Source organism: Gadus morhua, chromosome 5 (genome assembly GCF_902167405.1).
Source record: "Gadus morhua chromosome 5, gadMor3.0, whole genome shotgun sequence".
Taxonomy (NCBI): Eukaryota; Metazoa; Chordata; class Actinopteri; order Gadiformes; family Gadidae; genus Gadus; species Gadus morhua.
The window spans coordinates 17347981-17420069 of record NC_044052.1 but is presented as its reverse complement, the minus strand read 5'-3'; the positions used below and the strand labels follow the sequence as shown (position 1 = coordinate 17420069).

Below are 72089 nucleotides of genomic sequence, written 5' to 3'. Positions count from 1 at the left end.
CAATATATATATATATATATATTTATCGTTTTGTATAACTTGGAACTCAAGGTTCCTGGTTAAACTCCCAATAAGTGACTGAGAGTGAAGGAAATGTCTCCAGTGTTGTTTGATACGGCGTGGGTCAGAAAACAAGGCTTTCATTAAACAAGAGTTGACCCGTTATCGCGCTATCAAGTGGTTGATAGCGTTATGTTTGAGTGTGCAGTCAGCAACTCTGAAGCCCAACTCCATGACCACAGTGAAAGCCTGAGACCTACTGTGTATTGGATAGAACCGACTTACCAACCAAAAAACTAACCGGCTTAATACCAAATGATCTAATGTATAAATAAATAGGACTGAGATGGAAGACTGAGCGATTGAGTGAATTCGTTAATTAAGAACGCTGCGCTGGAGTAGATCTGTCTTGGAAGCCCACCTGAGGGTGCCCTCCAGGGTCTGGGGGCTTAACAGAGGCAATAGGTCTCAGAACCTAGTCGTCCATCCCGGACCACATGATGTGTGGAAGCACTTCAACATCTCTGTCACCCCTCAGGTAAAACATAACGTCCAGGGAATAGATGGTTCATCGAAGCGTTGGAATGGACGCTGGTACCTCAATGTCACCCAGGAAAACCAAGATTCATGCGATAGGAATGTTCCCATGACGTCATCAGCTCAAACATTGCAGCAATCAATCTGTACAAAACTATTCTTGATAGTAATGGCATAATATTCAAACATGTTATTTGAATATTTTTTATTCCCCCTCTCTTTGGGTCTTCCTCTGACCGAAATCGAAATACCCTGAAGACCTTACAAGATATAGTTGTTGCACTGCAATTGTAGAAAAACGTAACTCCGATTTGTAAGGGGATGATTGCTGCATCACTACTACGACTACTTATATTACTACTAAGGAAAGGAAAGGAAGTCGAGTCTCCTCAGGAGTCATGCGGGGTTACCATCATGATTCCTTTCCTTAGCTTATACAGACAGGGGACGCCGCACCTCTCTGCCCAGAGCAGTTAGGGTGGGGTGTCTTGCTCAGAGACCCCTCAACACTAAGCTAGGAGGAGCCGGGGATCGAACCAGCAACCTTCCGGTTTCCAGCCAACCCGCACCACCTCAGGAGCTACTGCCGACCGCAACCATCACTACTACTGCTATAACTACTTCTACTACTACCACCATAACCACTACTACTGCTATAACTACTTCTACTACTACCACCATAACCACTACTACTGCTATTACTACTACTACTAACACCACCACAACCACTACTACTGCTATAACTACTACTACTACTACCACCATAACCACTACTACTGCTGTAACTACTTCTACTACTACCACCACAACCACAACTACTGCTATTACTACTAACACCACCACAACCACTACTACTGCTATAACTACTACTACCACCACAACCACTGCTACTGCTATAACTACTACTACTACTACCACCACAACCACTACTACTGCTATAACTACTACTACCACCACAGCCACTGCTACTGCTATAACTACTACTACTACTACCACCACAACCACTACTACTGCTATAACTACTACTACTACCACCACAACCACTATTACTGCGATTAATACTAATGATCATCTTTAGCACTTCCCTAAAGCAAAGAGGAACAGGTGCCCTGAACCATAATAGAGATGCCCACACGTGCCTGAGTGTGTGTGGGTGTGTGTGTTTGTGTGTGCCGCCTGTCCTTTAAAGTACACTATGTCCTGCATCCTTAGCCTAGCAGTGACCCAGGCCTGACCTGAACCCAGCGTCCCAGCGTCCCCAGATGCGAGAGTCCTCCTCTTAAGGGCTAAGTTCCCCGTGGTGGCCCAGTCAGCGGCGGTGGCTGCCTGGTCGTCCTCTCTAACGCCTGCGGCCTCAACCTCATCATCAGCCACAAGTTCCCTGAGGTCTGCTGGGGTTCGACAGCTGCCCCTCTCACAACATGCAGCGCTCCAAACTCCTAACGTGGGACTGGGGGTTCCTAACGTCAAACCACTGGCCGTCCAAGGCAGACAGACTGCCAGAAGGCCAGACAGACTGACAGAAGGCCTGACAGACTGACAGAAGTCCAGAACTATAAAGAGGCAGCTAGACAGGGAGATGGCCTGAAAGAGATGGGGCTATCTGCCTCTGTCCTGTTTAGAGCAAGCTGTCTGGCCTCACACCCCCCCCCCCCCCCCCCCCCCCCCACACACACACACAAACACACACACACAGAAAGAGCATTGATGGTATTTAACTTGTCTCGAAATTAGGCGAGACGGTAAACAACACGCCAGTCAGGGAAGAGGAGGAGGAGGAAGATTAGGAGGATGTGCGAACATGTCACATCCAGATGCGGGACATGTTGGCGGATCCAACAAGAGATTTGTCACAGAAATCGTCATGGGCTCTGCGTCACACGCCAGCGTCATTGTGGGTGAATGTAGTCACATGTTGACGTGCAACAAGGCCTTAGCGACGGTCCTGACGGGCGGGCGACTTCTTGTTGTCGACTCCGCCATTCCAAACCAGCCGCTCTGCCCGCTTCATTCATAAATACCGAAGGATCGCCTCCTCACTGTGGGGACATCATTTCACAGTCGCAGCGCCCCCCTCCTCCCCTTACTCTTCAAAGCGAAATCATAATCCCCACATCCTCATCTCTCTCTCTCTCTCTCTCTCTCTCTCTCTCTCTCTCTCTCTCTCTCTCTCTCTCTCTCTCTCTCTCTCTCTCTCTCTCTCTCTCTCTCTCTCTCTCTCTCTCTCTCTCTCTCTCTCAGACTGCCATTATGTCGATGCAATATGTAGCTTACATGCATGTAGATTCCATTTGATCGTCAAGGTTATTAAATCAACAATATTCGGGCGTAATGCCAACATGAAACGGAGGTAAATCACGGACCGCTGGTCGGACCCGAGAGACGACGGACCGTCACGCTACAGAACACCAACTTCAAGCGATATATCCGTCGATTCATCGACCATTTCCATACCTGAATGTGAAGTATAGTTCCGCTCTGGGCTCGTCTTCGGTCGAGACGGATAAAAGAGAAACGCCGAAAGCGTCTTAAAGCATTTTACACGATTCATGTAGAGCTCATGTCGCCCAATATCCAACAGCACAGCGATCTCTCCTCGCTCTCTCTCTCCCTGGCTCTATCTCTCTCTCTGCCTCCCCCCCCTCTCTCTCTCTCTGCCTCTTTCCCTCCCTCCCTCTCGGCCTCTCTCTCTCTCTCTCTCTCTCTCACTCCCCCTCTCTCCCTCTCCCTCTCTCCCCCCTTGATACCAGAGATAGGACGTGGGAGGTGCTTTGTCCGATTCTACCCACACTTGATTTCCTTTCTTTAGTAGCGGTCTCGTGGCCGGACGGCGGAGGTCGATTTGATTGACAGTTCGTCCTTTATCTTAAAGACTGGTAACTTTAAGGTCTCAAATAGATGTACAAAAACGTTCACATATTGAACATAAATAATGTAGGGATGGAGGACCACCTCAGGTTGGATTTCTATCGCTATGGGTCAAAAATATGAATTATTGAAACGCACGTCTAATATGTTGTCTGTCCTTATGGTTGGACACTCCGTAGATGTCTCCAACATAAATAGAATCCTTAACATAAACGTTAGAAATTATTACATATAATACCGTAAACATAAAAACACCCGAACCAGGAGCGTCGCTATTTATTCTGGGAAATAACGCGGAGATCAAGTGATGCTTTGGCACCGTTCTTTTTTTCCATCAACAGCGATCCAATCAGCACCGCGGACAGCGAACGTATTGTGTGTGTCGGCTGATCACTGCAGCAGTACCATGGACAACGCCTAGAGACCCCTCGAACAGGCCTAACGTGTGGACGGGTCTCTGACGCGCAGCCTGGAGAACGAGAAGAGTCCTACGTGATACGACACGTCCATCCAGGTCGTCTCGTTCAGACGGCCTGCTGGTGGCCGAGGAGCGACGCAGTGAGAGCAGAGGCCGTGGTCCCACGGTCCTGCTCCTACTATAGCTGTGATTCAGCTCCGGTTTTTGTCTGTACGTGACCGACTCACCGGATGACTCATCCACCGACTTGGTCCGCGTTGTCGTCCCCTGTCGGAAGTCCCCGGTGCTGCAATGGGCTGCAGCTAAAACAGGACGAGACGCGCTGGAGAAGATCGGCGTCTTTCGGAGGAACAATGATGGCTGGAGAAAAACAGCACTAAACCTCCGCCTAAATGTAGCACTGATACACCGGGCATCGCTTGTTTGTCTACATACAGTACAGATGCATCTGCCTTTCATTTGGTTTCATTACGCCATAAAATCGGCGCCTACTGTTCAGTGATTTTTATGTTGCCAAATGAACGCAATTTTTAAATTATTTTTATTGGATGCGAATTACAATCTCCACGGTGTGTATACAATCACTCCTTTGATCGCCCCCATCACACGTCCATGACGTCACCGGAACAGCCCTGCGTAGGAGGGCCCACGTGGAGACCCTTACGCGCAGCGGCGCTCGTTAAGCTCCAGTCTGAATGCAATTCGGTTGAATTATCGATCACGTGTCTTCCATCGAAGATCCCCTCTGCTCAACCGAGGAAACGTAAACCCTCTACCGGGTCCTGGTGTGTCGACCATTTCCCCCAACGCGTAATCCAGTCAGCCCACGGACATAAAAATCGCGGACCATTCGGAGCCTCTCACGCGTGATTACGGAACCAAACGCATCACCTCACGGGCGGGTGGAGCCTCTGAAAGGGCCTAGCACAGCAGACAAGTCGAAAGTTATAAAAAATAAAATCTACACATTTAACCTTTAGCAGTGCTTCGAGGATGGTATGTGCAGGTAGACCATTAACTTAAGAGACCGTTTTATTATTCCTTCACATTTTATTATTACTTCACATTCCAGTTGTATTCCTTCACATAACAAAAACAAAAGCAAACAGACCAACATTTCAGCGCCTTCCAGTAAGACAAATCAAGCCTGGTTATTAAGGGCAAGCAGGATTGGAATGCAGGACAACAGCTCCGACAGTCACATAAATAGGGCCTTGACACACCAAGAGAGCAACATTCTCCAACTAGCAGTCCCGAATTAGCTTGCCAAGCATCTTGAAATATTTATTACTCCTCCACAAGCAATCGTTACTGTGCTGCAGATCAAATTGATGAATTAATCGAAAACGTTCTCGCTCGTGAGGAAATGACACAACGTTATTAAAATAAAACCCACAGGGAACATAAATTAACACAAGGATTGACACAGATCGGGGCAGGGGACCGTCGCAGTGACCACAGGCATGTGGTCGGCCCGGGCAACGCACGCCATCATGTTAAGAAGTCTGGAGGCGTGACGCTTCGTGTGACCAGGTCCTCATCCTTCTTGACGTGAGACATACCTCACTGGCCCTTCTCATGGCCGAGGGCCACGTTGGCAGCTGGGGAAGAGGAGAAACCCACAGAAAATAATGGTCAGTTGGTTGCAACACACACCAAGTCAATAATTGGCCACTAATTGACACTTCTTGTGGAGACTAGGTCCAACTTGCTCTACCACTCCTGCTGCTGTGTGTAGGTGTGTCCTACCCTCTTCGTCTCCTGTGTGTGCGCGTCTTACCCTCTTAGTCTCCTGCGTGCGTGTCCTACCCTCTTCGTCTCCTGTGTGTGCGTCCTACCCTCTTAGTCTCCTGCGTGCGTGTCCTACCCTCTTAGTCTCCTGTTTGTGTGCATTTTACCCTCTTAGTCTCCTGCGTGCACATCCTACCCTCTTAGTCTCCCGTGTGTGTGCATATTCTACCCTTTTGGTCTCCTGCATGCATGCATGCGTGCCCTACCCTCTTAGTCTCCTGTGTGCGTGTCCTACCCTCTTAGTCTCCTGTGTGCGTGCATATCTTAGCCTCCTGGTCTCCTCCGGGGGTTTGCTCCTGTCCGTGTCCTACTCTATTGGTCTCCTGCGCGTGAACATGTACGCGTGTGTGTGCGCATGCGTCCTACCCTCTTTGGTGACCGTGTTGGCGATGCTCCTGGCCTTGCCGGTCAGGTCGCTGACCACGCTGTCCATGGCGGCCTGGTGCTTCAGGAAAAAGGGCCGGATCGCTCGCTGGTACAGAACGGTGGAGCCGTTCCATGACACAGGTGCCATGCACCACAGCAGGAAGACGCACTGGGGAGAACCACAGCCGTTAGCATGCTAGTGCAGAGCTCTTTAAACAGGAAGACGCACTGAGGAGAACCACAGCCGTTAGCATGCTAGTGCAGAGCTCTTTAAACAGGAAGACGCACTGGGGAGAACCACAGCCGTTAGCATGCTAGTGCAGAGCTATTAAACAGGAAGACGCACTGGGGAGAACCACAGCCGTTAGCATGCTAGTGCAGAGCTTTTAAACAGGAAGAAGCACTGAGGAGAACCACAGCCGTTAGCATGCTAGTGCAGAGCTTTTAAACAGGAAGAAGCACTGAGGAGAACCATGACCGTTAGCATGCTAGCACAGAGCTCTTAAGACAGGAAGACACACTGAGGGGAACCACAGCCATTAGCCAGCTAGCACAGAGCCCTTCAGACAGGAAGACCCAATGCCGGGTTCAGGCTGGCACTTCACCGACCCCCCACTTCACGGGGGTCGGTGAAGACCCAGCCCTTTTGATTGATGTTTGAGGGTTTTACTTCAAAAAGGTTGACGGTGCAAAGTGGAGGGAATAGCGGGGTGAAACTTAGGTGAACATTTCCAGCTACCTAGCACTGTCCTTGAAAAAGCAAGCTATTCACCGGTGAGTGACCTCTGTATCCTAGTGTCAAGTGATGAAGAAAACTTGTTGGCGGTGATGGAGGAAAACTGCCGAAATGATTCGTATCTCACAACCATCAAAAGGAGTAAATTTCTTAAATTATTTGGAACCATTTCCTTTGTAGTTCTAGCAGATTCTAGCTGACATCTAGTGGCAACTTCTAGAATAACCCTCGAAAAAAGGTGGTTGTCTCATTATATTGTCACCGTTCCCAACTCATTTGCAGGAAGGAAAAAAAATATATAATAATAATAATCAAATACACTGAAATGCATGTTAGTTTAACTGTATGTTTCACATTGCAAGTAACTTAAAGCACTGAACAACATACACTGCATTGTTATATAGAAATAAAGACCGGCCAGCAGCCAATGGTGGAAGAATCCTAAAATAAATGTTTGGACCGTGTCCACAAGAATAGAATACAAAAGGTCAGCTGGATTTATGTCGCCGGCAGACATTTAGGCAAAAACAAAAACACCCTACAGAAAAGGGGGGAGGGGGGGGAGTCTACGTTTCCCGCTCTGAGTACCTTGCCGGCGTAGTAGAAGGGGAACCAGGAGAGGAAGATGTCGGAGAAGGACTCTGCGACGCTGAAGACCCCATAAACCACCCAGTACGTCAGCCACTGGGTGTCGTCCTCCTTTTTGCTGCTCTCGATGGCCTTAATGCTGGGGGGGGGGGGGTAGAGTCAGACAGGAAGACATATTAAAAACGTTGAGTACTGATGCTGACCCAACACCTTTCTAAACCTTAGTTTGAATAACAAATACCTCCTTATTTGGAGAAAAAACTTTATGTTACCGTTTATTAAAAAGGATTAGTCTATTTAGGTGAAATCTAAATCATTTGTTTTTAAGTGAAGGCCAGGTGCCCCTCAAAAAGGACACAAGTGTCCCTCAAAAGGACCAACTGTTCCTCAAAAAGTGGCCGTCAAAAAGGGACCAAGTGACCCTCGAAGGACCAGGCCAGGACCACATCTGCCTTGGCCCAAGAGTTCTGTCCCAGTGTTTTCCCTACAGAGGAGAACTACAGGTTTCTCTGGATCACAGATACAAACTGCAGACCAATATTCAAATCCAATCGTTTATACATACGAGTAGAAGGCAGGGTAGGCAAAGCCGATGAGGTTGCAGAGGAGGGACGCCCCATAGCCGAAGAGGAGATAGAGGGCAACCAGGCAAATGAAACCTGAAGGGAAGAACGGGCGGGAGGGGATAGGACTCGCGTTAACAAAAAGGACAAGGTCACTTATACAACCCTTTATCTGAAACACAGCCTCAAAACCGAGATACCGTTACACCACCTCCTCTCACGTTCTCAAACAAAGGCCGGAGAAGGCCATAATGGTTGCTTTAGTTCGGGAGCGAGGCATGCCGCGTGGGGCAGGCTTGATGACAAAACCGCGCATGAATTGATCAAAAGACGGCAAAATAAACAGAAGCAGGTAGGCAGCTGAGGGCCCGGTCGCATGGGCGTTGGCAGACAGGCACGATTACCCGACCAACCCAAACACTGCTGTTCAAATCCTACTCCGAAAGCAGAGGTGAACACACATCCTGTATTTGTTATGTCACGATTGATTTGAAAAACAGGCACAGTAGCTTCTGGAATGAAAATGTGTTATTTAAATGTTTGGTCCTTTAGCAGTAGACTCGTTCATCCAGACAGAGCGACCGTCAGTGCAGTGTGATAATAGTTCAAGTCAAGTGTCCCAAGCTCTCCCCAAGAGTGCAGGTACTGAAATAAGTAGACACAGACAGACATATATATCCATCGTGCAGTAAAAGTTATAATATTCTGTCTGTGTTTTGGGGGCATGTGGGGCGGGGTTCCAGTCCATCAGGATACTAATACAGTCCTTCAGGTGTTGGGTTAGGAGGCCTACACTGGGGTCATTGGAGGCAAAACCCAGCTTCTCCTTGCTGGAAGTCCAGCACCCTAGCCGCAACACAAAGCCGTTTCACTCCTCAGACGAAGCCTTGTTTTCATCCGACCCAGTTGGAGTCTTATTGGGAACTGAACAGAAGAGGAGGGGAAGCAACAGCAGGATTGTGGTCAACCTTTTAGAAGATTTGGAGTCTTCCTTTTTTTTTTTTAATGGGGGAAGTAAGGATAAGGGAACAGATTTTAAAGGAGGAAGCAAAAGGTTTTACAAGCAATTCCTCTAATTACTAACAGTAAAAACGAATACATCATAAGCACGAAATAAAAGCATTCTTAACTCAATATCAATATTGTTCTAAATGTTTAAAAATGTATAAATGACTGAAATGCTTTAGCCTTATTACGTTGAGAAAAAACATAATGTCATATTGACTCATCCCATTCTGTTCTACTGAAAGAAAACAGGAAGCGGACGGAACATTCTTCTGATTCGGCGCACGCCATTACATCTTCACGGACGGGTGTGATACACCTTTTCAAATGAGTTCTCCGTGCCTGTGAAAGATTCCGCAAACACCAGCCATGTAGGTCAAGCACGCAGGAGGTCACGCTAGCAGGAACAAAAAAGGTGATAAACACCGTCACCGGGCAAGTTACCAACCCACACCTCAGCCTCCCTTGAGCCGATTGGTTCCCACTGTTGCTCATAAACGTGATCACCGGTCAAAGCTCACAGGATGAACTTTGAGCACACACATGGCAACCAGGTAGTCAGTGAAAGACACTAAAGAGGTGTGCGGTGTGCAGCTAGTGCCAAAGATAATTGCAAATCCATGCAAATCTCCTTCGCTCCCCCCCCCCCCCTCTGCTCTATGTGAGCCACCCCCCGACCTCACTGCTCTACAGTATGTGAGCCATCCCAGCTTGTTTGAATAGGCCTTGACTAGGTCTCATTAACATAACTATGAATTACCAAAAACATAAGCCTGCTTTCCTCAGGACATCCGTGTGCACCGCGTGTCCCTACAGGTGACAGAGGAACCGGCAGAACCGGTTCACAGGGAAAGGATGGAGAGGTTGCCGAGTGCAGAGGGTATGCAAAGCGCCGCAGTCACTCTTTACAAAACATGTTCTGCTTGAGCCATCTGCAAGTTTCGACAATTAAGTGCATTAGACACCAGGGACGATACTTATTAGATAAGAATTTGGACTTTTTAGGCATATTTCAAATTCCGGTTTCACACGATGACATACTTTCGACGTCCGAATCTGAGAGGTGCAACACACAGTCCGGAAAATATGGGACTCAAACTCAGCACTTTTTAAAGAGACGTCACCATTAGGGACGACACGCCATCGGGCCGATAATGGCCCTATACACTGCATCGGATATCGGAGGGGAGAAAAAAAATTATGATCCAATGCGCGCAGCCTGTCACATTTTAACAGTAGCAGCCAATAAGTTCCATGCGCATGAGAGCTACCGCATGAGAGCTACCTGTTGAACTGTCATGTCAGCGGTGTGGCAGTATAACAACCTTAAAGAAGAAAAATGTGCAACAGTCATATATTTTCAGTTGGTCTTCCATTGGGGGAGAGCGTGATGACTTCACTCGCTACAGCTTGGGCTAGAGCGGATCACAGCTTTTGTGATCGCCACGCTTGTGACGATCACAAAAGCTAACCATTTTGGACATTGCGGGGCCCAACAATGTCAATATTTAACCTAGAAAGTTGAAACACAATGCTAAGCTTAGACGGTTACGGTATTACGGGATAGAGTGAATCGCCTTCAAACATTAGATATGAATCTAAAGTGTGATTTGGGGAACTAGCCATAGCCAAATTAGAGAGCTAATTTATCAGTGGCTTTTTCTGTTTCATAAAAATAACAGTGTGCACCGGGCCGCATTGGAACTGGAAGCAGCTTCACTCTTTTTTTTTGAAATATTTTGAAAATATTTTTGCAGGCAATCTTTTCAGTTGCCCATTAGTGGAAGGACACTGGAATGGTATATGGTAAAGGATTAATACAAACATATCAACTGAGAGCCTGCCAGGTAGCTCAACTTTGAGCTGATGACAATGTGTCAGCATGTTGGAGGACATCTGAACTATGGCGTCTTCACTTCAGTGGAACGTCCCCAATCCCTGGCCATGGACCTAATGACAGAAATGTCATTCAAGACACAAAACCCTAGAAGACGTCCATGCCAGTTAACACCAGCAACCCCCAGAATATCATCTTCAACAGCCCACTGGGTATTTCAGGACCAGGACTCGTTATAAATAAACACCAATGGCACCAGCTGTTGGCACGGATGTTAGAAGCAGATAAATGTATCAGTAGTATTAGTAGTTTGCAGTATTGGTTCAATGAGAGCTAAGTAGGTGAAGAATGCCCTAGACTGCATACGAGCACCAGGCCAGTGTGTTTGGATTTGTATCCGTGTTAGAATACGGCTGGGGGCCCATCTTGATGAAGTTGCAACTTCACCTACCAACTTTATGCACAGTTGAAGCTGTGGTCGGCAAGGAAACCGTACGGCGGTGAAACTGCTATGCTGCAAACAGGAACAAGTAGGCACCGTTTCTGTGGTCAACAACCCCTGCGTATCTACCACTTGGTTGGCACAAGCAGTCATCCAGAGTCAGACGACGCGTCTCTAATATGAGGCAACCATCCAGCAGCACCATAAAGAAAACATGCTGAGCAAGCTTGACTCAAACCTCTAGTTAGGCCTAACCCAACAATACATCATCCTGGTTGTTTGAAACCTGGTCGACCTAAAGTGTCAAGAGGTCACGACGCCGAAGGCATTTTGTATTATCTTTTACCTGAGGCGATGTATTGTTTCGGAACGCCCGTCTTCTGCTCCAGCGTGGTCAGCAGATCAGTGAGCGGGTTCTTCTCCGTCAGGAAAGCCTCGTAGCGCTCCTTGGCTTGGGAAAACATGTTTGGGCCTCTGAGGAAAGTTGTGGGAACGAAAGGAAGAACAATAAGATGTGACTTTAACTACAGCGTGAGGTTGGGGACACTGATTGGACTGATTTCGAATAATACATTTCTTTAGATTCGGTACATACCTGAATTTGATAAGTCTCCCGGATGGCCCCGTTCGCTGGCTGTTGTGAACTCCCCGCTGGGCGGTTACTAGTGGGAGGAGTCGGGTACGCTGCGACCGACCAATCACTGCGCTCCTGGTTCCCGCAGCTCCACGGAGCAGGTGATGGGAATTAGATGATTAATTAATTAATTCAATGTTAAAACAACTATGACATTTTGCCAACCATTGATTCATTTAACAGGTGAAAGCATCGGGAAATAAGTCCTTGAGCAAAATTAATTCATTAGAGCCGTTGGTTTCACTTACAACGCCAATATTTAGGAGAATATGTCGATATTTTTGCCACAGGATTGAACAATCTATCAATGTTTTGGATTTTTTTTATTGAAATCACCAAGTCTCATAATTATTGTTTTATGAATGGCCATCAACCATTCAATGTAAAATATAAAACTACTGTGAATGTAACATTCAAATATTAATATTTAATCGTATTTGTATCAAAATTAAAATCGATATGATTGATCTTATGAACAGCCAATGCTGATTGATTATATGTTGGACATGAAGAGATAGTTAATATAATCACTCTTTGTTGTTATGGCGTTGGTTTGACACAAGAAGGAACCATTGAGCTTATATGGAGACATGCAAAGATACTGCTTTCACTGGAATCTCCAGACTCTTCTGAAAACCTCAGGCTCACGTTTCCAGTGACTATCTGTCTTCAAGAGAAACAGGTGCACATCAGCTAAAACTGGACATCATTTGAATAGCTACAGTTCACTGCTCTCAGAATATGTTAAAGAAACATATCTTTTGGCGATGTTGGTTTGGTATTTGACTCAGTCTTTATTGTATAGCGTTGGTTGGACACTAGAGGGCGCCATTGAGCTGGTATGGAGACATGCACACATGCTGCTTTCCCTGAAGTCTCCAGAGACTCTTCTGAAAGTCTCAGCCCTACATTTCCACTGACTTTCTGTCACTCAAGAGACACAGATGCACATCTGCTAAATCCGGACATCATTTGAATAGCTACAGCTCACTGCTCACAGAATACGTTTAAAGAAACACATATTTTAGCCATGTCGGTTTGGTCTTTAATTCATAGACAGACATTATCAATATGTTGCTATTTCCTTCACTCAGCATTCTAGGGTTCCTGTGTCTTGGTGAGAGATATGGATTGTCTTTCGAGGCGTACTTCTTCATGTTCCTAAGTTGGATTATTTTGAAACCTGGACATCCCCCTGAACTTCTATTATATGAAGTGACATAAAGTCAGTCTGACACACATGGGTCATTTCAGCAGCAGTGGCTCAATGACTGACACTGGTCCACTGGATACAGTGAACACACTTTTCAACAACATTCGCACAACCAACACTTTGCTCTTTCAGAGATACACAACATAGCTTTAAGCCTCCTTTCAAAATGGTGTTGAAACTTATATAATAAAGATTACATTGATATACTCATTGGTCGGAAGATTAATTAACAGGAATAGAAGTTACACGATCTGAAAATATCACAAGAAATATTGTATTTTTAGCATTTTTATTAAGTGTTCAACATGTGACAACACAAGCAAGGGGTAAAAACCAGAGGGCATATGTTAATGAATCAAACAAGTGTTATATTAATGAATTCATCCAAAAGCTGCATTGCCATCTCAGATAGAGACATGAAGCAGACGTGTCAGAGGAGATCTGTGTTCTCCAGTACATCCATACTGGAGCCTCTCTACTCTGAACACTGGTCAGGATTCAGGGTTTGAGTGACAGGCTGCGTCTGGCCATTCTTACTGGCCTCACAGCTCACTGAGCCCGCCTTCCTCCACTGGTCTGCAGGGAGGGTCAAGGTGCTACTCCAGCTGTAGTGGCCATCTTTCCCCAGGACCCCCAGGCTATCTGACACCCCCCCAGACCTGCTGCTGCCCCCCACCTTCCAGCCAAGCTTCCAGTCTGAGGGGAAGCCCCCACTGGCCACACACACTAGTGTAGCACTGCCCTGCTCCAGCTCCACTCTGGAGGGAGGGAGGACGCTCAGCGTGGGCTGCACCACTCCCACTGGAAGAGAGAGAGAGGAGTGGACAACAGGCTCAGTTAACATCAGCCTCATAGGAGCACAGAGGGAAGGGACAGCTTCCTGTTCACCAGCAGTTGGTGATATCAAAGAGGAAGGGAACCATTTTTCTTAAAAAAAATCTTAATTAAACCAGCAATTACATGTTTATATTTAAAATGATTGAACTCCAAAATGTAGCATTTTATTAGGTTAACATTAATCAACGTTACAAAAGTTAGAATTTCTTTAAACTTAAATATGACACATTTGCCAATTTAATAAATGAATAATGCCACAGCAATAATGAAATCTTTAATAAAATGCATTATATTGTAGAACGTAATGTAACATATGTATGTAACATATTCAGTGTAATTTAAAAGAAATAACTCTGTACCACAATATATTTACACTTTTTCCTCAACTTATCTTTCGAAAAAACGACAAGAAAATAAAAAACAATAGAAAAGTTAAATGATGAAGATTATCTTGCTTAATTAAATGGAAAGAAAGTAGAATATTCCTGGCAAAGAAAAGTCTCCTTGTACTTACAGTCAACGATGAGTTTGGTGCCTCCACCAAAAGTCCACCACAGCGATACATATGCATTAAGAGGCTGTACAAAAACCTCCCTCACTTTAAAGACTCATATCACTGCCCTAAAAACACTGGCTTTTCTCAAAAATCGATGAATTATTCATTATTTGACGAGCTACACTGCAGCTAATGTTTTCTGCTTTAGCTTGAATTAATATAATGAAACGATTTTACATTTATTTTAAAACAATCTTTGGAGCCTTACAAAAAACGATTAAACGAGCCAAACCAGTCCACAAAAAACTTTTAAAATGAAAGAATGGATGTAATAAACATGCATTTAATAAAAAATAAAGTATAAGTTATTATTAATTGAAGCATTTTTGGTTGTGATGTGATGAGTATCTTTTTTTATACATAATTTTGAAAATTAATGAATTTCATACAAACCAAGATCAAATTAACCTGAAAAAATGCTATCGATTGCAATTCCAATTATTTACACCAAATCAAATTTTGTATTCCAAAAGTGTGGACGTTAAAGAGATACAGCGGTCCTCCCAGAATGTCTGCAGTCACTCTCACCCCCGGTCTGATGAGTGGAAACAGGTCATTTCCATATCGAGGAAGCTTTGCATGCTCAGCTGAAACTGGGGTTCTGAGAGGGTTTAAAGTCCTCTGAGTTCAACACTGCAGGACTCGGAGCTGTCACTCAACACCCCAGAAACCGTGGCAACCATGAATCACCTCACCCTCCTTTTCTGGACAGTGGTCTGTGGATCTTTAACAGGTTGGTTCATTCCACTCAGTCAAAATGTGGACCACCCTTCTCTGTTTGCTTGTGTTTTCTATTGGATAACTCAATGTTTGGTTTGTTTGTTTTCTACAGGAACCAGCAGTCAGGTGACTGTGACCCAGACACCAGTAGTGTCCGTTACTCCAGGATCCACAGTCACTCTGACCTGTATAACAAACCCAGCGGTTTACAGAGATAGTGATGGAGATGATTATATGTTCTGGTACCAACAGAAACCTGGAGAAGCCCCCAAGTCCATCATAAGATATGCAAACAGACTTCAATCATCAACACCGGCTCGGTTTAGTGGCAGTGGAAGCAGCACTGACTTCTCTCTGACCATCAACGCCGCCCAGCGTGAAGATGCAGCAGTTTATCACTGTCAGAGTCGCCACATCCTAAACAGTGTCAATGTATTCACACAGTGATTGAGAGCCGTACAAAAACCTCCCTCAGTCACACTGCGTAGACACTGAGCTGTTACAGCAGGAACCTGCTGCAGCTGCTGAGGGGGAAGAGACTCTGACACAGAGCGCTGAGCACAGAGCTGGCTCTAACCAGGGGCCTCAACCAAGAGCCAGCATTAGATTCCTCAGCATTATTAAACATACAAGTACTACCTCAACTACTACGTATTACATACAACTACTATCTCAACTACCACATATTACATACATCTTCTACCTCAACTACCATATACAACTACTGCTTGAACTGCCACGTATTACATACAACTCTTACCTGAACTACAAGATATTACATAAACTACAAATTGAACTACCACATATTACATACAACTAATACTTCAACATGTCAAATACAACTACAACCTCACCTTCATCATATTACACCAGCCCCCCCCCCCCCCCCCCCCCCCCAGTCATACCTCAGCAGTAAGAAGACAGAGTCCTGGTTGAGGCCCCCCAGGCCCCAGAAGGTCGGGGATCTGGTCCTTCCGTGGACGGCTGCTCCGTCTGCCCCTTCTCTCCAGTCCCCAACCTGGGGGGTCCCAGACTCATCCCTATCACTGGTTCCCCACATGGAGTCCATCAACAGGTAGGCATTAGACCCAGTTGCGGTTTTAGGCGAACCAGGCAGCCGCCCGTGGCGCCTTATTTGTGGGGGGCGCCACGAGCAGTAAAAAATAAAAACACGCCGCGAAGCCCCCCCCCCCTCCCCTCTGGACGGAGGTCATGGAGTCCCACTGGGGGGTCCCCACAGAGCCCTGGGTCAACTCTAGTATACCACTCTGCTGCCAGGGTCCTCACCCACACCGAACCCTGGCAGAACCCCCCCCCCCCCCCCCCCCACCCACCTCCTCCTCCTCCTCCTCGTCCTTGTCCTCCTCCTCCTACTCCTCATCCTCCTCCTCTTCCTCTTCCTCCTCCTCCTCCCCACCCCCCAGTCCCTCTAGCCCCCCGCTCCTCTCACAGCTCCTCAGACCCTACTCCCCCTCCCGGAATCTCTGTACCTCAGACTAGGGACTGCTTTACCCACCCCCCCACCCCGGGTTAGGGACTTCAGCTATGGACAGAGCCTTTAGGGTGGCTGCCCCCACTCTGTGGAACTCGCTCCCCGGGAGATCTTTACGTTTTCACAAGCTGGCTGAAGACCCACTTACTGGGCCTGGACTTTGGAACATGATCTTTTCTTTTTGATTCATTTATTTATTGTTTTGATTGTTTTAAAATATAATATTTCATATTTTTTTGTTCTGTGTCCCCAACATTTAAACCAGCTTGGGTCCTGATAAAAGGAACAACTTTATGTTTATTATCATGGATAGAATCAAGCCTGCAATATGTTGATTTAAACCAGTAGATGGTGGGGTTCGTGGAATCAGTTTTTATGTAAATGCGTTGGTTTGACACTAGAGGGTACCAATGAGCTGGTATTAATACATACACACATACTGCTTCCACTGGATTCTCCAAAGACTCTTCTGAAAGTCTCAGCCCTACATTTCCACTGACTTTCTGTCACTCAAGAGACACAGGTGCACATCTGCTAAAACCGGACATCATTTGAATAGCTACAGTTCACTGCTCACAGAATACATAGTTTAAAGAAACACATATTTTAGCCATGTCGGTTTGGTCTTTAATTCATAGACAGACATTATCAATATGTTGCTATTCCCTTCACTCAGCATTCTAGGGTTCCTGTGTCTTGGTGAGAGATACGGATTGTCTTTCGAGGCATACTTCTACATGTTCCTAAGTTTAATTCTTTTGAAACCTGGACATCCCCCTGATCTTCTATTATATGAAGTGACATAAAGTCAGTCTGACACACATGGGTCATTTCAACAGCAGTGGCTCTATGACTGACACTGGTCCACTGGATACAGTGAACACACTTTTCAACAAAATTCCCACAACCAACACTTTGCTCTTTCAGAGATACACAACATAGCCTTAAGCCTCCTTTCAAAATGGTGTTGAAACTTATGTAATAAAGATTACATTGATATACTCATTGGTCGGAAGATCAATTAACAGGAATAGAAGTTAGACGATCTGAAAATATCACAAGAAATATTGTATTTTTAGCATTTTTATTAAGTGTTCAACATGTGACAACACAAGCAAGGGGTAAAAACCAGAGGGCATATGTTAATGAATCAAACAAGTGTTATATTAATGAATTCATCCAAAAGCTGCAGTGTCACCTGAGACAGAGAGACATAAAGCAGACGTGTCAGAGGAGATCTGTATCCTCCAGTACCTCCATGCTGGAGCCTCTCTACTCTGAACACTCTCCAGGATTCAGGGTTTGAGTGACAGGCTGCGTCTGGCCATTCTTACTGGCCTCACAGCTCACTGAGCCCGCCTTCCTCCACTGGTCTGCAGGGAGGGTCATGGTGCTGCTCCAGCTGTAGTGGCCATCTTTCCCCGGGACCCCCAGGCTATCTGACACCCCCACAGACCAGCTGCTGCCCCCCACCTTCCAGCCAAGCTTCCAGTCTGAGGGGAAGCCCCCAATGGCCGTACACACTAGTGTAGCACTGCCCTGCTCCAGCTCCACTCTGGAGGAAGGGAGGACGCTCAGCGTGGGCTGCACCACTCCCACTGGAAGAGAGAGAGAGGAGTGGACAACAGGCTCAGTTAACATCAGCCTCATAGGAGCACAGAGGGAAGGGAACATTAGCAATCATCAAGAAATATTGTTTCTTGTAACGTGGAAATGTATACAACCTTAGTCATGACACATTTCAACTGTCAGGTTGCTTTTCTTAATAAGTCTTTCTTTCACTTCCTTTTTATTATATTTCATTTCGGATTTAGCAAGAAAATTCTATCAACTGGATATTTTAAGCACATAATACGGATATAATATTATATTCATTAAATGATGACTGCATTTTTTGCTTTTAAAACAGAACCTGATTGAAACTTGATTTTCAATATAATGTAGTTAAAAGTAAATCAATAAATGTTTTCAATAAATTATGAATTCTCATAAGAAAGACATGATTTGGAAAAAATGTCAACAATAAAATCGAACGACTGAACTCCATTAAATTATGTTTAAACTGTCATTAGCCTATCCTACGAAAAATTAATTTAGTTAAAAACAAAGAAAATCTAAATCTATCTTTCCATGTAAGTTAATCAAAAGGTAGTTTTCTAAGTTTGTACGATACAAAAAAGTGTCCTTGTACTTACAGTCAACGATGAGTTTGGTGCCTCCACCAAAAGTGTACCACAGTGATACAAACTCGTTAAGAGGCTGTACAAAAACCTCCCGCATATTAGAGGCTCATCTTACTGTCACACAATCACTCGCTTTTTGACAAAAATCTCTGAATCATTCAATATTTGATTCACTCAAACAATTATTATAAATTTTTATCTGTTGTCTGAATGTACATGGATTAAACAAATGTATTTACTCAACATATATTTTCATATAATTGTTGAGGGATCACTAACAAACAGTGGATTGCTTTAACATTAGTCCAATCATTTGACTCTTTAAAAAACCTCAAGACAATGTTATAATCATGCATTTATTAAAAACTGAACAATAAATTATTATCTACTTTTCTAGTTTTAGTAAATAATGTAATGAGAATACATTTCATCAAAATAATAAAATCAAAGGATTTCATACAAACCCAGATCAATTTAACCAGAGAAATATAACACATTTTAAATTCCAATAGTTTCCAGAAAAACTGAATTTGTATTCCAAAAGAATGAATGTAGAAGACATACAGCGGTCCTCCCAGAATGTCTGCAGTCACTCTCACCCCCAGTCTGATGAGTGGAAACAGGTCATTTCCATATAGAGGAAGCTTTGCATGCTCAGCTGAAACTGGGGTTCTGAGAGGGTTTAAAGTCCTCTGAGTTCAACACTGCAGGACTCTGAGCTGTCACTCAACACCCCAGACACCGTGGCAACCATGAATCACCTCACCCTCCTTTTCTGGACAGTGGTCTGTGGATCCTTAACAGGTTGGTTCATTCTACTCAGTCAAAATGTGGACCACCCTTCTCTGTTTGCTTGTGTTTTCTATTGGATAACTCAATGTTTGGTTTGTTTGTTTCCTACAGGAACCAGCAGTCAGGTGACTGTGACTCAGACACCAGTAGTGTCCTTTACTCCAGGATCCACAGTCACTCTGACCTGTATAACAAACCCAGCGGTTAACAGATATAGTGATGGTCAGTATCTACACTGGTACCAACAGAAACCTGGAGAAGCCCCCAAGCTCTTCATAAAAGTAGTAAACCAACGTGTATCACCAACACCAGCTCGGTTTAGTGGCAGTGGAAGCAGCACTGACTTCTCTCTGACCATCAACGGCGCCCAGCGTGAAGATGCAGCAGTTTATCACTGTCAGAGTATCCAATACCTAAACAGTGTCAATGTATTCACACAGTGATTGAGAGCCGTACAAAAACCTCCCTCAGTCACACTGCGTAGACACTGAGCTGTTACAGCAGGAACCTGCTGCAGCTGCTGAGGGGGAAGAGACTCTGACACAGAGCGCTGAGCACAGAGCTGGCTCTAACCAGGGGCCTCAACCAAGAGCCAGCATTAGATTCCTCAGCATTATTAAACATACAAGTACTACCTCAAGTACCACGTATTACATACAACTATTATCTCAACTACCACATATTACATACAACTTCTACCTCAACTACCACATACAACTACTACTTGAACTGCCACGTATTACATACAACTACCTCAACTACAAGATATTGGAAAAAACTACTTCCTCAACTGCCACATATTACATACTACCCTGACTACAACATAGTAGCCTACCTACATACAACTACTACCTTAACTAAAACATATTAGATAAAACTACTACCTCAACTACCACATATTACGTACAACTACTACCTTAACTAGAATATATTACATACAACTACTGCTTTGCTGGTCTCCTCCGACACCAACACACAGCTAGATGTTGTAAAGCCCTTCATTTGAGAGTTGTCACGACGATAAAAGCTGAGCAGGAGGTGATAGAGCTCTGCCCAGAGTGTGTGTGTGTGTGTGTGTGTGTGTGTGTGTGTGTGTGTGTGTGTGTGTGTGTGTGTGTGTGTGTGTGTGTGTAGATCTGGTTTATCCTGGGTTTATTGATTGCTGATCCTCCACAGGTGTGCAGCCTTTCCAAGCCCCAGAGTCCAATCAGCCTGACTCAGGTCAGGAGAGGCTGCTCCAACCAGCCATCGACCACACACACTCCACACCCCCCAACACCAGATAGAGAGGAGAGGGGGGGGATGGATGATCCAGAGTCCAGAGCCAAAGCCTAACAAATACATAAATAATAAACCAGACTCTGACCAGGGTTAGCATACCCAACAGTAAACCGGACTCTTAACAGAGTTACCAAACCATGAGTAGAACGCTTATAAATACGATCCAAACCCCATTGTCCCCACACCTCCCCGGTGTCTTTTGGCTGTCCAGTCAGAGAGCACATGAAATAAGGAGATTTAAAATGGATTGATCTGATTAATCTATGAACCATGGGTCAATCCAGATGACACAAAACCAAACTACTCAGGAATATTTAAATTATTGCTAAAGAGGTGAACAGATTGGAGTTCATGGAATCCGTCTTTATTGTAATGACGTTGGTATGACAATAGAGCGCGCCATTGAGCAGGTATGGCGACATGCACACATACTGCTTTCACTGGATTCTCCAGAGACTCTTCTGAAAGTCTCAGCCCTACATTTACTCTGACATTCAGTCACTCAAGAGACACAGGTGCACATCTGCTAAAACTGGACATAATTTGAATAGCTACAGCTCACTGCTCACAGAATACGTTTAAAGAGAAACATATTTTAGCATTGTCGGTTTGGTCTTTGACTCATAGACAGACATTATGAATATGTTACTGTTTCCCCCACTCAGCATGCTAGGGTTCCTACGTCTTGGTGAGGGATACTGAATTTATTTTGGGACGTAATTTTCTATGTTTCTGAGATTGTATCTGCAGATACCTGGACATCTCTCTGAACTACTATTATATGAAGTAACAGAAAGTCAGTCTGACACACATGGGTCATTTCAGCAGCCATGGCTCTATGACTGACACTGGTCCACTGAATACACTGAACACACTTTACAACACCCACACAACCAACACTTTGCTCATTCGGAGATATACATCATAGCCTCCCCCTCGTGGGGAAAATTGTTTGATGAAGATGGCAGAGGTTTTATATGCTCATTAGAAGCCACATTAATTCGAAACTACAGAAGATAAACGATAGCAAATGATGACAAGAAAGATTTTATTCTTTATATCTTTATTAAATGTTCAACATGTGACCAACACAAGCAACGGGTAAAAGTCTGAAATGTTAATGAATCAAAGAAATGTTATATTAATGTAAATCATCTAAAGCTGCGGTGCCACCTGAGATAGAGAGACATAAAGCAGACGTGTCAGAGGAGATCTGTATCCTCCAGTACTTCCATGCTGGAGCCTCTCTACTCTGAACACTCTCCAGGATTCAGGGTTTGAGTGACAGGCTGCGTCTGGCCATTCTTACTGGCCTCACAGCTCACTGAGCCCGCCTTCCTCCACTGGTCTGCAGGGAGGGTCAAGGTGCTGCTCCAGCTGTAGTGGCCGTCTTTCCCCTGGACCCCCAGGCTATCTGACACCCCCCCAGACCTGCTGCTGCCCCCCACCTTCCAGCCAAGCTTCCAGTCTGAGGGGAAGCCCCCACTGGCCGCACACACTAGTGTAGCACTGCCCTGCTCCAGCTCCACTCTGGAGGGAGGGAGGACGCTCAGCGTGGGCTGCACCACTCCCACTGGAAGAGAGAGAGAGGAGTGGACAACAGGCTCAGTTAACATCAGCCTCATAGGAGCACAGAGGGAAGGGAACATCAGCAATCATCAAGGAATATTGTTGCTTATAACTTGGAAATGTATGCAACCTTATTCATGACACATTTCAACTGTCAGGTTGCTTTGCTTAATAAGTCTTTCTTTCCCTTCCTTTTTTATTATATTTCATTTCGGATTTAGCAAGAAAATTCTATCAACTGGATATTTTAAGCACATCAATACAATACAGATTACATATTATATTAAATAAATGATGACTGCATTTTTAGATTTCGAAACAGAAACTGAACGAAACTGTTAAGTCAAATTAATGAAGTTCAAAGTAACTCAATTATATTCTTAATAAATTATGAATTCTCACAATAAAGAAAGCATTTGAAAAACTCTATCAACAACAACATTTAATGACTGAACTCCATCAGAGAAAAAGTTTTTCACTGTCATTAACCTTTCTCAAGAAAAAAGTTTAAATTAAAGTTAAAGTTAAAAAGTAAATATATATATATCTTTACAGGTAAGTTAGCCAAAAGTAAGTACTATGTCAGATGCACAAAAAGTCTCCTTGTACTTACAGTCAACGATGAGTTTGGTGCCTCCACCCAGTGGCGGTTTTAGGCACGGGCGAACCGGGCAGCCGCCAGGGGCGGCATATTTGTGGGGGGCGGCAAATCACATGGGGGGCGCCACGAGCAGTATAAAAAAAAAAAGCGCTGCGTAGCGGTTATCAATGAAGTACGACATAACATTGTGTGGGGAATAGGTATTTTGGCGCCCCCTCTGGCTGCAGGCGCACACCTGCTCGTTGAGAAGGTGCCGTGTATAGACGGAATGAAACCCTCACTGAAGTCCGTAGGTTCACGATACACCCGCTTGTAGGAAGTCTTGCCCGGGGCGTAACTGGACCTAGAACCGCCACTGCCTCCACCAAAAGTCCACCACAGTGATACAAACGCTTTAAGAGGCTGTACAAAAACCTCCCGCACATTAAAGACTCATCTCATTGACACAAACACTTGCTTTTCACAGAAATATTTTAATTATTCAATATTTTACTCTCTACAGCTATTGTTTTTTCTACTTTAGATCGAATTAGTAGATTTAAAAAAATATATAACGTTTAAAAACAATCTTTGGTGTCTCACAATCAAACCGAACAAATAAACGAGCCAAACCAGTCCACAAATTGAACTTGTGAGAGCTTTCAAAATGAAAGAATGGATGTAATGAACATGCATTTGATTCCAAAAAATAGTATGTTTTTATTTATCATAACATTTTAGGTTACGCTGTAATGAGTAACTTTTTTATACACAATTTTGAAAATTAATGAATTTCATACAAACCAAGATCGAATTAACAAGAAAAAATGTTATAGATTCCAATTCCAATTGTTTACACCAAATCAAATTTTATTCCAATGGTGTGAATGTAGAAGAGATACAGCGGTCCTCCAAGAATGTCTGCAGTCACTCTCACCCCCCGTCTGATGAGTGGAAACAGGTCATTTCCATATAGAGGAAGCTTTGCATGCTCAGCTGAAACTGGGGTTCTGAGAGGGTTTAAAGTCCTCTGAGTTCAACACTGCAGGACTCGGAGCTGTCACTCAACACCCCAGAAACCGTGGCAACCATGAATCACCTCACCCTCCTTTTCTGGACAGTGGTCTGTGGATCTTTAACAGGTTGGTTCTTTCCACTCGGTCAAAATGTGGACCACCCTTCTCTGTTTGCTTGTGTTTTCTATTGGATAACTCAATGTTTGGTTTGTTTGTTTTCTACAGGAACCAGCAGTCAGGTGACTGTGACTCAGACACCAGTAGTGTCCTTTACTCCAGGATCCACAGTCACTCTGACCTGTAAAACAAACCCAGCGGTTTACAGTCCCAGTTCTGGTCAGCGTCTACACTGGTACCAACAGAAACCTGGAGAAGCCCCCAAGCCCATCGTAAAATTAGTAAACCAACTTGTATCACCAACACCAGCTCGGTTTAGTGGCAGTGGAAGCAGCACTGACTTCACTCTGACCATCAACAGCGCCCAGCCTGAAGATGCAGCAGTTTATCACTGTCAGAGTGAACACAATCTTAACAGTGTCTGGGTGTTCACACAGTGATTGAGAGCCGTACAAAAACCTCCCTCAGTCACACTGCGTAGACACTGAGCTGTTACAGCAGGAACCTGCTGCAGCTGCTGAGGGGGAAGAGACTCTGACACAGAGCGCTGAGCACAGAGCTGGCTCTAACCAGGGGCCTCAACCAAGAGCCAGCATTAGATTCCTCAGCATTATTAAACATACAAGTACTACCTCAACTACAAGATTTTACATACAACTACCACCTCAACTACCACGTATTACATACAACTACCTCAACTACAAGATATTAGAAAAACCGACTACCTCAACTACCACGTATTACGTACAACTACTACCTTAACTACAACATATTAGGTAAAACTACTACCTCAACTACAAAAAAATATTTACAACTACTGCTTTGCTGGTCTCCTCCGACACCAACACACAGCTAGATGTTGTAAAGCCCTTCATTTGAGAGTTGTCACGACGATACAAGCTGAGCAGGAGGTGAACACAGATTTGACAGAGCTCTGCCCAGAGTGTGTGCGTGTGTGTGTGTGGTCGGCTGGTTTAACCTGTGTGCCTTAATTACTGGTTCACCACAGGTGTGCAGCCTGTCTCAGCCCCAGAGTCCAATCAGCCTGACTCAGGCCAGGAGAGTCTGCTTCAACCAGCCATCGGCCACACACACTCCCCCCCCCCCCCAACACCAGAGAGAGGGGGGGAGGATCCCGAGCCGAAGCCTTCTCCCCCCACGAGACATGAACCAATATATGAATAATAAACCTGACTCCGACCAGGGTTAGCATACCCAACAGTAAACCGGACTCTGACCAGGGTTACAAACCATACGTAGAACCATTATAAATACGATCCAAACCCCTTTGTCCCCATAGCTTCCCAGTGTCTTTTTGCTGTCCAGTCAGAGAGCACACATTAAATAAGGAGATTTAAAATGGGATTTACGTGATTTTTCTATGAACCAAGGGTAAATCCTGATGAAACAAAAGTATACTACCCAGGAATATTTCAATTATTGTTAAAGAGGTGAACAGAGTGGAGTTTATTGAATCAGTATTTATTGCAATGGCGTTGGTTATACACTAGAGGGGGTCATTGAGCAGGTATGGCGACGTGCACACTTGCTGCTTTCACTGGAGTCTCAAGAGACTGTTCTGAAAACCTCAGCCCTACATTTACTCTGACTTTCTGTGACTCAAGAGACACAGGTGCACATCTGCTGAACTAAACTGGATATCATTTGAATAGCTACAGCTCACCGCTGAAAGAATACGTTTAAAGAAACACATCTTTTAGCATTGTCGGTTTGGTCTTTGACTCATAGGCAGACAATATTAATATGTTACTATTTCCAACACTCAGCATGCTAGGGTTCTTATGTCTTGGTGAGGGATACTGAATGTCTTTTGAGACGTAATTTACATGTTTCTGAGTTTGTATCTGCAGACACCTTGAAATCCCTCTGAAATTATATGAAGTGACAGAAAGGCAGACATGGGTCATTTCAGCAGCAGTGGCTCTATGACTGACACTTGTCCACTGAATACAGTGAACACACTTTCCAAGGTAATCCCCACAACCAACACTTTGCTTATTCAGACATACACACCATAGCCTTAATCCTTTTTTCAAAATGGTGGGGAAATAAGTGATGAAGATGGCAGCGGCTCATTAGAAGCCCCATTAATTCGAAAATATAGAAGATATACGACAGTAAATGATGACAAGAAAGAATTTATTATTTACGTCTTTATTACATGTTCAACATGTGACAAAGCAAGGGGATAAAACCAGAGAGCATAATGTTAATGAATCAAAGACGTGTTATATTAATGTAAATCAACAAAAGCTGCGGTGCCACCTGAGACAGAGAGTCTTAGAGCAGACGTGTCAGAGGAGATCTGTATCCTCCAGTACTTCCATGCTGGAGCCTCTCTACTCTGAACACTGGTCAGGATTCAGGGTTTGAGTGACAGGCTGCGTCTGGCCATTCTTACTGGCCTCACAGCTCACTGAGCCCGCCTTCCTCCACTGGTCTGCAGGGAGGTTCAAGGTGCTGCTCCAGCTGTAGTGGCCATCGTTCCCCAGGACCCCCAGGCTATCGGACACCCCCCCAGACCTGCTGCTGCCCCCCACCTTCCAGCCAAGCTTCCAGTCTGAGGGGAAGCCCCCACTGGCCACACACACTAGTGTAGCACTGCCCTGCTCCAGCTCCACTCTGGAGGGAGGGAGGACGCTCAGCGTGGGCTGCACCACTCCCACTGGAAGAGAGAGAGAGGAGTGGACAACAGGCTCAGTTAACATCAGCCTCATAGGAGCACAGAGGGAAGGGACAGCTTCCTGTTCACTAGCAGTTGGTGATATTAAAGAGGAAGGAAACCATTGTGTTTAAAATCTCTTCATAAAAACGGTAACAACATGTTTATATTTAAAATGATTGAACATCCAAGTTTAGCATTTTATTGGGTTAACATTAATCGACAAGTGTGAATTTCTTCAAACTTAAATGTGACTGATTTACCAATTCAATGGATAATGCCACAGCAATAATGAGGTCTTTCATGAAATACATTATATTGTAGAACATATGTAACATATGGAGTGTAATTTAAAAGACAGAACTCTGTACCACAATATATTTACACTTTGTCCTCAGCTTATCGTTAAAAAAACCCAGAAATTAAAAATATAGAAAGTTCCGAAAGATAAGATTATCACCCTTAATTATATTTAGAGAAAGTTAAATATGCCAGGCAAAGAAAAGTGTCCTTGTACTTACAGTCAACGATGAGTTTGGTGCCTCCACCAAAAGTCCACCACAGTGATACAAACGCATTAAGAGGCTGTACAAAAACCTCCCGCACATTAAAGACTCATCTCACTGACGCAAACACTTGCTTTTCACAGAAATATTTTAATTATTCAATATTTTACTCTCTACAGCTATTGTTTTTTCTACTTTAGATCGAATTAGTAGATTAAAAAAAATATATAATGTTTAAAAACAATCTTTTGTGTCTCACAATCAAACCGAACAAATAAACGAGCCATTCCGCTGTAATGAGTAACTTTTTTATACACAATTTTGAAAAATTAATGAATTTCATACAAACCAAGGTCGAATTAACAAGATTTTTTTTTATAGATTCCAATTCCAATTGTTTGCACCAAATCAAATTTTATTCCAATGGTGTGAATGTAGAAGAGATACAGCGGTCCTCCCAGAATGTCTGCAGTCACTCTCACCCCCAGTCTGATGAGTGGAAACAGGTCATTTCCATATAGAGGAAGCTTTGCATGCTCAGCTGAAACTGGGGTTCTGAGAGGGTTTAAAGTCCTCTGAGTTCAACACTGCAGGACTCTGAGCTGTCACTCAACATCCCAGAAGCCGTGGCAACCATGAATCACCTCACCCTCCTTTTCTGGACAGTGGTCTGTGGATCCTTAACAGGTTGGTTCTTTCCACTCGGTCAAAATGTGGACCCCCCTTCTCTGTTTGTTTGTGTTTTCTATTGGAAAACTCAATGTTTGGTTTGTTTGTTTTCTACAGGAACCAGCAGTCAGGTGACTGTGACTCAGACACCAGTAGTGTCCTTTACTCCAGGATCCACAGTCACTCTGACCTGTAAAACCAACCCAGCGGTTTACAGAGATAGCAATGGTCAGTTTCTACACTGGTACCAACAGAAACCTGGAGAAGCCCCCAAGCTCTTCATACAATTTGCAAACCAACGTGTATCACCAACACCAGCTCGGTTCAGTGGCAGTGGAAGCAGCACTGACTTCTCTCTGACCATCAACGGCGCCCAGCGTGAAGATGCAGCAGTTTATCACTGTCAGAGTGAACACTCTCTTAACAGTGTCTGGGTGTTCACACAGTGATTGAGAGCCGTACAAAAACCTCCCTCAGTCACACTGCGTAGACACTGAGCTGTTACATCAGGAACCTGCTGCAGCTGCTGAGGGGGAAGAGACTCTGACACAGAGCGCTGAGCACAGAGCTGGCTCTAACCAGGGGCCTCCACCAAGAGCCAGCATTAGATTTCTCAGCATTATTAAAGATAAAAGTACTAACTGAACTACAATATATTACATAAAATACTACCTTAACTACCACGTATTATGTACAACTACTACTTCAACTGCCACATATTATATACAACTACTACATCAACTACTAAATACAACCGCCATCTCAACTACCACGTTATACATACAGCTACTACCTCAACTACAAGATTTTACATACAACTAATAAATGAACTACCATATTTTACATGCAACAAAGCATAATGCATAGCTACCCCCCCCCCCCCCCCCCCCCCACAGACACTCTGCATGTCTGCCAACCTCCTCCAACTCAGCAGTAAGAAGACAGAGTCCTGGTTGGGGCCCCCCAGGCCCCAGAAGGTCGGGGATCTGGTCCTGTCCATGGACGGCTGCTCCGTCTGCCCCTTCTCTCCAGTCCCCAACCTGGGGGGGTCCCAGACTCATCCCTATCACTGGTTCCCCACATGGAGTCCATCAACAGATAGGCATTGGACCCCCTCAGAAACATGTCCAGACTCGGGCCATCCCTCACTGCCCCCGTGGTAGAGACCCTCATCCACGCCTTCATCACCTCCCCTCTGGACGGGGGTCATGGAGTCCCACTGGGGTGTCCCCACAGAGCCCTGGATCGGCTCCAGTGTACCAATCCCCCCCCCCCCCTCATCCACCGGCTCCCATTAAGGTCCTGTAGCACCTCCTCCTCCTCCTCCTCCTCCTCCTCCTCCTCCTCCTCCTCCTCCTCCTCCTCCTCCTCACCCCCCAGTCCCTCTAGCCCCCGCTCCTCTCACAGCTCCTCAGACCCTACTCCCCCTCCCAGAATCTCTGTCCCTCAGACCACGGACTGCTTTACCCCGCCGCCCCCCACCCACCCCCGGGTTAGTGACTTCAGCTATGGACAGAGCCTTTAGGGTGGCTGCCCCCACTCTGTGGAACTCGAGATCCTCAACGCTGGATCCATCTGCGTTTTCTAGAGCTGCCTGAACTCCCACTTACTTGGCCTGGAATTTGGAACATGATCTATCTTATTTATTTGTTTATTTACTGTTTAGATTGTTTCAAAATATAATATTTGACGTTTTTTTGTTCTTTGTCACCCACATGTAATGCAGCTTGCGTCCTGATGAAAGGAACAACTTTCTTATTATTAGTATTATGAATGGATTGAAGCCAGCTATTTATTAAATAAAACCTGAAGATAGTGGAGTTCATGGAACCAGTCCTTATCGTAATTGCGTTGTTCGGACCCTAAAGGGCGCCATTGAGCTGATATGGAGAAATGCTCAGATACTGCTTTCACTGGAATCTCCAGAGACCCCTTTGAAAACCTCAGCCTTATATTTCCACTGACTTTCTGCCGCTCAAGAGACACAGGTGCAGATCAGCTAAAAATGGACATCATTTGAATAGCTACAGTTCACTGCTCACAGAATACGTTTAATGATGCACGTTTTCTTACGTCGTCGGTTTGGTTTGACTCATAGATAGACATTATGAATATGTTACTGTTTCCCCCACTCCTCCTGCTAGGGTTCTTATGTCTGCGTGGGAGAACCTGAATGTCTTTTGAGACGTACTTTTACATGTTTCTAAGTTGGTATCTGAAGAATCCTGGACATCTCTCTGAACTATTATTATATGAAGTGACAGAAGTCAGTCTGACAGTGAGCAGCAGTGGCTCTATGACTGACACTGGTCCACTGAATACAGTGAACACACTTTACCACATCCCCACAACCAACACTTCTATCATTCAGAGATACACACCGACTTCTTTCAAAATGGTGGGTCAATTTGTTTAATGAAGATGGCAGAGGTTTTATTTGCTCATTAGAAGCCACATTAATTCGAAAATGCAGAAGATAAACAATAGTTAATGACGACAAGAAAGAATTTATTCTTTAAATCTTTATTAAATGTTCAACAAGTGACCAACACAAGCAACGGGAAAAATCCAGAGAGCATCAAGTTAATGAATCAAAGACATGTTATATTAATGTAAATCATCAAAAGCTGCAGTGCCACCTCAGACAGAGAGACATAAAGCAGACGTGTCAGAGGAGATCTGTATCCTCCAGTACTTCCATGCTGGAGCCTCTCTACTGTGAACACTCTCCAGGATTCAGGGTTTGAGTGACAGGCTGCGTCTGGCCATTCTTACTGGTCTCACAGCTCACTGAGCCCGCCTTCCTCCACTGGTCTGCAGGGAGGGTCAAGGTGCTGCTCCAGCTGTAGTGGCCATCTTTCCCCAGGACCCCCAGGCTACCTGACACCCCCCCAGACCTGCTGCTGCCCCCCACCTTCCAGCCAAGCTTCCAGTCTGAGGGGAAGCCCCCACTGGCCACACACACTAGTGTAGCACTGCCCTGCTCCAGCTCCACTCTGGAGGGAGGGAGGACGCTCAGCGTGGGCTGCACCACTCCCACTGGAAGAGAGAGAGAGGAGTGGACAACAGGCTCAGTTAACATCAGCCTCATAGGAGCACAGAGGGAAGGGAACAACAGCAGTCATCAAGGAATATTGTTTCTTGTAACGTGGAAATGTATACAACCTTATTCATGACACATTTCAACTGTCAGGTTGCTTTCCTTAATAAGTCTTTCTTTCACTTCCTTTTTATTACATTTCATTTCGGATTTAGCAAGAAAATTCTATTAACTGGATTTTTTAAGCACATCAATACAATACAGATTACATATTATATTCAATAAATGATGACTGCATTTTTAGATTTCGAAACAGAAACTGAATAAAACTGTTTAGTCAAATTAATGAAGTTCAAAGTAACTCAATTATATTCTTAATAAATTATGAATTCTCACAATAAAGAAAGCATTTGAAAAACTCTATCAACAATAACATTTAATGACTGAACTCCATCAGAGAAAACGTTTTTCACTGTCATTAACCTTTCTTAAGAAAAAAGTTTAAATTAAAGTTAAAGTTAAAAAGTAAATCTATATATATCTTTACAGGTAAGTTAGCCAAAAGTAAGTACTATGTCAGATACACAAAAAGTCTCCTTGTACTTACAGTCAACGATGAGTTTGGTGCCTCCACCAAAAGTCCACCACAGTGATACAAACGCTTTAAGAGGCTGTACAAAAACCTACCGCACATTAAAGACTCATCTCACTGACACAAACACTTGCTTTTCACAGAAATATTTTAATTATTCAATATTTTACTCTCTACAGTTATTGTTTTTTCTACTTTAGATCGAATTAGTAGATTTAAAAAAATATATAATGTTTAAAAACAATCTTTGGTGTCTCACAATCAAACCGAACAAATAAACGAGCCACACCAGTCCACAAATTGAACTTGTGAGAGCTTTCAAAATGAAAAAATGGATGTAATAAACATGCATTTAATTCCAAAAAATAATATGTTTTTATTTGTCATAACATTTTAGGTTCCGCTGTGATGAGTAACTTTTTTATACACAATTTTGAAAATTAATGAATTTCATACAAACCAAGATCGAATTAACAAGAATTTTTTTATAGATTCCAATTCCAATTATTTACACCAAATCAAATTTTATTCCACTGGTGTGGATGTAGAAGAGATACAGCGGTCCTCCAAGAATGTCTGCAGTCACTCTCACCCCCCGTCTGATGAGTGGAAACAGGTCATTTCCATATAGAGGAAGCTTTGCATGCTCAGCTGAAACTGGGGTTCTGAGAGGGTTTAAAGTCCTCTGAGTTCAACACTGCAGGACTCGGAGCTGTCACTCAACATCCCAGAAACCGTGGCAACCATGAATCACCTCACCCTCCTTTTCTGGACAGTGGTCTGTGGATCCTTAACAGGTTGGTTCATTCCACTCAGTCAAAATGTGGACCACCCTTCTCTGTTTGCTTGTGTTTTCTATTGAATAACTCAATGTTTGGTTTGTTTGTTTTCTACAGGAACCAGCAGTCAGGTGACTGTGACTCAGACACCAGTAGTGTCCGTTGCTCCAGGATCCACAGTCACTCTGACCTGTAAAACAAACCCAGCAGTTTACACATATAGTACTAATCAGTATCTACACTGGTACCAACAGAAACATGGAGAAGCCCCCAAGCTCATCATAAAATATGCAGACCAACTTGTATCACCAACACCAGCTCGGTTTAGTGGCAGTGGAAGCAGCACTGACTTCTCTCTGACCATCACCGGCGCCCAGCGTGAAGATGCAGCAGTTTATCACTGTCAGAGTGTCCACTATCCTAACAGTGTCTGGGTGTTCACACAGTGATTGAGAGCCGTACAAAAACCTCCCTCAGTCACACTGCGTAGACACTGAGCTGTTACAGCAGGAACCTGCTGCAGCTGCTGAGGGGGAAGAGACTCTGACACAGAGCGCTGAGCACAGAGCTGGCTCTAACCAGGGGCCTCAACCAAGAGCCAGCATTAGATTCCTCAGCATTATTAAACATACAAGTACTACCTCAAGTACCACGTATTACATACAACTATTATCTCAACTACCACATCGTCGCTGTCCGATGAAAACCGCGTATGTCCATTTTTGCCGATTTTGAGATTTTACGATGATAGTTATGTCCAGGTTCATTTCCGTATACAGTATGCGTCATGAACCTAATTGACCAATGAAAAGTTGTGAAACACGTCATCTGATTTTCAAGTATATCCATTTGGTGTCAAAGCTGTCAGTCCCGCCGCGTATCTCCCGCCCTGTGGAGTCATCTCATTAGCGTCTCTGGAAGCGCATCATCGGGTAGCCGAATAACACTTTGAAGGTAAGGTATTTAGTTTTTTTGTCAACTGTTCTCAAGTTTATTCTAGTTGCAATATAAGATGAAGTAATTTTCACCGAATATGTTTTATTGTGAACCTGACTGAAGAACGTAAATTAAGTAGGCTAAATAGGGCTGTAACGCGTATCGAAACCGTAATCGCGACGCTCACTTTAACTTTTTAAGCCACGAACCTGTCTCGCCGTGTGAGAAGGCAGAAGCGCGATACGCCCTTTCTAACTCTCCGGTAAAATTGTCCGATTGAAATTTGTTAATTTGTCTAATAATAGTCTGCTGACAGCGCCCCCTCTTATTGATGCCGTAAATTTGCGACGAGATGCCCTCTCTGTGATGACAGCTCTCCGTGGTTACGGAGGATTTCATTTCTCCACACCCTTCGAAGTCCTCATATGCGATATGAACGACATTTATCGAGATTGGGCCAAGCGCGAAAAAGATTGCCTGTGTGATCCCTGTCTCTATTGTTTTGTGTGATTTGACCGGCAGTTTGTCTGCTTATAGGTCGGAATGAAGCGGCCACCGATTATTGACAGGATGGGTAGGCCTACTTTATTCTACCGGAATCGTTCGCTTATTCACGAGACAGTGTCTAGTGAAGAAGCTTATTCACTAGACAGTGTCTAGTGAAGAAGCGAGCGAACTACCAGAATCGTTCGCTTCTTCACTAGACACTGTCTAGTGAATAAGCAAACTATTCCGGTAGAATAAAGTAGGCCTACCCATCCTGTCAATAATCGGTGGCCGCTTTATTCCCGCCTTCATAACGAGGCATAGTGTTACGAGTAACGTATGTGTGTGCGCGAGAATGGCAGTGTGCGTATGTGTGTGTGTGAGTGACGTCAGCGAGCGAGCGGTAGGTGCGTCTATCACGCGCTACCGCTCGCTCGCTCTCCTCGCTCGTCCACTCACTCGCTGACGTCACTCACACACACACATGCGCACACTGCCATTCTCGCGCACACACATAAGCTACTCGTAACACTATGCCTCGTTATTGCGACGTTCATGTTAGATGTTCATGTATTTTCCCATCTATTGAAAGATGGCTATTAAACATTTTGCATTCTATACGGCCTGATTATGTAATTATTTAAGCTGCATAGCCAATGAGAAGCGCCAATAGGATATTTGACTAAACCACCAAACTAGTTGAGGGTTTTTGCCTACCTGCAAGCATCCTCCAACTTCAATCTTTGGTTATTTATTAATTAATTTAGCTGTACTTTAATAGGATTTCCGAATTGAAGCTATGTTGACTGGGCATAGCGCTATATTTTTTTCTGATCTGGGTTTTTCCCTTTCTTCAGGATGTCTTTCTCTCTTAAGGAGATGTGTGAAATGGTCAATGTCAGGTATGATAGGGTACTTGAGGCGAACGTGAGGGTCAACAATGAGGAGGAAGGTTTGTAGGAAACTAAAATTGAGTCAACCAGACAGGAAAGTCTAAACTGTATTCATTACTCTAAATGGTTTCCCTCTGTCATTGTCAGATTCAGTTGAAAGTGACGGTGCAAATACAGCTGCCAATGAGGGTATGTACTTTAGGCTTAAATATTTTTTCTCCCAGTAGCAGCTACCTACTATTCTGCAACCCAAAGCCTATTGATGTGTTGCACATTAAGATGAAAGCCTGCCACACTTGTTGTTCTGATTCCCTTGATCAAGGAAGGAATCCAAATACTAACTCATCAAATTGTATGTAGCTAAATTAAAAATGATTACTCATAGAGAATAGGTACGTTTGCTGCTCAGTTCTGAATTTTTAAAGCATTGTCGTGTGCTAAATGTACATTATATTTTATTGTTGTTAGATTCTCTGGAAAGTGATAATGACAATCACTCTGAAAGTGCCAGTGATGGTAAGTATCTTATTATTCTTATTCTCAGATTAGGCTACACTACAGCCTCCACCTCACATTGGTTTTGAGTTGGACAGACTAAAGCCCATTACTAATTACAAATCGAGTGTATTTAATCAATTATGAGTCCAAATGAATGCAATCTTATATCAGAATGATGTCATAAGTGCATTTGTTGTACTAAATGTGTTCCTCTATATTGCTCTTAGACTCACTTGAACACGATCCTGAAAATGACCCGGAATACACACCTGTCAATGAAGGTGAGTAACTTATTGTCAATTTGTTTTTTTACATTTCTGTCAGCTACTAATGGGCTCAGCCACACACACACACACACACACACACACACACACACACACACACACACACACACACACACACACACACACACACACACACACACACACACACACACACACACACACACACACACACACAGCAATGCCAAACTTTAATGCATGCCTACACACTGACACACATATTTCCACATGCTAAGAAACCATGTAACAGAAATGGGAATTTGTGAAACATGTTTTCTTTTGTTTTTCTTTTAATCATATGAAGATGCTGTTGATGTTGATGTTGCTGTTGACCGGGGAAGGTCAAGAAAGAGGGCCAACCCAGACGCTTGGAAGGGTAACATTCAGAAAAGGAGAAGAATGAGGGGCCAATCATATCTTGGACGAAAAAAAAATGAATTCATCAACATAGAAGAAAGAAAAATGGAGGGGCGGTGCCTGGCTGAGGCCTGCCGGAAATCCAGCAAACTACACTGCACCGAAATCGATGAAGGGAAGAGGGAAAAAATATTCAAGTATTTTTGGGGGAAATTGGACTGGAAAGAAAGGAAAATCTATGTGAAGTCACTGGTGGAGGTGAGTGATGTCAAGCGGCGCCGGACAGAAGCGGTTCAGTCTCGGAGGTCAGCATCTCTCTGTTGTTTTTTATGTGTTGATGGTAAAAGGCTCAGAGTTTGTCAGCGGATGTTCCTGTCGACCCTTGGCATCAAGCAGTGGAGTGTTCTAAAATGGGTTGGAAGAAGAGATGAAAGTCCTGAGAAGACGGCAAGAGTGAGGGTGAGGACAGAGGAGCGGGACTTCCTAAAGTCCTTTCTTCTTGAACTGCCGAAAGTACCATCGCACTACTGTAGGTCCTCCTCTTCCAAGATGTACCTGGAGCCTTTATTCAAATCAATCAATCATCTCCACTCACAATATAAGCAGGCATGTGCAGCCAACGGCATCCAGGCTCTGTCAAGACAAGTGTTCAGTAACACCTTTAAAGAATTAAATCTGTCATTGTTCCATCCAAAAAAAGATCAGTGTGACACTTGCTGTGCCTTCAAAGCCGGGAACATCGAGGCTGCTGTGTGGGAGGAACACTGCGTTAAGAAGGACGAGGCACGAGCAGAAAAGGATAGGGACAAGCAACTTGCAAATAACACCACCTTGGTTGCATGCATGGATCTGCAGGGCCTTCTCCTCTGCCCAAAGCTTCAAGCGTCTGCCCTCTATTTCAAAATGAAGCTGAGTGTCCATAATTTTACCATCTACAATATGGCATCACATGAAGCGACAAATTACCTTTGGCATGAGGGTGAGGGGGGGGTCTCTGCCAATGAGTTTGCCTCCTGCATTGTGGACTATCTTGAAACACACCTCACTTACACTGAATTCATTCTTTGGAGTGATGGGTGTGGTTATCAAAACCGAAACCTGGTCCTGAGCAATGCCCTCTTAAAGTTTGCCACTGAAAGAAAAAAGCAAGTGACGCAGAAGTACCTTCAAAGAGGCCACACACAGATGGAATGTGACTCTGTGCACAGTGTGATCGAAAGAAAGCTAAGGAACCGAGATGTACATGTTCCAGCTGAGTATGCTGCAGTCATTCGGGGAGCTCGTTCAAGTCCAAAACCATACGAGCTGAAGTATGTTGATTACAGCTTTTTCCAAGACTTCAGCAAAGTGAAAATCTGCAAGTCAATTCGACCTGGTAGCAAAGCAGGCGATCCTACGGTGCATGACCTCCGAGCAGTCAGGTCTGTACAGACTACTTTTTCATACATGAAATATTTGCCACATCATATTAAAATATTTTGTTTCATAAATCTAAACTTGCTTTTGGTTCCCTCCTATTCTCTGTTCGCCGACATCCCTCTTTCCTTTCATCTCTCTATTAGATACAATGTGGACGGCAGTATGGAGTTCAAATTACTCCACTCCGACAACTGGCAACCCTTCACATCCCCATCCCTGAGGAAGGCGTGTGTCAGCGTGGCCCCACTCTATACATCCCCCCAGAAAATTAAAGCACTGAAGTTCAAGCACCTTCAAGAACTGAAACATGTCTTACCGAAGGACTTTCATCCATTTTATGATGCACTTGACCATGAGTGATGGTCAGCTCAAATAGCACAAACAATAACATACACACCACTATTAAACATTATTTATTTATTTATTGATAAAAGCCAGTGTGGTTTTTCTGACTACCTATATACATGTCTTATTGATTAATATATTAATGAAATGTTATATTTATTGAGTATTGAGAAGTAATTGTTTATGTGCATGTTTGAAAATGACTTGGTTTTATCTGTTGAACTCTTGGAATTCCTATCTGCCAATCTGACAGGAAAGACATGATTAAAATCTTGCATTTAGGCAAGTTGCTATTTTATAATTCCACCTGTAGTAGCAGTAGTGAGTCTAATTAGCCGTAACTGCTTAAACAGGAACGGGCTAGTTGGAGTTTAGTGAAATGGCAGCTTCATTTTTCCTTTTCTTTTCTGCAATACAGTGCCAAATAAATATTATTTTGATGATAGCCTGGTGAGACAATAGCTTTCCTTTACAGTAGGCCTAACTTTATCGCAAGAAAAAGTTTTCCCATTGTCGCCTGAGACGTAGGTCAAGGAGTGGAGGAGTGACACAATTACGGTAGGTCTAACGTTACAACCTCTGTATAGCTTGTTAGTGTACTGATTCATTATCGCTTCATAGTTAGCAGGAGACATAAATATGAAGGGACAATGAATCAGTACACTGATTTTCATACTGACAAGATTAATAGGCTATGCTCAGTTTATTAAATAGCCTTAGGTTGGACGTAGGCTATTTAATAAACTTAGCGTAGCCTATTCATCTGTCAGTATGAAACGCGACTTGCCCATTCATGATCGGAAGAACGCGTATCGACCACCGTTACTGTGAAATATGCACGTATGTCCATTTAAACTCGATTTTGGTAAAATGTGAACTATACCATCACACTGGCAATATTACGACTACATTTAAAGAAGACGTACCAAGTATGACAACGCTACGTTCAACTGCTTTGAAATTAGGGTGTTTTTTTCATTTCCTGAAAAGTAACCGTTTTGGATATACGCGAGTTTCATCGGACAGCGACGACATATTACATACAACTTCTACCTCAACTACCACATACAACTACTACTTGAACTGCCACTTATTACATACAACTCTTACCTGAACTACAAGATATTACATAAACTACAAATTGAACTACCACATATTACATACAACTAATACTTCAACATGTTGAATACAACTACAACCTCACCATCATCATATTACCCCCCCCCCCCCCCCCCCCCCCCCCCCCCAGTCACACCTCAGCAGTGGGACAGAGTCCTGGTTGGGGCCCCCCTGGCCCCAGAAGGTCGGGGATCTGGTCCTTCCTTGGACGGCTGCTCCGTCTGCCCCTTCTCTCCAGTCCCCAACCTGGGGGGGTCCCAGACTCATCCCTATCACTGGTTCCCCACATGGAGTCCATCAACAGATAGGCATTGGACCCCCTCAGAAACATGTCCAGACTGGGGCCGTCCCTCACTGCCCCCGTGGTAGAGACCCTCATCCAGGCCTTCATCACCTCCCCTCTGGACGGGGGTCATGGAGTCCCACTGGGGGGTCCCCACAGAGCCCTGGATCAGCTCCAGTGTACCAATCCCCTCCCCCCCCCTCATCCACCTCCACCGGCTCCCATAAAGGTCCTGTAGCACCTCCTCCTCCTCCTCCTCCTCCTCCTCCTCCTCCTCCTCCTCCTCCTCACCCCCCAGTCCCTCTAGCCCCCGCTCCTCTCACAGCTCCTCAGCCCCTACTCCCCGTTCCTCAGACCACGGACTGCTTTACCCCCCCCCCACCCCCCCACCCCGGGTTAGAGCCTTTAGGGTGGCCGCCCCCACTCTGTGGAACTCGCTCCCCGGGAGACCCTCAACGCTGGATCCATCTGCGTTTTCACAAGCTGCCTGAAGACCCACTTACTGGGGCTGGACTTTGGAACATGATCTTTTCTTATTTATTTGTTTATTTACTGTTTTAATATATAATGTTTCATGTATTTTTTTTTTCTTTGTCACCCACATATGAAGCAGCTTGCGTCCTGATGAAAGGAATGACTTTCTTCCTCTTATTATGAATAGATTTGAGCCAGCTTTATATTAAATTCAACCTTTAGATAATGGAGTTCATGGAATCAGTCTTCATTGTAATGGTGTTGGTTGGAGACAAGAGGTGCCATTGAGCTGGTATGGAGATATGCACACATGCTGCTTTCACTGGATTCTCCAGAGACTCTTCTGAAAGTCTTAGCCCTAAATTTCCACTGACTTTCTGTCACTGAAGAGACACAGGTGCACATCTGCTAAAACTGGACATCATTTGAATAGCTACGGTTCACTAATTACAGATTACGGTTAAAGAAACACATATTTTAGCCATGTCGGTTTGGTCTTTGACTCATAGACAGACATTATGAATATGTGACTGTTTCCCCCACTCAGCATGCTAGGGTTCTTATGTCTTGGTGAGAGATACTGAATGTCTTTTGAGATGTACTTTTACATGTTTATAAGTTGGTATCTGCAGAATCCTGTACATCGCCCTGAACTTCTATTTGATGAACTGATATAAAGTCAGTCTGACACACATGGGTCATTTCAGCAGCAGTGGCTCTATTACTGACACTGGTCCACTGGATACAGTGAACACACTTTACAACAACATCCACAGAACCAACACTTTGCTCATTCAGAGATACACACCATAGCTTTAAGCCTTCATTCACAATGGTGAGGATACTTGTCTAATGAAGATTACATATGTTTGATATGCTCATTGGTAGAAAGAGAAACAGATCTTACACGATTGGAAAATATAACAAGAAATATTGTATTTTTTGCTTTTTTATTTGATTCAACATGTGACAAAGCAAGGGGATAAAATCAGAGAGCATAATGTCAATGAATCAAACACGAGTTATGTTAATGTAATTCATCCAAAAGCTGCAGTGCCACCTCAGACAGAGAGACATAAAGCAGACATGTCAGAGGAGAGCTGTATTCTCCAGTACTTCCATGCTGGAGCCACTCTACTCTGAACACTCTCCAGGATTCAGAGTTTGGGTGACAGGCTGCGTCTGGCCATTCTTACTGGCCTCACAGCTCACTGAGCCCGCCTTCCTCCACTGGTCTGCAGAGAGGGTCAAGGTGCTGGTCCAGCTGTAGTGGCCATCTTTCCCCAGGACCCCCAGGCTATCGGACACCCCCCCAGACCTGCTGCTGCACCCCACCTTCCAGCCAAGCTTCCAGTCTGAGGGGAAGCCCCCACTGGCCACACACACTAGTGTAGCATTGCCCTGCTCCAGCTCCACTCTGGAGGGAGGGAGGACGCTCAGCGTGGGCTGCACCACTCCCACTGGAAGAGAGAGAGAGGAGTGGACAACAGGCTCAGTTAACATCAGCCCTCATAGGAGCACAGAGGGAAGGGAACAACAGCATTCATCAAGAAATGTTGTTTATTGTAAAGTGGAAATGTATACAACCTTATTCATGACACATTTCAACTGCCAGGTTGCAATCTTAATGAGTATTTCTTTCACTTCCTTTTTATTTTATATTTCCTTTCGGATTTTGCAAGAAAACTCTCAACAGGATATTTTAAGCACATAATACGGATATAATATTATATTCATTAAATGATGACTGCATTTTTAAAACAGAACCTGATTGAAACTTGATTTTCAATATAATGTAGTCAAAAGTAAATCAATAATGTTTTCAATATATTAAGAATTCTCCCAAGAAAGACATAATTATGAAGAAAATGTCAACAATAAAATCAAACGACTGAACTCCATAAAATAATGTTTAAACTGCCATTAGCCTATCCTACGAAAAATAAAATTAGTTAAAAACAAAGAAAATCTGCTGATCTTTCCATGTAAGTTAATCAAAAGGTAGTTTTCTAAGTTAGTACTGTTTCAGATACAAAAAAGTGTCCTTGTACTTACAGTCAACGATGAGTTTGGTGCCTCCACCAAAAGTGTTCCACAGTGATACAAACTCATTAAGAGGCTGTACAAAAACCTCCCGCACATTGAAGCCTCATCTCACTGGCACACAAACGCTTGCTTCTCACAAAAAATCAATGAAGCATTCAATATTTGATTTCGCTGAAATAATTATTATTAATTTCTATCAATTGTTTGAATGTGCATGCATTAAATGAAATGTGTTTATTAAGCATATGTTTTCATAAAATAGTTGAGGGATCACTAACAAAAAATGGATTGCTTTAACTTTATTTCAATAATTTGACTTATTAAAAGACCATCAGGAAATTGTTATAATCATGCATTTAATAAAAACAGAACTATCAATTATTATCTACTATTCTAGTTTTAGTTAATATTGTTATGAGAATTAATTTCAACAAAATAATCAAATGAAAGGACTTCATACAAACCCAGATCGATTAAACCAGAGAAAATGTTACACATTGAAAATTCCAATAGTTTGAGTAAATCTGAATTTGTATTCCAAAAGTATGAATGTAGAAGAGATACAGCGGGTGTCCCAGAATGTCTGCAGTCACTCTCATCCCCGTCTGATGAGTGGAAACAGGTCATTTCCATATAGAGCAAGCTTTGCATGCTCAGCTGAAACTGGGGTTCTGAGAGGGTTTAAAGTCCTCTGAGTTCAACACTGCAGGACTCGGAGCTGTCATTCAACAACCCAGAAACCGTGGCAACCATGAATCACCTCACCCTCCTTTTCTGGACAGTGGTCTGTGGATCCTTAACAGGTTGGTTCATTCCACTCAGTCAAAATGTGGACCACCCTTCTCTGTTTGCTTGTGTTTCCTATTGGATAACTCAATTTTTGGTTTGTTTGTTTTCGACAGGAACCAGCAGTCAGGTGACTGTGACTCAGACACCAGTAGTGTCCTTTACTCCAGGATCCACAGTCACTCTGACCTGTAAAACAAACCCAGCGGTTTACAGAGATAGTGATGGAGATGATTATATCTTCTGGTACCAACAGAAACCTGGAGAAGCCCCCAAGTTCATCATAAGATATGCAAACAAACTTGAATCATCAACACCGGCTCGGTTTAGTGGCAGTGGAAGCAGCACTGACTTCTCTCTGACCATCAACGGCGCCCAGCGTGAAGATGCAGCAGTTTATCACTGTCAGAGTTACCATAGCAGTGGCAGTGTGTTCACACAGTGATTGAGAGCCGTACAAAAACCTCCCTCAGTCACACTGCGTAGACACTGAGCTGTTACAGCAGGAACCTGCTGCAGCTGCTGAGGGGGAAGAGACTCTGACACAGAGCGCTGAGCACAGAGCTGGCTCTAACCAGGGGCCTCAACCAAGAGCCAGCATTAGATTCCGCAGCATTATTAAATATACAAGTACTAAACTACAAGATATTACATACAACTACTACCTCAACTACCACGTATTACATACAACTACCTCAACTACAAGATATTGGAAAAAACTACTTCCTCAACTACCACATATTACATACTACCCTGACTACAACATAGTAGCCTACCTACATACAACTACTACCTTACCTAAAACATATTAGATAAAACTACTACCTCAACTACCACATATTACGTACAACTACCTTAACTAGAATATATTACATACAACTACTGCTTTGCTGGTCTCCTCCGACACCAACACACAGCTAGATGTTGTAAAGCCCTTCATTTGAGAGTTGTCACGACGATAAAAGCTGAGCAGGAGGTGATAGAGCTCTGCCCAGAGTGTGTGTGTGTGTGTGTGTGTGTGTGTGTGTGTGTGTGTGTGTGTGTGTGTGTGTGTGTGTGTGTGTGTGTGTGTGTGTGTGTGTGTGTGTGTGTGTGTGTGTGTGTGTGTGTGTGTGTGTGTGTGTGTGTAGGTCTGGTTTATCCTGGGTTTATTGATTGCTGATCCTCCACAGGTGTGCAGCCTTTCCAAGCCCCAGAGTCCAATCAGCCTGACTCAGGCCTGGAGAGGCTGCTCCAACCAGCCATCGACCACGCACACTCCACACCCCCCAACACCAGATAGAGAGGAGAGGGGGGGGATGGATGATCCAGAGTCCAGAGCCAAAGCCTAACAAATACATAAATAATAAACCAGACTCTGACCAGGGTTAGCATACCCAACAGTAAACCGGACTCTTAACAGAGTTACCAAACCATGAGTAGAACGCTTATAAATACGATCCAAACCCCATTGTCCCCACACCTCCCCGGTGTCTTTTGGCTGTCCAGTCAGAGAGCACATGAAATAAGGAGATTTAAAATGGATTGATCTGATTAATCTATGAACCATGGGTCAATCCAGATGACACAAAACCAAACTACTCAGGAATATTTAAATTATTGCTAAAGAGGTGAACAGATTGGAGTTCATGGAATCCGTCTTTATTGTAATGACGTTGGTATGACAATAGAGCGCGCCATTGAGCAGGTATGGCGACATGCACACATACTGCTTTCACTGGATTCTCCAGAGACTCTTCTGAAAGTCTCAGCCCTACATTTACTCTGACTTTCAGTCACTCAAGAGACACAGGTGCACATCTGCTAAAACTGGACATCATTTGAATAGCTACAGCTCACTGCTCACAGAATACGTTTAAAGAGAAACATATTTTAGCGTTGTCGGTTTGGTCTTTGACTCATAGACAGACATTATGAATATGTTACTGTTTCCCCCACTCAGCATGCTAGGGTTCCTACGTCTTGGTGAGGGATACTGAATTTATTTTGGGACGTAATTTTCTATGTTTCTGAGATTGTATCTGCAGATACCTGGACATCTCTCTGAACTACTATTATATGAAGTTACAGAAAGTCAGTCTGACACACATGGGTCATTTCAGCAGCCATGGCTCTATGACTGACACTGGTCCACTGAATACACTGAACACACTTTACAACACCCACACAACCAACACTTTGCTCATTCGGAGATATACATCATAGCCTCCCCCTCGTGGGGAAAATTGTTTGATGAAGATGGCAGAGGTTTTATATGCTCATTAGAAGCCACATTAATTCGAATCTACAGAAGATAAACGATAGTAAATGATGACAAGAAAGATTTTATTCTTTATATCTTTATTAAATGTTCAACATGTGACCAACACAAGCAACGGGTAAAAATCTGAAATGTTAATGAATCAAAGAAATGTTATATTAATGTAAATCATCTAAAGCTGCGGTGCCAACTGAGATAGAGAGACATAAAGCAGACGTGTCAGAGGAGATCTGTATCCTCCAGTTCCATGCTGGAGCCTCTCTACTCTGAACACTCTCCAGGATTCAGGGTTTGAGTAACAGGCTGCGTCTGGCCATTTTTACTGGCCTCACAGCTCACTGAGCCCGCCTTCCTCCACTGGTCTGCAGGGAGGGTCAAAGTGCTGGTCCAGCTGTAGTGGCCATCTTTCCCCAGGACCCCCAGGCTATCGGACACCCCCCCAGACCTGCTGCTGCCCCCCACCTTCCAGCCAAGCTTCCAGTCTGAGGGGAAGCCCCCACTGGCCACACACAGCAATGTAGCACTGCCCTGCTCCAGCTCCACTCTGGAGGGAGGGAGGACGCTCAGCGTGGGCTGCACCACTCCCACTGGAAGAGAGAGAGAGGAGTGGACAACAGGCTCAGTTAACATCAGCCTCATAGGAGCACAGAGGGAAGGGAACATCAGCAGTCATCAAGAGATGTTGTTTATTGTAGAGTGGAAATGTATACAATCTTATTCATGACACATGTCAACTGCCAGGTTGCCATCTTAATGAGTATTTCTTTCACTTCCTTTTTTTTATATTTGATTTCGGATTACGCAAGAAAACTCTTAACAGGATATTTTAAGCACATAGTACGTATATAATATTATATTCATTAAATAATGACTGCATTTTTAAAACAGAACCTGATTGAAACTTGATTTTCAATATAATGTAGTTAAAAGTAAATCAATAATGTTTTCAATAAATAAAGAATTCTCCCAAGAAAGACATAATTATGAAAAAAAATTGAACTCTGAACTCCATAAAATAATGTTTAAACTGTCATTAGCCTATCCTACGAAAAATAAAAGTAGTTAAAAACAAAGGAAATCTATTGATCTTTCCATGTAAGTTAATCAAAAGGTAGTTTTCTAAGTTAGTACTGTGTCAGATACAAAAAAGTGTCCTTGTACTTACAGTCAACGATGAGTTTGGTGCCTCCACCAAAAGTGTTCCACAGTGATACAAACTCATTAAGAGGCTGTACAAAAACCTCCCGCACATTGAAGACTCATCTCACTGACACACAAACGCTTGCTTCTCACAAAAAATCGATAAAGTATTCAATATTTGATTTTGCTGAAATAATTATTATTAATTTCTATCAATTGTTTGAATGTGCATGGATTAAATCAAATGTGTTTATTAAGCATATGTTTTCATAAAATAGTTGAGGGATCACTAACAAAAAATGGATTGCTTTAACTTTATTTCAATAATTGGATTTATTAAAAGACCATCAAGAAATTGTTATAATCATGCATTTATTAAAAACAGAACTATCAATTATTATCTACTATTCTAGTTTTAGTTAATATTGTTATGAGAATTCATTTCAACAAAATAATCAAATTAAAGGACTTCATACAAACCCAGATCAATTAAACCAGCGAAATATAACACATTGAAAATTCCAATAGTTCGAGTAAATCTGAATTTGTATTCCAAAAGTGTGAATGTAGAAGAGATACAGCGGTCCTCCCAGAATGTCTGCAGTCACTCTCACCCCCCGTCTGATGAGTGGAAACAGGTCATTTCCATATAGAGCAAGCTTTGCATGCTCAGCAGAAACTGGGGTTCTGAGAGGGTTTAAAGTCCTCTGAGTTCAACACTGCAGGACTCTGAGCTGTCACTCAACACCCCAGACACCGTGGCAACCATGAATCACCTCACCCTCCTTTTCTGGACACTGGTCTGTGGATCCTTATCAGGTTGGTTCATTCCACTCAGTCAAATTGTGGACCACCCTTCTCTGTTTGTTTGTGTTTTCTATTGGATAACTCAATGTTTGGTTTGTTTGTTTCCTAAAGGAACCAGCAGTCAGGTGACTGTGACTCAGACACCAGTAGTGTCCGTTAGTCCAGAATCCACAGTCACTCTGACGTGTAAAATAAACCCAGCAGTTTACAGAGATGGTGATGGAGATAATATGTTCTGGTACCAACAGAAACCTGGAGAAGCCCCGAAGCTCTTCATAAAATATACAAACCAACTTGTATCACCAACACCAGCTCGGTTTAGTGGCAGTGGAAGCAGCACTGACTTCTCTCTGACCATCAACGGCGCCCAGCGTGAAGACGCAGCAGTTTATCACTGTCAGAGTTACCATAGTGGCGGTGTGTTCACACAGTGATTGAGAGCCGTACAAAAACCTCCCTCAGTCACACTGCGTAGACACTGAGCTGTTACAGCAGGAGCCTGCTGCAGCTGCTGAGGGGGAAGAGACTCTGACACAGAGCGCTGAGCACAGAGCTGGCTCTAACCAGGGGCCTCAACCAAGAGCCAGCATTAGATTCCTCAGCATTATTAAACATACAAGTACAACCTCAAGTACCACATATTACATACAACTACTACCTCAACCATCAAGTATTACAAACACAACAACTTCATCAACTACTAAATACAACCGTTATCTCAACCACCACGTTATACAGACAACTACTACCTCAACTAAAAGATATTACACAAAGTAAAAATGGAACTACCACATATTACATACAACAGAAACTTCAACATATTGAATACAACTACAACTTCAACTTCCACACATTACATCCCACCCCCCCCCCCCCCTAGTTGAGGCCCCCCAGGCCCCAGAAGGTCAGGGATCTGGTCCTGTCCATGGACGGCTGCTCCGTCTGCCTCTTCTCTCCAGTCCCCAACCTGGGGGGGTCCCAGACTCATCCCTATCACTGGTTCCCCACATGGAGTCCATCAACAGATAGGCATTGGACCCCCTCAGAAACATGTCCAGACTGGGGCCGTCCCTCACTGCCCCCGTGGTAGAGACCCTCATCCACGCCTTCATCACCTCCCCTCTGGACGGGGGTCATGGAGTCACACTGGGGGGTCCTCACAGAGCCCTGGATCGGCTCCAGTGTACCAATCCCCCCCCCCCCCCTCATCCACCAGCTCCCATTAAGGTCCTGTAGCACCTCCTCCTCCTCCTCCTCCTCCTCCTCCTCCTCCTCCTCCTCCTCCTCCTCCTCCTTCACCTCACCCCCGAGTCCCTCTAGCCCCCGCTTTTTTCACAGTTCCTCAGACCCTACTCCCCCCCCCCCCCAGCCCCGGGTTAGTGACTTCAGCTATGGACAGAGCCTTTAGGGTGGCTTCCCCCACTCTGTGGAACTCGAGATCCTCAACGCTGGATCCATCTGCGTTTTCTAGAGCTGCCTGAACTCCCACTTACTGGGCCTGGAATTTGGAACATGATCTTTTCTTATTTATTTGTTTATTTATTGTTTAGATTGTTTCAAAATATAATATTTGACGTTTTTTTATTCTTTGTCACCCACATTTAATGCAGCTTGCGTCCTGATGAAAGGAACAACTTTCTTATTATTAGTATTATGAATGGATTGAAGCCAGCTATTTATTAAATAAAACCTGAAGATAGTGGAGTTCATGGAACCAGTCCTTATCGTAATCGCGTTGTTCGGACCCTAAAGGGCACCATTGAGCTGGTATGGAGAAATGCGCACATACTGCTTTCACTGGAATCTCCAGAGACTCCTTTGAAAACCTCAGCCCTATATTTCCACTGACTTTCTGCCGCTCAAGAGACACAGGTGCAGATCAGCTAAAAATGGACATCATTTGAATGGCTACAGTTCACTGCTCACAGAATACGTTTAATGATGCACGTTTTCTTACGTCGTCGGTTTGGTTTGACTCATAGATAGACATTATGAATATGTTACTGTTTCCCCCACTCCTCCTGCTAGGGTTCTTATGTCTGCGTGGGAGAACCTGAATGTCTTTTGAGACGTACTTTTACATGTTTCTAAGTTGGTATCTGAAGAATCCTGGACATCTCTCTGAACTATTATTATATGAAGTGACAGAAGTCAGTCTGACAGTGAGCAGCAGTGGCTCTATGACTGACACTGGTCCACTGAATACAGTGAACACACTTTACCACATCCCCACAACCAACACTTCTATCATTCAGAGATACACACCGACTTCTTTCAAAATGGTGGGTCAATTTGTTTAATGAAGATGGCAGAGGTTTTATTTGCTCATTAGAAGCCACATTAATTCGAAAATGCAGAAGATAAACAATAGTTAATGACGACAAGAAAGAATTTATTCTTTAAATCTTTATTAAATGTTCAACAAGTGACCAACACAAGCAACGGGAAAAATCCAGAGAGCATCAAGTTAATGAATCAAAGACATGTTATATTAATGTAAATCATCAAAAGCTGCAGTGCCACCTCAGACAGAGAGACATAAAGCAGACGTGTCAGAGGAGATCTGTATCCTCCAGTACTTCCATGCTGGAGCCTCTCTACTGTGAACACTCTCCAGGATTCAGGGTTTGAGTGACAGGCTGCGTCTGGCCATTCTTACTGGTCTCACAGCTCACTGAGCCCGCCTTCCTCCACTGGTCTGCAGGGAGGGTCAAGGTGCTGCTCCAGCTGTAGTGGCCATCTTTCCCCAGGACCCCCAGGCTATCTGACACCCCCCCAGACCTGCTGCTGCCCCCCACCTTCCAGCCAAGCTTCCAGTCTGAGGGGAAGCCCCCACTGGCCACACACACTAGTGTAGCACTGCCCTGCTCCAGCTCCACTCTGGAGGGAGGGAGGACGCTCAGCGTGGGCTGCACCACTCCCACTGGAAGAGAGAGAGAGGAGTGGACAACAGGCTCAGTTAACATCAGCCTCATAGGAGCACAGAGGGAAGGGAACAACAGCAGTCATCAAGGAATATTGTTTCTTGTAACGTGGAAATGTATACAACCTTATTCATGACACATTTCAACTGTCAGGTTGCTTTCCTTAATAAGTCTTTCTTTCACTTCCTTTTTATTACATTTCATTTCGGATTTAGCAAGAAAATTCTATTAACTGGATTTTTTAAGCACATCAATACAATACAGATTACATATTATATTCAATAAATGATGACTGCATTTTTAGATTTCGAAACAGAAACTGAATAAAACTGTTTAGTCAAATTAATGAAGTTCAAAGTAACTCAATTATGTTCTTAATAAATTATGAATTCTCACAATAAAGAAAGCATTTGAAAAACTCTATCAACAATAACATTTAATGACTGAACTCCATCAGAGAAAACGTTTTTCACTGTCATTAACCTTTCTTAAGAAAAAAGTTTAAATTAAAGTTAAAGTTAAAAAGTAAATCTATATATATCTTTACAGGTAAGTTAGCCAAAAGTAAGTACTATGTCAGATACACAAAAAGTCTCCTTGTACTTACAGTCAACGATGAGTTTGGTGCCTCCACCAAAAGTCCACCACAGTGATACAAACGCTTTAAGAGGCTGTACAAAAACCTACCGCACATTAAAGACTCATCTCACTGACACAAACACTTGCTTTTCACAGAAATATTTTAATTATTCAATATTTTACTCTCTACAGTTATTGTTTTTTCTACTTTAGATCGAATTAGTAGATTTAAAAAAATATATAATGTTTAAAAACAATCTTTGGTGTCTCACAATCAAACCGAACAAATAAACGAGCCACACCAGTCCACAAATTGAACTTGTGAGAGCTTTCAAAATGAAAAAATGGATGTAATAAACATGCATTTAATTCCAAAAAATAATATGTTTTTATTTATCATAACATTTTAGGTTCCGCTGTAATGAGTAACTTTTTTATACACAATTTTGAAAATTAATGAATTTCATACAAACCAAGATCGAATTAACAAGAATTTTTTTATAGATTCCAATTCCAATTATTTACACCAAATCAAATTTTATTCCACTGGTGTGGATGTAGAAGAGATACAGCGGTCCTCCAAGAATGTCTGCAGTCACTCTCACCCCCCGTCTGATGAGTGGAAACAGGTCATTTCCATATAGAGGAAGCTTTGCATGCTCAGCTGAAACTGGGGTTCTGAGAGGGTTTAAAGTCCTCTGAGTTCAACACTGCAGGACTCGGAGCTGTCACTCAACATCCCAGAAACCGTGGCAACCATGAATCACCTCACCCTCCTTTTCTGGACAGTGGTCTGTGGATCCTTAACAGGTTGGTTCATTCCACTCAGTCAAAATGTGGACCACCCTTCTCTGTTTGCTTGTGTTTTCTATTGAATAACTCAATGTTTGGTTTGTTTGTTTTCTACAGGAACCAGCAGTCAGGTGACTGTGACTCAGACACCAGTAGTGTCCGTTGCTCCAGGATCCACAGTCACTCTGACCTGTAAAACAAACCCAGCAGTTTACACATATAGTACTAATCAGTATCTACACTGGTACCAACAGAAACATGGAGAAGCCCCTAAGCTCATCGTAAAATTAGTAAACCAACTTGTATCACCAACACCTGCTCGGTTTAGTGGCAGTGGAAGCAGCACTGACTTCTCTCTGACCATCAACGGCGCCCAGCGTGAAGATGCAGCAGTTTATCACTGTCAGAGTTTCCACTACCTAAACAGTGTCTATTTGTTCACACAGTGATTGAGAGCCGTACAAAAACCTCCCTCAGTCACACTGCGTAGACACTGAGCTGTTACAGCAGGAACCTGCTGCAGCTGCTGAGGGGGAAGAGACTCTGACACAGAGCGCTGAGCACAGAGCTGGCTCTAACCAGGGGCCTCAACCAAGAGCCAGCATTAGATTCCTCAGCATTATTAAACATACAAGTACTACCTCAAGTACCACGTATTACATACAACTATTATCTCAACTACCACATATTACATACAACTTCTACCTCAACTACCACATACAACTACTACTTGAACTGCCACTTATTACATACAACTCTTACCTGAACTACAAGATATTACATAAACTACAAATTGAACTACCACATATTACATACAACTAATACTTCAACATGTTGAATACAACTACAACCTCACCTTCATCATATTACCCCCCCCCCCCCCCCCAGTCACACCTCAGCAGTAAGAAGACAGAGTCCTGGTTGGGGCCCCCCTGGCCCCAGAAGGTCGGGGATCTGGTCCTTCCTTGGACGGCTGCTCCGTCTGCCCCTTCTCTCCAGTCCCCAACCTGGGGGGGTCCCAGACTCATCCCTATCACTGGTTCCCCACATGGAGTCCATCAACAGATAGGCATTGGACCCCCTCAGAAACATGTCCAGACTGGGGCCGTCCCTCACTGCCCCCGTGGTAGAGACCCTCATCCACGCCTTCATCACCTCCCCTCTGGACGGGGGTCATGGAGTCCCACTGGGGGGTCCCCACAGAGCCCTGGATCGGCTCCAGTGTACCAATCCCCTCCCCCCCCCCCCCTCATCCACCTCCACCGGCTCCCATAAAGGTCCTGTAGCACCTCCTCCTCCTCCTCCTCCTCCTCCTCCTCCTCCTCCTCCTCCTCCTCCTCCTCACCCCCCAGTCCCTCTAGCCCCCGCTCCTCTCACAGCTCCTCAGCCCCTACTCCCCGTTCCTCAGACCACGGACTGCTTTACCCCCCCCCCCCCCACCCCCCCACCCCGGGTTCGAGCCTTTAGGGTGGCTGCCCCCACTCTGTGGAACTCGCTCCCCGGGAGATCCTCAACGCTGGATCCATCTGCGTTTTCACAAGCTGCCTGAAGACCCACTTACTGGGCCTGGACTTTGGAACATGATCTTTTCTTATTTATTTGTTTATTTACTGTTTTAATATATAATGTTTCATGTATTTTTTTTTTCTTTGTCACCCACATATGAAGCAGCTTGCGTCCTGATGAAAGGAATGACTTTCTTCCTCTTATTATGAATAGATTTGAGCCAGCTTTATATTAAATTCAACCTGTAGATAATGGAGTTCATGGAATCAGTCTTAATTGTAATGGTGTTGGTTGGAGACAAGAGGTGCCATTGAGCTGGTATGGAGATATGCACACATGCTGCTTTCACTGGATTCTCAAGAGACTCTTCTGAAAGTCTTAGCCCTAAATTTCCACCGACTTTCTGTCACTGAAGAGACACAGGTGCACATCTGCTAAAACTGGACATCATTTGAATAGCTACGGTTCACTAATTACAGAATATGGTTAAAGAAACACATATTTTAGCCATGTCGGTTTGGTCTTTGACTCATAGACAGACATTATGAATATGTGACTGTTTCCCCCACTCAGCATGCTAGGGTTCTTATGTCTTGGTGAGAGATACTGAATGTCTTTTGAGATGTACTTTTACATGTTTATAAGTTGGTATCTGCAGAATCCTGTACATCGCCCTGAACTTCTATTTGATGAACTGATATAAAGTCAGTCTGACACACATGGGTCATTTCAGCAGCAGTGGCTCTATGACTGACACTGGTCCACTGGATACAGTGAACACACTTTACAACAACATCCACACAACCAACCCTTTGCTCATTCAGAGATACACGCCATAGCTTTAAGCCTTCATTCACAATGGTGATGAAACTTGTCTAATAAAGATTACATATGTTTGATATGCTCATTGGTAGAATGAGAAACAGATCTTAAACGATTGGAAAATATTACAAGAAATATTGTACTTTTTGCTTTTTTATTTGATTCAACATGTGACAAAGCAAGGGGATAAAATCAGAGAGCATAATGTCAATGAATCAAACACGAGTTATATTAATGTAATTCATCCAAAAACTGCAGTGCCACCTCAGACAGAGAGACATAAAGCAGACGTGTCAGAGGAGATCTGTGTTCTCCAGTACTTCCATGCTGGAGCCACTCTACTCTGAACACTCTCCAGGATTCAGGGTTTGAGTGACAGGCTGCGTCTGGCCATTCTTACTGGCCTCACAGCTCACTGAGCCCGCCTTCCTCCACTGGTCTGCAGAGAGGGTCAAGGTGCTGGTCCAGCTGTAGTGGCCATCTTTCCCAAGGACCCCCGGGCTATCAGACACCCCCTCAGACCTGCTGCTGCCCCCCACCTTCCAGCCAAGCTTCCAGTCTGAGGGGAAGCCCCCACTGGCCACACACACTAGTGTAGCACTGCCCTGCTCCAGCTCCACTCTGGAGGGAGGGAGGACGCTCAGCGTGGGCTGCACCACTCCCACTGGAAGAGAGAGAGAGGAGTGGACAACAGGCTCAGTTAACATCAGCCTCATAGGAGCACAGAGGAAAGGGACAGGCACCAGCAGTTGGTGATATTAAATAGGAAGGAACCCATTTGGTTTAAAATATCTACGTTGAAAACAATGATTTCATGTTCATACTTCAAATGATTGAACATCAAAATATAGCATTTTATAGGGTTAACACTAATCGACTTTACACAAGTTTGAATTTCTTCAAACTTAAAGGTGACTCATTTACCAATCAAATAAAAGAATAATGCCGAAGCAATAATGGAGTCTTTCATAAAATTCATTATATTGTATTACATATTCAGTTTAATTTAAATGCAGAACTCTGTACGACAATATATTTTCACTTTCTCCTCAGCTTATCTTCCGAAAAAAACAAGAAATTAAAACTATAGATAAGTAAAAATATTAAGATTATCACGCTTGATACAATTTAAAGAAAGTTAAATTTGCCAGTGAAAGAAAATTGTCCTTGTACTTACAATCAATGATGAGTTGTGTGCCTCCACCAAAAGTCAACCACAGTGATACAAACTCATTAAGAGGCTGTACAAAAACCTCCCGCACTTTAAAGACTCATCTTACTGACACAAAAAACACTTGCTTTTCACTAAAATGTATGAATTAGTCAATACTTGATACACTGGATAAATTATTATTAATATATATGAATTGCTCGAATGTATATTTAATGTATTTAACGCAAAACATTTATCATGTATTCATTTTCATACGATTTTTAAAGCTCAATTACAAACGGTTTATTTTAGCACAAGACTTAATAATAAACCTTCAAGCCAATGTTATAATCATGCATTTATTATGAACAGAACAATATATTTGCATCTATTATTCTGGTTTTAGGTAATAATAATGTAACAACATTATTTTCAAACAAATAAGAAAGTTAAAGGATTTCATACAAACCCACGACCGAATTAATAACAAAAAATGTTATACATTATGAATTCCAATAGTTTCCAGCATATCTGAATTTGTATTCCAATAGTGTGAATGTAGAAGAGATACAGCGGTCCTCCCAGAATGTCTGCAGTCACTCTCACCCCCAGTCTGATGAGTGGAAACAGGTCATTTCCATAGAGAGGAAGCTTTGCATGCTCAGCTGAAACTGGGGTTCTGAGAGGGTTTAAAGTCCTCTGAGTTCAACACTGCAGGACTCTGAGCTGTCACTCAACACCCCAGAAACCGTGGCAACCATGAATCACCTCACCCTCCTTTTCTGGACAGTGGTCTGTGGATCCTTAACAGGTTGGTTAATTCAACTCAGTCAAAATGTGGACCACCCTTCTCTGTTTGTTTGTGTTTTCTAATGGATAACTCAATGTTTGGTTTCTTTGTTTCCTACAGGAACCAGCAGTCAGGTGACTGTGACTCAGACACCAGTAGTGTCCTTTACGCCTGGATCCACGGTCACTCTGACCTGTATAACAAACCCAGCGGTTTACAGATGGGGTGATGGAGATGAGGATATGTTCTGGTACCAACAGAAACCTGGAGAAGCCCCCAAGCTCATCATAAAATATGCAAAAAAACTTGTATCACCAACACCAGCTCGGTTCAGTGGCAGTGGAAGCAGCACTGACTTCTCTCTGACCATCAACGGCGCCCAGCATGAAGATGCAGCAGTTTATCACTGTCAGAGTCGCCACAATCCTAACAGTGTCTGGGTGTTCACACAGTGATTGAGAGCCGTACAAAAACCTCCCTCAGTCACACTGCGTAGACACTGAGCTGTTATAGCAGGAACCTGCTGCAGCTGCTGAGGGGGAAGAGACTCTGACACAGAGCGCTGAGCACAGAGCTGGCTCTAACCAGGGGCCTCAACCAAGAGCCAGCATAGTCCTCAGCATTATTAAACAAAAGTACTAGCTCAACTACAATATATTACATGAGAACACTACCTTAACTACCACATATTACGTACAACTACTACCTCAACTACCACATATTATATACAACTACTACATCTACAACTAAATACAACCGCTATATCAACTACCAAGTTATACATACAGCTACTGCCTCAACTACAAGATATTGCATGAAACTTATAATTGAACTACCACATTTTACATGCAACAAAAACTTCAACATATTGAATACAACTACAACCTCAACTACCACACATTACACCCCCCCCCCCCCCCCCCCCAACACCAGAGAGAGGGGGGGAGGGGGAGGGATGATCCCGAGCCGAACCCTACTCCCTCCACAAGACATTAACCAATATATGAATAATAAACCTGACTCTGACCAGGGTTAGCATAGGGTTAGCATACCCAACAGTAAACCGGACTCTGACCTGGGTTACAAACCATACGTAGAACCATTATAAATACGGTCCAAACCCCTTTGTCCCCATAGCTTCCCAGTGTCATTTTGCTGTCCAGTCAGCGAGCACACATTAAATAAGGAAATTTAAAATGGGATTTACGTGATCTTTCTATGAACCAAGGGTAAATTTTGATGAAATAAAAGTATACTACCCAGGGATATTTTAATTATTGTTAAAGAGGTGAACAGAGTGGAGTTCATGGAATCAGTCTTTATTGCAATGGCGTTGGTTAGACTTTAGAGGGCGCCATTGAGCAGGTATGGCGACATGCACACTTGCTGCTTTCACTGGAGTCTCCAGAGACTGTTCTGAAAACCTCAGCCCTACATTTACTCTGACTTTCTGTGACTCAAGAGACACAGGTGCACATCTGCTGAACTAAACTGGATATCATTTGAATAGCTACAGCTCACTGCTGAAAGAACACGTTTAAAGAAACACATCTTTCAGCATTGTCGGTTTGGTCTTTGACTCATAGGCAGACAATATTAATATGTTACTATTTCCAACACTCAGCATGCTAGGGTTCTTATGTCTTGGTGAGGGATACTGAATGTCTTTTGAGACGTAATTTACATGTTTCTGAGTTTGTATCTGCAGACACCTTGAAATCCCTCTGAAATGATATGAAGTGACAGAAAGGCAGACATGGGTCATTTCAGCAGCAGTGGCTCTATGACTGACACTGGTCCACTGAATACAGTGAACAAGCTTTCCAAGGTAATCCCCACAACCAACACTTTGCTTATTCAGAGATACACACCATAGCCTTAATCCTTTTTTCAAAATGGTGGGGAAATAAGTGATGAAGATGGCAGCGGCTCATTAGAAGCCCCATTAATTCGAAAATATAGAAGATATACGACAGTAAATGATGACAAGAAAGAATTTATTATTTACGTCTTTATTACATGTTCAACATGTGACAAAGCAAGGGGATAAAACCAGAGAGCATAATGTTAATGAATCAAAGACGTGTTATATTAATGTAAATCAACAAAAGCTGCGGTGCCACCTGAGACAGAGAGTCTTAGAGCAGACGTGTCAGAGGAGATCTGTATCCTCCAGTACTTCCATGCTGGAGCCTCTCTACTCTGAACACTGGTCAGGATTCAGGGTTTGAGTGACAGGCTGCGTCTGGCCATTCTTACTGGCCTCACAGCTCACTGAGCCCGCCTTCCTCCACTGGTCTGCAGGGAGGGTCAAGGTGCTGCTCCAGCTGTAGTGGCCATCTTTCCCCAGGACCCCCAGGCTATCGGACACCCCCCCAGACCTGCTGCTGCCCCCCACCTTCCAGCCAAGCTTCCAGTCTGAGGGGAAGCCCCCACTGGCCACACACACTAGTGTAGCACTGCCCTGCTCCAGCTCCTCTCTGGAGGGAGGGAGGACGCTCAGCGTGGGCTGCAACACTCCCACTGGAAGAGAGAGAGAGGAGTGGACGACAGGCTCAGTTAACATCAGCCTCATAGGAGCACAGAGGGAAGGGACAGCTTCCTGTTCACCAGCAGTTGGTGATATTAAAGAGGAAGGAAAACATTGTGTTTAAAATCTCTTCATAAAAACGGTAACAACATGTTTATATTTAAAATGATTGAACTTCCAAGTTTAGCATTTTATTGGGTTAACATTAATCGACACGTGTGAATTTCTTCAAACTTAAATGTGACTGATTTACCAATTCAATAAATGAATAATGCCACAGCAATAATGAGGTCTTTCATGAAATACATTATATTGTAGAACATATGTAACATATGCAGTGTAATTTAAAAGACAGAACTCTGTACCACAATATATTTACACTTTGTCCTCAGCTTATCGTTAAAAAAAAACAGAAATTAAAAATATAGAAAGTTCCGAAAGATAAGATTATCACGCTTAATTCAACTTAAAGAAAGTTAAATGTGCCAGGCAAAGAAAAGTGTCCTTGTACTTACAGTCAACGATGAGTTTGGTGCCTCCACCAAAAGTCCTCCACAGTGATACAAACGCTTTAAGAGGCTGTACAAAAACCTCCCGCACATTAAAGACTCATCTCACTGACACACAAACACTGTTTTTTCACTAAAATGTATCAATTCGTCGATATTCTGATTCACTGAAAATATTATTATCAATACATTGATGGTTTGAAAGTATATTAATTAAATGAAATAGATTTATCATACATTTATTTTCATAACATTTTTAAAGGCACACTTACAAACGGTTTATGGTCTAGCACAAATCTAACAATTTGACTTGATAAAAAACTTTCAAGCCAAGGTTATAATCATGCATTTATGAACAGAAAAATATGTTTTTATCTATCACTGTGGTTTTGGGTGATAATGTAACAATAATTTTCAAACAAATTAGAAAGTTAAAAGGATTTCATACAAACCAAGATCAACTTAATCACCAAAAATCGGATGCATTATAAATTCCAATAGTTTCCAGCAAATCTGAATTTGTATTCCAAAAGTGTGAATGTAGAAGAGATACAGCGGTCCTCCCAGAATGTCTGCAGTCACTCTCACCCCCCGTCTGATGAGTGGAAACAGGTCATTTCCATATAGAGGAAGCTTTGCATGCTCAGCTGAAACTGGGGTTCTGAGAGGGTTTAAAGTCCTCTGAGTTCAACACTGCAGGACTCGGAGCTGTCACTCAACACCCCAGAAACCGTGGCAACCATGAATCACCTCACCCTCCTTTTCTGGACAGTGGTCTGTGGATCCTTAACAGGTTGGTTCATTCCACTCTGTCAAAATGTGGACCACCCTTCTCTGTTTGTTTGTGTTTTCTATTGGATAACTCAATGTTTGGTTTGTTTGTTTTCTACAGGAACCAGCAGTCAGGTGACTGTGACTCAGACACCAGTAGTGTCCGTTACTCCAGGATCCACAGTCACTCTGACCTGTAAAACAAACCCAGCAGTGTACAGCGATGGTCATGGTCAGCGTCTAAACTGGTACAAACAGAAACCTGGAGAAGCCCCCAAGCTCTTCATAAAATATGCAAACCAACTTGTAACAAGTTGGTTTGCATATTTTACCACTAAACCAGCTCGGTTTAGTGGCAGTGGAAGCAGCACTGACTTCTCTCTGACCATCAACGGCGCCCAGCGTGAAGATGCAGCAGTTTATCACTGTCAGAGTCTCCACTATCTTAACAGTGTCTGGGTGTTCACACAGTGATTGAGAGCCGTACAAAAACCTCCCTCAGTCACACTGCGTAGACACTGAGCTGTTACAGCAGGAACCTGCTGCAGCTGCTGAGGGGGGAGAGACTCTGACACAGAGCGCTGAGCACAGAGCTGGCTCTAACCAGGGGCCTCAACCAAGAGCCAGCATTAGATTCCTCAGCATTATTAAACATAAAAGTACTAGCTCAACTACAATATATTACATGAGAACACTACCTTAACTACCACGTATTACGTACAACTACTACCTCAACTACCACATATTATATACAACTACTGTCTACATCTACAACTAAATACAACCGCTATATCAACTACCAAGTTATACATACAGCTACTGCCTCAACTACGAGATATTACATGAAACTTATAATTGAACTACCACATTTTACATGCAACAAAAACGTCAACATATGGAATACAAGTACAACCTCAACTACCACACATTACACCCCCCCCCCCCACACCAGAGAGAGGGGGGGAGGGATGATCCCGAGCCGAAGCCTTCTCCCCCCACAAGACATGAACCAATATATGAATGATAAACCTGACTCCGACCAGGGTTAGCATAGGGTTAGCATACCCAACAGTAAACCGGACTCTGACCAGGGTTACAAACCATACGTAGAACCATTATAAATACGATCCAAACCCCTGTGTCCCCATAGCTTCCCAGTCTCTTTTTGCTGTCCAGTCAGAGAGCACACATTAAATAAGGAGATTTAAAATGAGATTTACGTGATTTTTCTATGAACCAAGGGTAAATCCTGATGAAACAAAAGTATACTACCCAGGAATATTTTAATTATTGTTAAAGAGGTGAACAGAGTGGAGTTTAATGAATCAGTATTTATTGCAATGGCGTTGGTTATACACTAGAGGGGGTCATTGAGCAGGTATGGCGACGTGCACACTTGCTGCTTTCACTGGAGTCTCAAGAGACTGTTCTGAAAACCTCAGCCCTATATTTACTCTGACTTTCTGTGACTCAAGAGACACAGGTGCACATCTGCTGAACTAAACTGGATATCATTTGAATAGCTACAGCTCACTGCTGAAAGAACACGTTTAAAGAAACACATCTTTTAGCATTGTCGGTTTGGTCTTTGATTCATTAGGCAGACAATATTAATATGTTACTATTTCCAACACTCAGCATGCTAGGGTTCTTATGTCTTGGTGAGGGATACTGAATGTCTTTTGAGACGTAATTTACATGTTTCTGAGTTTGTATCTGCAGACACCTTGAAATCCCTCTGAAATTATATGAAGTGACAGAAAGGCAGACATGGGTCATTTCAGCAGCAGTGGCTCTATGACTGACACTGGTCCACTGAATACAGTGAACAAGCTTTCCAAGGTAATCCCCACAACCAACACTTTGCTTATTCAGAGATACACACCATAGCCTTAATGCTTTTTTCAAAATGGTGGGGAAATAAGTGATGAAGATGGCAGCGGCTCATTAGAAGCCCCATTAATTCGAATATATACAAGATATACGACAGTAAATGATGACAAGAAAGAATTTATTATTTACGTCTTTATTACATGTTCAACATGTGACAAAGCAAGGGGTACAAACCAGAGAGCATAATGTTAATGAATCAAACACAATTTATATTAATGTAATTCATCCAAAAGCTGCATTGCCACCTCAGACAGAGAGACATAAAGCAGACGTGTCAGAGGAGATCTGTGTTCTCCAGTACTTCCATGCTGGAGCCTCTCTACTCTGAACACTCTCCAGGATTCAGGGTTTGAGTGACAGGCTGCGTCTGGCCATTCTTACTGGCCTCACAGCTCACTGAGCCCGCCTTCCTCCACTGGTCTGCAGGGAGGGTCATGGTGCTGGTCCAGCTGTAATGGCCATCTTTCCCCAGGACCCCCAGGCTATCGGACACCCCCCCAGACCTGCTGCTGCCCCCCACCTTCCAGCCAAGCTTCCAGTCTGAGGGGAAGCCCCCACTGGCCACACACAGCAGTGTAGCACTGCCCTGCTCCAGCTCCACTCTGGAGGGAGGGAGGACGCTCAGCGTGGGCTGCACCACTCCCACTGGAGGAGAGAGAGAGGAGTGGACAACAGGCTCAGTTAACATCAGCCTCATAGGAGCACAGAGGGAAGGGAACAACAGCATTCATCAAGAAATGTTGTTTATTGTAAAGTGGAAATGTATACAACCTTATTCATGACACATGTCAACTGCCAGGTTGCCATCTTAATAAATATTTCTTTCACTTCCTTTTTTTTATATTTCATTTCGGATTTTGCAAGAAAACTCTTAACAGGATATTATAAGCACATAATACGGATATAATATTATATTCATTAAATGATGACTGCATTTTTTGCTTTTAAAACAGAACCTGATTGAAACTTGATTTTCAATATAATGTAGTTAAAAGTAAATCAATAATGTTTTCAATAAATTAGGAATTCTCATAAGAAAGACATGATTTGGAAAAAATGTCAACAATAAAATCGAACGACTGAACTCCATTCAATTATGTTTAAACTGTCATTAGCCTATCCTACGAAAAAATAATTTAGTTAAAAACAAAGAAAATCTAAATCTATCTTTCCATGTATGTTAATCAAAAGGTAGTTTTCTAAGTTTGTACGATACAAAAAAGTGTCCCTGTACTTACAGTCAACGATGAGTTTGGTGCCTCCACCAAAAGTGTACCACAGTGATACAAACTCGTTAAGAGGCTGTACAAAAACCTCCCGCATATTAAAGGCTCATCTTACTGTCACACAATCACTCGCTTTTTGACAAAAATCTCTGAATCATTCAATATTTGATTCGCTCAAACAATTATTACACATTTGTATCTGTTGTCTGAATGTACATGGATTAAACAAATGTATTTACTCAACATATATTTTCATATAATTGTTGAGGGATCACTAACAAACGGTGGATTTCTTTAACATTAGTCCAATCATTTGACTCATTAAAAAACCTCAAGACAATGTTATAATCATGCATTTATTAAAAACTGAACAATAAATTATTATCTATTATTCTAGTTTTAGTAAATAATGTTATGAGAATACATTTCATCAAAATAATAAAATTAAAGGATTTCATACAAACCCAGATCAATTTAACCAGAGAAATATAACACATTTTAAATTCCAATAGTTTCCAGAAAAACTGAATTTGTATTCCAAAAGTGTGAATGTAGAAGAGATACAGCGGTCCTCCCAGAATGTCTGCAGTCACTCTCACCCCCCGTCTGATGAGTGGAAACAGGTCATTTCCATATAGAGGAAGCTTTGCATGCTCAGCTGAAACTGGGGTTCTGAGAGGGTTTAAAGTCCTCTGAATTCAACACTGCAGGACTCTGAGCTGTCACTCAACACCCCAAAAACCGTGGCAACCATGAATCACCTCACCCTCCTTTTCTGGACAGTGGTCTGTGGATCCTTAACAGGTTGGTTCATTCCACTCAGTCAAAATGTGGACCACCCTTCTCTGTTTGCTTGTGTTTTCTATTGGATAACTCAATGTTTGGTTTGTTTGTTTCCTACAGGAACCAGCAGTCAGGTGACTGTGACTCAGACACCAGTAGTGTCCTTTACGCCAGGATCCACAGTCACTCTGACCTGTATAACAAACCCAGCGGTTTACAGATGGAGTGATGGAGATGAGGATATGTCCTGGTTCCAACAGAAACCTGGAGAACCCCCCAAGCTCATCATAAAATATGCAAAAAAACTTGTATCACCAACACCGGCTCGGTTCAGTGGCAGTGGAAGCAGCACTGACTTCTCTCTGACCATCAACGGCGCCCAGCGTGAAGACGCAGCAGTTTATCACTGTCAGAGTCGCCACAATCCTAACAGTGTCTGGGTGTTCACACAGTGATTGAGAGCCGTACAAAAACCTCCCTCAGTCACACTGCGTAGACACTGAGCTGTTACAGCAGGAACCTGCTGCAGCTGCTGAGGGGGAAGAGACTCTGACACAGAGCGCTGAGCACAGAGCTGGCTCTAACCAGGGGCCTCAACCAAGAGCCAGCATTATAATCCTCAGCATTATTAAACATAAAAGTACTACCTCAACTACAAGATTTTGCATGCAACTACTATCTCAACTACTACGTATTACATACAACTGCTACCTCAACTACCAAGTGTTACAAACAAATACTACCTCAAATACCACATATTACACACAACTACAAGATGAAACATACAACTACTACCTAAACTATCATGTATTACATACAACTACTACCTCAACTACCACGTGTTACATACAACAGTAATGCTAAAAAAATAATAATATGAAGAATTAACTTCATCGAGTTTCCAACTCGATGTAAATAGTTACAAGCTTAGGACTCTTGTTTTGTATCTACATTTATTATTTTCTGTTTCACAATACATTGTTATGTGACGTCACCGTTCTGAATATTTGTATTACTAAGATACTAATTTTCAATTCCAAAGTGACTTCCATTCATTTTGACTATTTCTTAGGGCCAAGATGATGCGTTCAATGTCACTGATTAGATTCCTGAGAATGCCGCTAAAGGCTTGAATCAGGTACTGCACACAGTGAACCACGTTTAAGAGAAATCATTCCTTTAATTCCTTGTATTCATTCTATCAATATGATCTGAAGAACAGCGACAAAACGTTTCAGGCCCGACAGTCCCTCCCTTCGTCAGAGAGCGTTCGCTGCCTGACGTCCCTCCACGTCAAAGTCTGAGCTCCACACATGATCACAAACACAATATGCTGCTCCTTCGGGGCCTCCTTCGACCTGTCTCCTCCTGCAGTTCTTTTCCACTATGCATGCCCCAGAAGAGGCTGGTTCCATTACCAAGAGTGAGATTCCTGGACAGGAATCCTTCCTTATACAAAGTTGTTCTTCGGCCTTGTATTCCATCAGTGACCACACTCGGTCTCGCAACCTCTTTGTCTTGAAGTAGCCCTTCACACATACATTGAGCAAATGGTCCTTCTAAGGCCATGCTATTCTATGAGTTTATAACTCCCTTTCAATCTATGTTAACCTTAAAGCATAGCAAAAACGAAAAATGACACCGTATTATTACCTACATGACTTACATACGTAGCATAACTTTTACTACCTGATTTATTTTACTGATAAAAGTACATTCTTCCCGGTCTCTGACTGCCCCTAACCCTAACCCTGTGAGGTGGTTAACCCTAACCCTGTGAGGTGGTTAACCCTAACCCTGTGAGGTGGTTAACCCTAACCCTGTGAGGTGGTTAACCCTAACCCTGTGAGGTGGTTAAACCTAACCCTGTGAGGTGGTTAACCCTAACCCTGTGAGGTGGTTAACCCTAACCCTGTGAGGTGGTTAACCCTAACCCTGTGAGGTGGTTAACCCTAACCCTGTGAGGTGGTTAACCTTAACCCTGTGAGGTGGTTACCCTAACCCTGTGAGGTGGTTAACCCTAACCCTGTGAGGTGGTTAAACCTAACCCTGTGAGGTGGTTAACCCTAACCCTGTGAGGTGGTTAACCCTAACCCTGTGAGGTGGTTAACCCTAACCCTGTGAGGTGGTTAACCCTAACCCTGTGAGGTGGTTAACCCTAACCCTGTGAGGTGGTTAACCCTAACCCTGTGAGGTGGTTAACCCTAACCCTGTGAGGTGGTTAACCCTAACCCTGTGAGGTGGTTAACCCTAACCCTGTGAGGTGGTTACCCTAACCCTGTGAGGTGGTTAACCCTAACCCTGTGAGGTGGTTAACCCTAACCCTGTGAGGTGGTTAACCCTAACCCTGTGAGGTGGTTACCCTAAGCCTGTGAGGTGGTTAACCCTAACCCTGTGAGGTGGTTACCCTAACCCTGTGAGGTGGTTACCCTAAGCCTGTGAGGGGCTGCAGGTGCAGCTGCTTCTGTTGGAGAGGGAGAGGAAGGGAGGGATGGAGAAGGAGACATCAGAGAGGAAGGAAGGGAGGGAGGAGGAGAAATCAGAGAGGAAGGAAGTGAGGGAGGAGGAGACATCAGAGAGGAAGGAAGGGAGGGAGGAGGAAACATCAGAGAGGAAGGAAGGGAGGGAGAAGGAGACAACAGAGACGAAGGAAGGGAGGGAGAAGGAGACAACAGAGACGAAGGAAGGGAGGGAGAAGGAGACATCAGAGAGGGAAGGAAGGGAGGGAGAAGGAGACAACAGAGACGAAGGAAGGGAGGGAGGAGGAGACATCAGAGAGGAAGGAAGGGAGGGAGAAGGAAACATCAGAGAGGAAGGAAGGGAGGGAGAAGGAGACAACAGAGACGAAGGAAGGGAGGGAGAAGGAGACATCAGAGAGGGAAGGAAGGGAGGGAGAAGGAGACATCAGAGAGGAAGGAAGGGAGGGAGAAGGAGACAACAGAGACGAAGGAAGGGAGGGAGGAGGAGACAACAGAGACGAAGGAAGGGAGGGAGAAGGAGACATCAGAGAGGGAAGGAAGGGAGGGAGAAGGAGACATCAGAGAGGAAGGAAGGGAGGGAGAAGGAGACATCAGAGAGGAAGGAAGGGAGGGAGAAGGAGACATCAGTTATTAGCAAAGAGAAGGAGAAGAGAGAGGGGAATCCCACTGGCAAATTGAGAGACAGGGCGATCTAGTAAGAACGACATGTGTTACTCCATTGTGTGTGTCTCTCATTCCTCCTTTCCAAGTGGCAGTCCATTATCTAAACTGGTTGAATTCATAAATATGAATTCATCCGGCTGAATTATATTTGTCGGGTGATATGAGGGCCGGTAACATACTGTTAATGTGTAACATAATGTTAATATGTTAGCCAGTTCAGTCCAGGCTATGATGCTCATAGTAACGATAATGTATCTGTTGACTGGTCTGTTAAAGTCAAGGTGGGGTGGGCGAGAATGAGGAGAAGTGTCATTAGGATACATGGAGAACAACCATCCGACACCGCTGTCCAATTAAGTACAGAAAGGAAGGGTCAGGTCAGTGTAAAGTCCTTTGGCGCCCTCTGGTGGCGTCTTTAAGAAAAACACTGGCACATTCCTCTTCAAAAGTGAGGGGTAGTGCCAAGGCCGGGGTTGTGCCAGAGATGTTCACGAGTCATTTGTTCGAAGTCCAAGACGAGTCTCAAGTCTTTGAGCTCGAGTCCAAGTCAAGTCTCAAGTCTTTGAGGGGAAGTTCAAATCAAGTCTCAAGTCTTTTGCCACAAGTCCAAGCCAAGTCTCAAGTCTCTGGCCATCTGATCTGTCCCTAACACTGTATTGTTTAATCTTATGAATTCAAAGCATGTCCTGTAGCTACCATCCATACAGTCCAGTATCAAAATCAGTTGAAGGATAACTTTACGGGGTCTAATGCAATGCAATCTGAAGAAACACAAATATAAATCTATTTCAATTTCATAACTGTATTTTTCACGCGCATACACACACACACACACACACACACACACACACACACACACACACACACACACACACACACACACACATACACACACACACACACACACACACACACACACACACACACACACACACACACACACACACACACACACACACACACACAGGGAGAGGCTTTTATGATTTGTATGAAATCAATCTGTTTATTTCAACAACTGCGCCATCAACATCAAATTATTTCAAAGTGGGCTTAGGCACATAGGCCTACATGCGCCGAAAACAGATCGCTATTTATTTATTTATTTTGCTGAACGCAGCCTGCATGCCAATCGAGTTAAAGTTAAAGTTTTTTTCCTGCTCAACTGTTACCTCTATTATAAAAACATGCATACCTTCCATCCTTGACGTCACACACCAACAACATCCAAATCATCTAATAGTAGCAGCATTGGATGATGTTGGCCTATAGGGGGAGCTGTTGCTCTGCTATTGTACTGGGCAATGGGAGGAGGTGGACGGCTGTGTAGGCTGGGTTGTTGTTGAGGGAAGCTGAGGTGAGAAACAGGGTGGCAGCCTTAACCCTCACCAATCATCTCTCTCCCTCTCTCTCCCTCTCCCTTAGGTCTCTGTCTCTCTCTACCTCTCTCTCTGAGTGATCTGTTGGCCTGCCTGTTAAACTAAATGTTAACAGGGATACACTGACTCTTATAATAACCCCTTGTTTATTTTCCTCCTCCATTATTTTCCTTCCTCTTCATCTTCTTGATCCATTATTTCAATCCACTCTGCTGGCCGGCCCAGCCAGCTGCTTCGGGCCATGGATATGTGAGGTTTTCATAGAGAGAATGGCTTGAATTGTTTGATGTTGTTGCTGATCATAATCGGTCATGCTCCAAACCACACACACACACATTCACTCGCATACGCACAGTGTCTATTTCCACTTGTTGTCCTACAGGCTTATTCACTCTAAAGACAGATAGAACTGCATTCAGCAAAGCCTTTTATTTGCAAGGCTGCAAATCGTTTTGTTGTAGATGATTTAAATCCACGCATGACAATGTCAGCGTTATTTTGAGGCCAAAAAAACAGAATTTTTCTCACTGACATTATGAAGTGGGACATATTCTGTCCCTTTATTTCAAATGCAACTGTTTTATTGACAATTTGTTTGCTAGAGGATGAAGAAACTTGAACAATTCCTTGGGCAAAATTTGTTTACATTTTTTCGAATTTTCTTTCTTCCTTTCTATGATATATTTTTCTTTTGAACATTCTTGTGGCTGGTGATCAGTTATAAATATAATTTAGACCATATTGTGTCATAGATTGCATGGTATATTTGCCATTGTTCACCATCATCAGACTAAGAACCTATTATTTTTGCAAATTTTTTAAATCTCTAATCATAATCTACCACTAAGTACGTCAAGATAGTTCATTTGAAGTTCATCTTTTTAACCAATATCATACATCTGCTCTATCCTCAAGAGTGCACGCTTTCTTTTAATTTATTTTTTCAAGATTATGATGTGTATTTGTGCGTCAGTCATAGTCAATGACGCCTGTGCCCTGTGGCTTACCACTAATGCCTCTCCTACTGTAATGGGAATACAGTAGGAGCTTTTTTTATAATGCATGTGAAGAGCCTTCATTTGCAAATGCACTGAAAGTGTAATTATGCAACACATTGATTAAGTCATTGGAAAGCGTTTTTATTGTTGCATTTAATCAGATCATTTAAGTGAATCTCCTACAACAGCCTAAGTGCCTGTTTTCCAGGTTCTTTGGAAAAGATGTGTTCCTATCATTTTCAACTACTGCAACAATTTCAGGGATAGCCGTTTGATCCGACAAAATCATCCCAGTAAGGCCAACTAAATAGACAAAATACGTTAAATTAATGTCTATACAATGTACAAGCTTTATTCACCTAACGTAGCGGCCAGCTTGGTTCTAAACGCAAGCTTTGGGATCTAAATATGGATTCCCCATTCATCTAACTTATAGAACCTAGATGTAACCAAGATATCTGCTTGGGGTATAAGGCCCATATAGTCAAAGACGGAAAAGCAATGTCATGTGAGGAAGCACTCAATCAAACTATAGCTAGCACGTAATGATCCCTTTTATGTGGCCATTACTGTTTTAATAGCAAAAGAAGGTGTGGAACCAAGTGTTTCAGCTATGGTTTTTATTCAGTAAACATTTCTTTATTCCATAATGTTCCTCAATTGAACTTTCTAACAAGCTGTTAAACGTTCCTGAATTGAATGTGCACATACTTATTCCAAAATGGTTGGTCAGGCATTAGTTCAAGTTTTCCAAAAAACAAATCTTCATCGAGGTCCTAATTATATCAGACGTGCATGGCCAACCTTAAATGCACGAAGATGCATCTTGCCAACATTTTTATTTAAATATCAAAGAGGCAAAGCTCCCACTCTATGCAATGGAGCCATCACCAAAAACAGCAGGGGTACTAAACAGACATTTACTCTAATTATAAATCAACCTCATGCTGTGTTCACACTCCTCCCTCGCCCTCCCTCCCTCTCTGTCTCTCTGTCTCTCTCTCTCTCTCTCTCTCTCTCTCTCTCTCTCTCTCTCTCTCTCTCTCTCTCTCAATCCTTCTCTCTATCGCCCACGTCAGCACAGAGCCAAATGCGATGGTTCATCTAAGGTGACTCAGAGTCGTGGCACCAATCCGAGGCATGGGAGATAGTTGAAAACAACGGCCTCAATACTGCCTTCATAAACTTCAAAGTTGTCCAGTTACACTATCACACTATTACACTATTACAAGTCAAGTTAATGGATATATATTTATTGACAAAAATACTTTTAGAAACTTGCCTACTTATTATTTCTCTAAATATTACAGAATCTAGCAAAAAAAAAATTGCAATCAGGAAGACCATCTTCTTTTTCATCATCCGTGTCTGGGCTCTGAATTCCCACACTGTCATTGTAGGCCTTTCCCCTTCATCTTGCAACCATTCAGGACCTCATGCATTAGACAGGAGTAGAATTGCGCACAAACTTGCAGTGTGTATTTGTTTCTCATTTATGCTAATCTCTTTTTTTGTTTTCATTGCGATGATAATAGTATCTCTAAGATATAGTATTATAATATTATATTGTTCTTTATACAGCTTTCTTTGGTTTATGTGATGTATGGCTACGTGGGGTCACTTGAGGTGCCTAACCAGAATATAATAAATCAATGTTTTTTGATTTGACTTGAGTTCTTATCAATAATTTAGACGGGTAGTCTTCGTCGATATTGACAGCACACCCTCATTAATATCTAAAATATACTATCAAATATAGGATTTCAAATTATGCTCAGAGGATTGAATCAGGATGGAGTTTCACACGTATTTTAATCCAAGTGCAAGAAAAGGAGACTAAACTCAGCTGCATCTGTTTATACAGTTGGGATGACAAAAAAACATGCTGCATTTACACTCCACCCTAAAGTTGTATTAGACGATATTAGCTCCAAGAAGAGGCTATATGTATCTGTTATCAAGTCAACCGTTATTTAGCCTTTGTCATGTTGTGTCTTTCCATGCTATTTTATTTTGCTTTTTCAGCCCTCCTCCTCTTCTCTGTGGGAGCGTACACCCAGACCACACCCGGAGGTGAGGTGGGTCCAGGGAAGGGGATGGTTGAATTGTGCGGTCGGGTTTTAGTAAGGATTTAAACACCACTACTTAGCGGCTCTTATCCTCACTGACCCCTTTGGGGCCGATACAAATCCTGTTGTGTCAGAGGAATACATTAAGCTCTGGCTTTGGAACCTTGCCGCCGCGAGCACATAGATCTGAGAAAAAAATCGGCAGGTTTTCTTTTTTCACCTATGAACTTGGTTTGCTTTCCTTTTGAACTCATCTGTTACATATATTATAAGGGGGGAAGGGCATATGGGTGGTGATGATGCTGAAGATGATGATGATAATGATGATGATCATGATGCAGGCGGATGTGATGCGTGGTGCCATCCGGATTCAGCGTCAGATGAGGTCGCAGATTGTCGGTCGCAGCATTTTAGCTCGATTTTTTTTTTTTTCTACCGATTTGACGCAAGAACAAATTTATTTCCTGAGGTTGACCCTCCTTTGTCATTCCATAAGCCTCTCTCTTTTTCTCTGTTTTACTCATAACTTCAATCGACTGTGGCTTGGGGATAATTGCAATTAGCTTTGCATCGCAGAGCTAGATCTCAGATTCATTTACGTTTCCCAAAGAATTATAGCAGAAATTTAACACAAATTACGTTGAAACTAAACACACGTCTGTGGAGTGTTTGTGGATGCTGGCTGGTTTAAGCAGCCTCCAACCTGGCCCAAGTCTGAATGATTGGACTCTGAAGCTGGGTGAGGCTGTACACCTGTTATAGGGTGAGCACTCAATATGCACAGGTTAAACGAGAATTACGCAGGTAACTAAGGTTCTATACATTCCGTAAGACAGCCAAAGGCAGTGCTTTCCTTCTCCTGTGTTGCTTTGGGTTTCCTTATTCATCAGTCCTGTCTTGATCTGCGTTTAATACGTTTTAATGCTATACATGTGCATTGAATACCATAAACCAAACACGTCCCTTGTTGCAAAACGCTACTGGCCATTACTGGGTGAAAGGCCAACATCCTCCATTAGATCTCCTTCACCGGAACTTGAATGGCCATTTCATGGGCAAGCTGTTGGGCGGACATTCAACAGATTCTTTTCCTGGAAACCCGGGGCTGTTATTGGTTAACTGCCCCTCTGATTCCTGGAAAGCTCAATGTCAAAGGCTAGAGAAAGAGGCCCCCATATCCATGGCTGCAAGTAGGCTTTATACATGTAGATAATGGATTGGTGCAGTTACTGCACAAAAACAATATAGGTGGAGTTACTCGGGATGGGGGCTTTGTGTGGTTGGATGGGTCCATATACTCTTTGAATACATTTAAACAACAATGAATTGACTGAATTTTTACAGACTGCTGAATGGGAGCGCAAACTTCTGTTCCAAACTTAAGCTGAAAACTGTGCAATATCAGTCGCTTTAATAGTTTTAGTGCATTTCACCTGGTGGAGATGATCCTATCTCAGAATGAATACTATGGTAAATGGTGACAGAATGAAAGACTGTGATGATTAACTTTGATGGAACTGACAAATTATTTTGTACGTTCCAGTTCATCTTACCCAGGAGTCCGTATTTGGAGTAGAAAAAAAAGAAACCGTCAATAAAATTGGAAGTTTCAACAAGAGGTCGTTGATTTTGGATTGCCATGAGAAAAATATGAATTATCACTGACTATTGATAAGAGGTATTGA

General features: G+C 43.4%; 2 protein-coding genes and 1 long non-coding RNA gene across 4 annotated transcripts; 1 reads left to right on the top strand and 2 right to left on the bottom strand.

Annotated features, from left to right (window-relative positions):
- Positions 1–4853: 4853 nt before the first annotated feature.
- On the bottom strand, positions 4854–11850 carry zgc:101744 (HVA22/TB2/DP1 family protein). Its single transcript, XM_030357141.1, has 6 exons — positions 11747–11850; positions 11498–11625; positions 7870–7963; positions 7305–7443; positions 5981–6149; positions 4854–5424 (listed from the first exon to the last, which is right to left on the bottom strand). Exons 2-6 carry the CDS (start codon positions 11613–11615, stop codon positions 5387–5389), a joined length of 558 nt encoding a protein of 185 aa, XP_030213001.1. The 5' UTR covers positions 11616–11625; positions 11747–11850; the 3' UTR covers positions 4854–5386.
- A 22843-nt stretch (positions 11851–34693) lies between these two features.
- Positions 34694–38070, top strand: LOC115544519 (uncharacterized). 2 transcript variants are annotated; one of them, XM_030357518.1, is made up of 6 exons: positions 34694–34784; positions 34873–34914; positions 35194–35241; positions 35451–35504; positions 35809–37282; positions 37424–38070. In XM_030357518.1, exons 1-6 carry the CDS (start codon positions 34712–34714, stop codon positions 37638–37640), a joined length of 1908 nt encoding a protein of 635 aa, XP_030213378.1. In that variant the 5' UTR covers positions 34694–34711; the 3' UTR covers positions 37641–38070. The 2 variants fall into 2 exon arrangements, with proteins under 2 accessions (XP_030213378.1, XP_030213377.1); XM_030357517.1 differs by having other exon boundaries at positions 35809–38070.
- Positions 38071–60910: 22840 nt separating this feature from the next.
- On the bottom strand, positions 60911–62704 carry LOC115544521 (uncharacterized). Its single transcript, XR_003976898.1, has 2 exons — positions 62500–62704; positions 60911–61454 (listed from the first exon to the last, which is right to left on the bottom strand). It is a non-coding gene; the product is annotated as an uncharacterized LOC115544521 (long non-coding RNA).
- Positions 62705–72089: the final 9385 nt, after the last annotated feature.

Bases quoted from the DNA above. Each gene is read 5' to 3' on its own strand.
- LOC115544519 (XM_030357517.1), top strand. From the start codon at position 34,712: ATGTGTGAAATGGTCAATGTCAGGTATGATAGGGTACTTGAGGCGAAC. The intron at 34,915-35,193 runs GTATGTACTTTA...TATTGTTGTTAG, and splicing joins AAATACAGCTGCCAATGAGG to ATTCTCTGGAAAGTGATAAT. The intron at 35,505-35,808 runs GTGAGTAACTTA...AATCATATGAAG, and splicing joins ATACACACCTGTCAATGAAG to ATGCTGTTGATGTTGATGTT.
- zgc:101744 (XM_030357141.1), bottom strand. From the start codon at position 11,615: ATGTTTTCCCAAGCCAAGGAGCGCTACGAGGCTTTCCTGACGGAGAAG. The intron at 7,444-7,869 runs GTATGTATAAAC...CCCCCCCCCCAG, and splicing joins GCCTACCCTGCCTTCTACTC to CATTAAGGCCATCGAGAGCA. The intron at 6,150-7,304 runs GTACTCAGAGCG...GGTTCTCCCCAG, and splicing joins CCTTCTACTACGCCGGCAAG to TGCGTCTTCCTGCTGTGGTG.